The following is a 72,089-nucleotide window of genomic DNA, read 5'->3' as shown; positions in this document are numbered from 1 at the left end:
ACCTAGGTTCCTTAAATAATAGAGGTAAAAGAACATGTGCTAATACTATAATGCCAGCTGACTATATACTTTCCTCACAGCATTCACAAGTTATAGATGATAGATGACATTGGAGCCAGGGCCGGCCACTGGAGGGCTGCACTTGGGAGCAGGTTCCCCCCCCCCCCCTGGATCGAGGTGAGCGGCGCAAATCTCCCCCCCCCCCCCGGCCCTGGAGCGACTCAGCGGCCACTACCACATCACCCGCCAACCCCTCCCCTGTGGAGCGATGCGGTGCCGCCCGCATCACCCACAAGCCCCTTCCCTCCCGTTGAGCGATGCAGCCGCATACCTACCCCCCCCCCAGTGGAGCGACGGGCCGGTGGAATCACATCCCCCCGGTGGAGCGGGTGAGCGTCGGGGGCGCTTCAGTGCCTTGATTGGAGCATCAGGGTCTGCAGGGACAGCAGAGAGGAGTGATTATATGCAAGAGGAGTGATGATGTGCAGGGAAGTCAGAAAGTCGGAAAGATAATATACAGGGGTAGAGGAAGGATGATGTGCAAGAGGAGAGGAGATTCATACCCTTTTAAAGCATACATCATCTTGCTGTGATTCATGAACTTTAAACCGAATAGGCAGTATAGTGTTTCTCATACCAAGTGATGCATTCATGGTGTGAATATCAATTGAAATACATCAGATTTTGGAACAAATAAATTCAAGAAAGCAGTTACTTAAACCCATTTTGTGTAGGTCTGTATTTAGAGCCGTTTATGTTTATTGTTAGCACCACACTGCCATCTAGTGTTCTCCTTTTGTTGTATCATTGCAACCGGAAAAAAATATGTAAATGTCTTATTTATGAACTTCATTTTACCTTATTGTCCAGGAGTTCAAGGGAAATCGTTGACGACATTTCATCGTTTACAGGGCATCTAATGTGTACCCAGCTTAAAGCTTGTTGGTACTAAAGAGAATGGACCCTTACAGTATCATCAGCTGGAAAATTTGGCAGGACCCCATGCTCTTTGTCTCCCCAATTATTACACTAACACCATAGACTTCCGAATTAGTACTAGGTAGAAGCCTCATGCATTTTGTTATTATTATTTTTCTATTATTATATTTTTTGACTCATAAAAAAGAACATTGCAGCAATGATGCAGCACTATAAAAGTATACCTCCCAACTTCAAGTATTGCTGTAGCGCAGGGGTCTTCAACCCATGGCCCGCGGGAGCTGATCTCAGAGGCCCCCTGCCCACCAGCCAGCCAGCCATGCACAGGATTTTTATTTATTTTTTTAAGTAAAAGAAAAAGCTGCCGAGGGAGGCAGCGTAATGGAGTCCCCCCGGGTGCCTCCTACCCGATTTCCATTGGCTCCAGGCAGGGCAGAGGAGTGGATCCAGCGCGGCTGAGGGAGTAGAAGGCACGTCTGGTCACGAGCTGGGGAGTTGGGTCCCGGCGAAGCTGCGGGAGGAGGAGACGCAGCTGGCGGGAGCAGGGGACCCGGTGCTGAAACTGCAGGAGGAGGAGGCACAGCTGGCGGAGGGGATCCGGCGAAACTGCAGGAGGAGGCATGGATGGTGGAAGCAGGTGACCCGGCAAAGCTGCAGGATGAGGAGGTACAGCTGGCGGGAGCAGGGGACCTGGCAATGCTGCAGGCATTACTGGGGGCATTGTGTGTGAGGGGCACTGCTGGGGCATTGTGTGTGAGGGGCACTGCTGGGGCATTGTGTGTGAGGGGCACTGCTGGGGCATTGTGTGTGAGGGGCACTGCTGGGGCATTGTGTGAGGGGCACTGCTGGGGCATTGTGTGAGGGGAACTGCTGGGGCATCATATGTATAAGCAGGAGTACTGCTGGCATTATGGTCTGTGGCATAATGGGCATCAGTGTGGGGCATAATGTGCAATGGGCATAATTTTGTGTGGATTAATGTGTAATGGGCATCACAGTGTGCAGCATAATGTGTAATGGGCATTACGGATAAACAGTGTAACAGTGTATATTGATTTAAGTAGCCTTTCATTGTTTGGGTTTGATCTGTGAGGCGTACTAGGTCACTGTGTGGGTCTTCATGTTTATATGTCACTGTGCAGTCTTCAGTCAACTTAAGCGTGTGAGGACAACGACCATTCCTGCGGTAACCAATGTCTGGTCATGCAGGTTGCAAAAGAGGTGTCAGGTAATTGTTTTCCTGCTAGTTCACACTCCTTATAATTAGGCCACACCCCTTTTTGGGAGCGCGCCTAAGACGCGTGCAATTTATTCAATATCAAATTATATATGGGGGAACTGGAACCCAAATTGGCTGCTGATAACTATTGGGGTATGTGTGTGTGTGTGTGTGTGTGTGTGTGTGTGTGTGGGGGGGGTTATGTGCTGAGTATGGGCGGCTGTGCCAACTATCTATGAAGGACTGTGCTGACGTTATAGGGGAGCTGTGATTCTATGAGGCTGTTCGAAATACCGCAGTAGAGTATAGTGGCCCTCGGGCTTCACTGGATTTTATTAGGTGGCCCACGCTGTCTTAAAGGTTGAAGACCCCTGCTGTAGCGGGACATCTGCGCACGTGACTGAAATGCCACGCCCCAATTTTGCTGTTGTGGGGGCATGCCCAAGAGGCTCTGGGCAAGATGTACTAAGCTTAAAAAGTGATAACATGGAGAGTGATAAATAGCAAGCCAATCAGCTCCTACCTGCCATGTCACAGAATGGGTTTGAAAAATGACAGGTAGGAACTGATCGGTCAGTTGTTTATCACTTTCCATTTTATCACTTTTTAAGGCTTAGTAAATCTGGCCCTCTGTGAGCTTCTAGCCATGCCCCTAGCCCCTTGGGCTGCAGGAGTAGACCCTGTGTGCATTAGCACAGTGTCTATTCACCGCTGCTCAGCAAGTGACAGCGGGGACTCCCAACTGCCCCCCACTGTGGGACCGATGGGAGGTATGTAAAAGCAGTATAATTTTTTTGTGGCTTTGTGACTGGATCAATGCTCAGCAATATATTTCCCGCAATATTAGACAAAATCGCCCCTGTGTGTACTCTGCTTAAGGGAGAGAGGGAGATTGCTGTTATGTCAGGCAGTTGCCTGCAGAATGCAAGAGGGTAGGCAACTATGAGTTTATGTCAAAACAAAGTAATGGTCAACTGAAATCGATGTGCTTGCAATGTTATTGTAAGCAAACAGTTTAGCGGTTCTTGTGGTAATTATTAGCAGAACAATGTTATACTATGCTATCTAGGTGACTACCCGCACACGCAAGTGACTAATAACATTACTCCTGCAGGTTGCAGTCTGCCGCAGTGATTCATTGTTAGTTTCATATGACACATTTATATCTCATACTGTATTACTGATGACTCATTGCTAACATTTTGTGTTATTAACGAGAATGAGAAGAAAGGGAGCTTTTGCATCTAGTTTGTGGATTATAACATTTCATATTAAGAATGACAGTATCATTTTATACTCATGACATTCACTTGTCTTTATTTGTGCTCATATACATTTTGCATTCCTGTTTGCAGGGCTGGAATAAGCCATGTGGGGGCCCAGCGCACTTAATACACACATTGGGCCCTCCACATCTTGTGAACACTGTCCCCACTTATAATCCTGCCCACCCCCACCGACTGTTGTGTTATTGTGAGAAAACAGACCACAAAATTGCACTGGCGGATCCTGAAAAAAGTGCTGCGAAAGAGACCACAATATCTTCATTACATCCTTGTAGATTATTCTGATGAAACAACGCAAATACTGTATTCACCGCATTACCACTTGTCAGTTAGTTGTAAATCTGTAATTGATGCTAAAAATAATTACAGTGAGTGTACCTGTACTGTATATCCATTGTGCATACTGACTGTCGTCTTGTGTAATGCTACAACTGCAGCATGGCCCCAGCTCCACCATCACTCCCTCCAGGCCAGCATCGGCAAGTGGGGTATTCACCACGCTGGGTCCCCTCCGCCAATATCGCTAGATATACACATCGCCTAGTGAGTACCACATACCTCCCAACTGTCCCATTTTTCACGGGTCTGTCCTGTTTTTCTGGGACGGTCTTTTGTCCCGCTCCACCATTCCAGTGTCCCTCTTTGACAGATGAAGAAGTTTGGAGGTATGGTACCAGGCTTTAGATTCCCCTGATGACACTGTGCAATGTAACTGTAAGCCAATTACCAACTCGGTAATAAAACTTAAGGAGGGTGCTGTTATCAGAGACCAGGAATTCTCTTATTAATTTTAATCCTAATCAAATGGAAGCAGCAACTGAGAAACAAATTCTCAGTTATGTTCTGGGCTGACAGTGATGATCTGCTGTACTCAGTAGTAATGCATAGTGATGTTAGATGAGCACTTGCACCATCATTTCCTCACGGATCCAGTATTATGGGAGTGCCCACAGAAATGCTAGCGCTACTCCTGCACACTCATAGCGTGCCCATGCATCCTCAGGGTGAGCAGCTGACACCACATGATGTCAGCGCCCACCCCAGATTTGTCGGATAACGGGCATCTGTAAATATAGACTTACTTTTCAGAGCGAAGGGTAGAGAAATTTCTCCTCCTGTTAGTGTACACATCCCCTTGCATGCTAGTGAGGGCATTTGCTTGCGATGGGTGTGTGTGTGTGTTCAGCAGGGTGGCATTTACCTGATCACTATACAGCGAATATATGTAGGCCTTTAATTTGCTACAGTATATTTTACTGTACATGTGATTTTTTGGGGTTCTTGTATAGCATTTCAAGCATTGTAAATTCTTCTAATGATTACAAATGAGCAGAAGCAGGGGCAAACACAGGATTTTCAGAAGGGGGTTTCTAGAGGGGTGGAGCAAAGCACGGAGATGGACACTTAGGTGACCCAGTATATGCCGGGTCAGTTAAAGTACTATAGCTATACAGTACCAAATGTATATTAATAATAATAATAATAATAATAATATACACACACACACACACACACACACACACATATATATATATATATAAATATATATATATATATATAAATAACATCAGTGTAGACCCCTGGGCAAAGCAATGTATTGGGGCCCCTACCGATCCTCCAGCGGTAGGGGTGGGGGAAGCTTTGATGTCCCGCAGGTGGTAGGGGGTATTATATCAACCGCTCAGCATGTAGGGCCTGGATCAGTAATTTCCACTAATTACCCCTTTACTGCACAGATGGTGGGAGATGGGGTGGGAGAAGGGGGCATTGGGCTGAATGAAGCGGCCCTGATACATAACTTCCAAGGTTATACAGGATGTTTAATATGCAGAGGAGGGGGGTATAGTGGAGTTTCTGGTGGGAGGACAGCTTGCTTGACTGCAGATATCTCCAGTTCCTGGAAATAGATTTCTTAGATTTTAATGGAAATAAAACTAGAGAATCCCAAATACCAAATGGTATTGGGGACTAGGGGATCAGAGTTCAGGAGGCAGAGCAATCTGCCAACGAGGTTATAAAACTACATACCAGGTGTGTGGAGCTGGAGCAGTAAACAGCTGCTGGAAGGCTGATATCTCTGGTTCTGGGAACAGTAGAGACAAGCTACTAGTGTCCATCAAAGAAGCAGAGTCCCAGCTTTTGGAATATACCCTACTTACTCTAAGTCAGACAGAACCTGAAATATCTGACTGGGAAGAGCAATTAACAGGCTTGGATGGGGACCACTGTTTTGAAGTCAGATATCTCCGGTTCCCAAGGGCCGATTTTTTTAATTCTTGTACCCATGGAAAGAGGAGACGCTCAGCTTTCAGCCTGGCATCCTTAGACTCCTGGGGGGGTTTCCGGGTACTCAGAAACCCCCCTGCGTGCACTACTGAGAAGAAAACAGTGATGAGCCAGATTTGCTTATCTTGAAACGAACACTGGCTAAATGTCATTTTCAGAAAGCATTTGTTATATGTTTTATCTTTACCAATGAGCGCCTGCAAAGGAAGTGGCTTTGTAGGATAGCAGGAAATGGAAATAAGGTTAATCTTTCAGAGAAGTACAGAAATTACCTCAAACATTATATTTACATATAAAATGAGCATGTGACAAGTAGAATTTGTAGTTACATTAGGTTTCTTTCCTCATTTGCAGTTACAGCAGACATGGAATGAAAAGTATATCATGTAGTGTTCTAGACTGGTTACTAATACCATTTAGTGAGCTGGGAGAAACCATGGATTTTTTTACTTATACCCCATTCTCACTGCAAGGCAAATCCCGTGTTTAGTATGTCGACATGGGATTTGCCTTTTAACACAGGTTTTTTTTTCAGTGTGAAAGGGTCAACCCGTGTCGAAATTTCCAGGTCTTCAACCCTGCTTTTTACCCGGATTTGAGACCCGGGTATGCAGACATGGGTTGACCCGTTCACACTGCAAAAAAAAAAAAAAACATGTTAAAAGGCAAATTACCGGGTAGAACTGCCTCACCTGGAAATTTGCCTTAGCAGTGAGAACGGGGGTCCGTTGCTGCAGTCCCCGGCATTAAAATGCCGGGTAAAAACTGGGTATTTCACACTTGCAGTGTGAACACGGCATTACTCAGTATTACCCCTCCTTTCCATGCACCTGAATGGTATTACTAAGCTAAATGAGCTCCTGCCACTTTCTATATGTATGGAATAAAAAGCAATTTGCCCAGGTTGTGGTATAATTAGTTGACAGTTAAATGGTTGATTGTGTCTAGAAAAACATACAATGCCAGCATGTGAAATATTTGCTGTAATAAAGAGGTGAACATGGAAAGGATGAGATCAACACATGAAAAGGTTGACACAAGTTTGTTTTATGTTTGTGTGGAATTGTGGTACTGGTGTACTGTGTCCCTTTGCTTTTAGGCAAGGTACCTCACACAGGTTACCATTCCCAATCGTAGTCCATGTAGATGGTAAAGTATGATAAAGTTACACAACTGCAAAAAATCCCCCCCAAAACGATTTGAACATGTCAACCTTTTGATCATGTCGACCATATGGTGTTAAGCTGTTGAGTGTAGTTCTTATCATTATGACCGTTGACCTATCACCTGGATACCATTTGCCCAAATATCATAAATTGTATGTTTCATGTATCTTACTGACTGGCACGTTTCAAAAGATACACAGGTGGAGCTAATTATTTGGTACTTGTGTATTATCACGGCGCCCCCGATATTAAGTCGTATGAGTTTTAATCGCATCGCATGCCATACACCTGATGCACAACAATGCGATTTAAAATTTAAAATTGTAAAATTGTAATTGTAATGGGTGCTTACAATGTTAAATGCACCCCCACGTCACCCCCATTATGAACGCCAACCCAAAGCGTGGCAAGCGCAGCGAGCCCTTGAGGGGCGGCGGTACGGGTCCTCCGACCTTTTCATACCCCCACTATCCACATCGGCGTGGAGTTGATTTTACATAGTGTGGCGAGTGCAGCGAGCCACTGAGCCCGAAGCGTGGCGAGCGGCCGCATATTACTTTACATGTATTCCGCGTCTGCTCGCCACACTTCGGGCTCAGTGGCTCGCTGCGCTCGTCACACTATGTAAAATCAACTCCACGCCGACGTGGATAGTGGGGGTATGAAAAGGTTGGAGGACACGTACCGCCGCCGCTCGCCACGCTTCGTGCTCAAGTTCATAGTGGGGGTGGCGTGGGGGTTCATTTAACATTGTAAGCCCCCATTAGGGAGCTTATACAATTTAAAATCGCATTGCATCGCATTGTATGGCATTGTATGCCATATACAATGGTATACAATTTTTAATTGTATACCATCGGGTGCCAATTGCGTCGCATCACACACCATCGCATACCATCGCATGCCTTATGGTCTGCGATGCGATGGGCGCCGTGATAATACACAAGTACCAATTATTTCACTTGATTCTGTGAGGAGACCTGCAAAACATGCACTGTGTCGGGTCCGGATGAATTAAAGCCAATCAAATTTGAATATTAAAAGAAATGAAGGCTGACTGCAGCCTAATTGTTCAATCTTTAACAATAGAAGCCAATTGCTGTAGTTGGTGTGGTCACAGGAAATTATAAATGTAAAAACAATCATCTTGTTTTTTTTTTATTTATTATACTGCATATGTATTTACGAGCCACTTCTAGCAGGTCTGTGTAACTGCAGCCTGACTCCTGCATGTGTGGCCTGTCCAGTCTCAGCTGCTACATAATTAGGCCATTAGCTCTTTGTGTCTGGTTGTACAGCTGCAGTAATTATGTGTATCAGGAGACTTGTCCTTTCCCAGCCATCCTGATTGGGAATTGGGGATGATTCTGGTTGGTTTGCAAAAGCAAAGTGCTTCTTTTTGTGGTCAAAACCATGTGCACTGCAGGTGTGGCTGATGTAACATGTGCAGAGAGACTTACATTTGGGTGAGTTATTTTGTTGCTGTGCAGGGAAAAATACTGACTGCTTTATTTTTACACTGCAATTAAAATTTCAGTTTGAACACACCTCACTCAAATGTAACTCTCTCTGCACATGTTATATCTGCTCCACCTGCTGTGCACATGGTTTTGTCCATTAAAGAAGGAGTTTGCTTTTGCAAACCAACCATAATCAGGCCCTTTCTCCCTCTATTACCCAGTCTGCAGGGCCGGACTGGCCATCGGGCACTTCTGGCAAATGCTAGATGGGCCGATGGCCTTGTGGGCCGCTTTTGTGCTGCTACACATTCTGGATTTAGTGCTTACAGCACTGTATCCTTTGCGGAGCGCCAGGCGGCCACATCATGATGTCATGACACGACCGCCACGCATTTGATCCGCCCTGTGTCTTGCCGCGGCTGGAGGCTAGAGAACCGGAGATTTCATGCGGCCCTGAACACTGCAGCCCACTTGCCTCCCTCTGCCCAGCACTATCCAGCTGCTTCCATAATAGATGGATCCTTTCTCCTAGTATAAGTTGTGCAGCCATCAGAAGGTTAAACTACTTGCCCCTTGCCTTTAACCCCTTCCTGACAGAGCTAGTTTTTGCGTTCCTGACAGAGCCATTTTTTTCAAATCTGACATGTCTCACTTAAGTGGGGATAACTTTTTTTTGCTTTTACTTATCCCAGTGATTTTGAGATTGTTTTCTCGTGACACATTGTACTTCAAGTTAGTGGTAAATTTTCGTCGATACAGTCTGTGTTTTTTTGTGAAAAATACCAAAATGTCGGAAAAAAATGGAAAATTTTGCGATTTGCAAAATGTTAAATTTTCTGCTTGTGAGACAAATAATCTTACCACTCAAAATAGTGAATAACTAACATAGACCATATGTCTACTTTATGTTGACATCATTATTTCAACTTCCTTTTAATTTTTTGGGACACTAGGAGGCTTACAATATGAATAGCAAATTCTCAAATTTTCAAGAAAATTTCAAACACTGATTTTTTTAGGGACCAGTTCAGTTCTGATGTGACTTTGAGGGACTTGTATGTGAGACACCCCCATAAATGATGCCATTTCAAAAACTGCACCCCTCACAGTATTCAAAACAGCATTTTGGAAGTTTGTTAACCCTTTAGGTGTTTCACAGGAATTAAAACAAAGTGTAGGTGAAATTTCAAAATTTCTTTTTTTTTGCAGAGTTTCAATTTTAATACATTTTTCTAACGAATACAGTAGATTTTACTAGAGAAATGTGACTAAAAATTGATTCCCCCAATTCTTTTGTTTTCATAAATATCCTATATGTGGCCCTAGTGTGCACGGTGACCAAACCACAGGCTTCATAATAGAAGGAGCACCTACTTGATTTTGGAGCCTCCTTTTTATGAGATTATTTTTTAGGCACCATGTAGGTTTCTAGGCACCATAAGATGCTAAAAGTTAGGAACCCCCCCACAAGTGACCCCATTTTGCAAACTACACCCCTCAGGGAATTCATCTAGGGGTATAGTGTACATTTCAAACCCCCAGGGGTTTCACCAATTTTGATACAACTGGGCTGTGAAAATGAAAAAAATTAATTTTTCATTTTCACAGCTCAGTTGTATCAAAATTGGTTAAACCCCTGGGGGTTTGAAATGTACACTATACCCCCTGATGAATTCCCTGAAGGGTGTAGTTTGCAAAATGGGGTCACTTGTGGGGGGGTTCCACTGTATAGGTGCTTCAGGGGTCATTCAACCAGAATCTGTGCTGCAAAATCCAAAAATCACTCCTTCCCTTCTGAGTCCTGCCATGCACCCAACTGGTATTTTTTGGTCACATGTGAGGCATTGCCGTACTCGGGAGAAATTGGGGCACAGATTTTGGGGTGCTTTTTCTCCTTCATTCCTTGTGAAAATGAAAAATTTTGAGCCAGATCTGCATTTTTGTGTAAAAAATGTAATTTTTCATTTGCACAGCCCAGTTGTATCAAAATTGGTGAAACCCCTGGGGGTTTGAAATGTACACTATACCCCTAGATAAATTCCCTGAGGGGTGTAGTTTGCAAAATGGGGTGACTTGTGGGGGGGTTCCACTGTATTGGTGCTTCGGGGGTCTTGCTAATGCGACATAGCACCCACCAAAATTCCACCAGAATCTGAGCTGCAAAATACAAAAATCACTCCTTCCCTTCTGAGTCCTGCCATGCACCCAAATGGTATTTTTTGGTCACATGTGAGGCATTGCCGTACTCGGGAGAAATTGGGGCACAGATTTTGGGGTGCTTTGTCTCCTTCATTCCTTGTGAAAATGAAACATTTTGAGCCAGAACTGCATTTTTGTGTAAAAAAATGTAATTTTTCATTTTCACAGCCCAGTTGTACCACAATTGGTGAAACCCCTGGGGGTTTTAAATGTACGCTATACCCCTAGATGAATTCCCTGAGGGGTGTAGTTTGCAAAATGGGGTCACTTGTGGGGGGGTTCCACTGTATTGGTGCTTCGGGGGTCTTGCTAAAGCGACATAGCACCCACCAAAATTCCACCAGAATCTGAGCTGCAAAATCCAAATATCACTCCTTCCCTTCTGAGTCCTGCCATTTTTTGGTCACACATGAAGCATTGCCGTACTCGGGAGAAATTGGGGCACAGATTTTGGGGTGCTTTTTCTCCTTCGTACCTTATGAAAATGAAAAATTTGGAGCCAGAACTGCATTTTTGTGTAAAAAAATGTAATTTTTCATTTTCACTGCCCAGTTGTATCAAAGTTGGTGAAACCCCTGGGGGTTTGAAATGTACACTATACCCCCTGATGAATTCCCTGAAGGGTGTAGTTTGCAAAATGGGGTCCCTTGTGGGGGGGTTCCACTGTATAGGTGCTTCAGGGGTCATTCAACCAGAATCTGTGCTGCAAAATCCAAAAATCACTCCTTCCCTTCTGAGTCCTGCCATGCACCCAACTGGTATTTTTTGGTCACATGTGAGGCATTGCCGTACTCGGGAGAAATTGGGGCACAGATTTTGGGGTGCTTTGTCTCCTTCATTCCTTGTGAAAATGAAAAATTTTGAGCCAGAACTGCATTTTTGTGTAAAAAAATTTAATTTTTTACACAAAAATGCAGTTCTGGCTCAAAATTTTTAATTTTCACAAGGAATGAAGGAGACAAAGCACCCCAAAATCTGTGCCCCAATTTCTCCCGGGTACGGCAATGCCTCACATGTGACCAAAAAATACCAGTTGGGTGCATGGCAGGACTCAGAAGGGAAGGAGTGATTTTTGGTGGTGGAATGAATGGCGGGTGCTATGTCGCATTAGCAAGACCCCCGAAGCACCAATACAGTGGAACCCCCCCACAAGTGACCCCATTTTGGTCACCAGCTTTGGGAGGGGGGCTGGCGCTGCGGCTGGCGGGGGGGTGGGAGGGGTGCTGGCGCTGCGGCAGCCGGGTGGGTGGGAGGGAGGGGGGCTGCCGGGTGGGAGGGGGGGGGGGGGCTGGCGATCGGTGCGGTATACGCACACACACACACACACACACACACACACACACATATATATATATATATATATATGTGTATATATATATATATATATATATACATATATATATACATATATATACACACACATATATATATATATATATATATATATATATATATGTGTGTGTATATATATATATATATATATATATATACACATTTGCCCATTATTTTTTATTTTATTTTATTTTTCACTTTTCCAGCAGCAGCATGATGCTGCTGCTGCTGCTGCTGCTGCTGCGGGGGGGAGGGGGGAGGAGGGGAGCGCAGCGTGCGCTCCGGACGTAGCGGTGGAGCCGCTGGAGCTGCTGCTGCTGCCGGGTGAGTGCCCGGCGGGTGGGAGGGGGGTGCTGCCGCTCGGTGGTGATCGGTGCTGCACCGATCACCACCGTTTTCTGTGTTACCGAGCGGCTTAGCCGCCGGTAACACAGGAAACGCTGTGATTGACTGTTCAGATTTGAACAGCCAATCACAGCGATCGCCGACCGGGGGGGGCACCCCTGCCCCCCCTGGGCGGCGAGGGGGGATGTCTGCTGTCAGGGACAGCAGACATCTCTTAACTGTCACCGCGTCTATAGACGCGGTGACAGTTAGAAACCATGACGTACATTTATGCCATGTGTCGGGAAGTACTTCCCGACCATGACGTAAATGTACGTCAAATGTCGGGAAGGGGTTAAAGTTGCACAAATACTATTGCTCCGCTTTATTTCCATTGTTACTCATCAGACCCTTTTTGCACTTTCCATATATGGTTGCTCTCTTTGTGATTCCACGCCTACTTTCCATGAAACCACACCCCCTTTCGCCGCGCAAGGGTCCCACCTGCTGCAAGTGGGCTTGTGTGCTCAAAATGCCAGGGCCGATTTCTGGTCCCAGTCCGGCCCTGCCAGTCTGCCCTAGACTCAGTGATGGTTATATCCTGACAAACCTTGATCATGTCTGAGTGCATATTGACCAAGCCTGTGTTATACTGTATGCTGACTCAGTCCTTGCCTGCATACGCTGATCTTTTCCAGCCCTGTGTTCACCTACCTGGATCCTGTTTCCCAGAGTCTGCGTAACGCTTTATGTGCCTGTGATGTGTTTGGTCCTGTTTTTCCCAGCTCACACTTGTTCCATTGGAGCTTCTGTTTGTATCCTGGGATTATACCCGTGTCCTGTCTGTAAATCTGAAAACTGCTCCTCAGTCTGGTCCCTGTATCTGTTTGTCCTGTCTGTGTTGTTCTAGCATCTATTCTGCTCTTGCGGATTCTGTAGCCAAATGTTTGTCTGTCAGTGTGTTACTGGTATTAGCTGCTTATTTAGTTTGGCCTTGTATGTCTGTGTATTGCAATTGCACAGCTCCACAGTCTGCTCTGGCTGCCAGTAACCAGTATAGTTCCTCTATACTGCACTTAGACGCTATCAGCGACCATTGCAATACACCTCGGCTGTTGCGGTCCAGTACCCTGTACTTGCACTATAATCTGCAGTACAGTGACGCTAGTGTGTACCATCCACCGCAGTGGTCCGGTGCCAGTCGCACACAGTAGTGTATTCTTGTTCCTTCTTTGTCTTGTCTGTGTGACTCTTCCATTGTGTCCCAGCCTAACTCCAATTCCATACTTTCCTTGCCCAGCCTCCTGTAGCAACCTGGTCCCCTAGTAAGTCCTGGCGGCACCCCAGAACCAGGTGGACCTAATCCAGCGGGGGAAAAGTGTCTGTTAAAGGGGAAGTTTTAGCACACAGGAGGCTTTAAGGACTGCTTGGCAAGAGCAATAGTACCACCTGGTGGCCATCATAACAGTTGTGCAAGGACTGGACTGTTTGAGCAATACTTCAAGAAGCATTGTTAACAGCTGGAATTGCCAAATGAACTTGAAAATGAAAACATTGGTTTTGAAAACTTATCTATTGTCTATTTTTAATTTATCATTATGTCTAAAATCTCTAGAAGTATTTATTGCTTTATACTACAGATTATTTGCATTAATTAGTGGTAAGAATTCCTGAATCTGTTTGAGTCTATGATGTAAGAGTGGTGTCTTAACCCTTTGAGTGCCATATGTTCAAAATATCCTGTAAAAATGCCAGTGTCGCTAACATTTGTTATATAAATTCAGATAAAAAATGTGTTTAAAAAAAAACTTGTTTAGTTTCACGGTGACAGCTCTACGCTACGTTGACAACGTAGCCTAAGCTGTCAGCGTAGCCGGCACCGTGAAACTAAACAAGTGGCTGCCGCAGGAGGGGGGATGAGCAGCGACTATCTAGTCCTCCGGGGCCCCCCCCGTGGCAGACGAGAGGGGATGGCGGGTGGGGAGGGGGCACTCAGCCTACCAGAGCCAGGTCCCGACATCCGGCAGATTCGGGCCCTGGAGCCCGGGCGCCGGTCAATGTTCTCTCTAATTTTACGAAGGCTGTGTGCGGCAAAAGATTTTGGCTGTGCAACTTTGGAAGGAAATTTTAATTTTTGTGCGTCACTTATATATAACTGGAAAATGACGTTCAGCATTTGTGTTAACTTTACTTCAAAATGATATTAAACATTTAAACATTCAAAACACAGCACACAATGTAGTTAATGGGTGAAACACACATTAATTGAGTCCACAACTGCAAAAAGGGACCACCGCTGCTTTGTGCGCTCTGTTGTAATACTGGACAATAGAGAGTGACAGAAATATTATATGGCGCTGTGCTGCCCTGTTGTAACAATTCACGTAAGTGTCACCCACACTTAAATTACTATACAAACAAAAAGATATGTGAAATTAGTATACAATGAGGCGCAGAGGATACTTAGAAAAAAGGAAGATCATACCTTGCTATATTTCTAAGTATCCTCTGCGCCTCATTGTATACCAATTTCACATATCTTTTTGCTCTGTTGTAATGTCTGTGCGCACGCTTGTTGAGTTGTGTGCGCGCACACAGCTTAGAGGGAACACTGGCGCCGGTGTTCTCTGGGCGCCTCCGTGGCAGGCGAGAGGGGGCGGCGGGTGGGGAGGGGGCACTCAGCCTACCAGAGCTGGGTCCCGACGTCCGGCAGCTTCAGACGGTCACGATCGCCTGCGATTCGGGCTCCGGATCCTGGGCGCCGGGCTGGATGTTAAATTTAGGCCGCGGCTTCATGCTGCGTGAAGGCCGCAACCTGCAGGACGGGACCTTGGCTCCGCAGGCCACACCCACCCGCACCGGAGGGCCTCCACAGGGCAGGAGATTGCATACCAGGGAAATTTGTGCACTTCTTGTGGAGGAAGGGAGTGCCGGGGACATCGTTGAAGGTAAGTATAAAGCACTGCAGTACACACAGACACACTATCAACACACATTTCACACACTAACACAATCATATCCCCACTATCCACGTCGGTATGGAGTTGATTTTATAAAGTGTGGAGAGCGCAGCGAGCCACCGAGCTCGAAGCGTGGCGAGCGGACGCTAATACGCGTCCCCTCGCGGGGCGCACTGCGCTGCCCATGCTTCGGGCTCGGTGACTCGCTGCACTCGCCACACTTTATAAAATCAACTCCACTGTGGATAGTGGGGGTATGAGGTGGATAGTGGGGATATTAACCATTGTGCAGTTTCAGGGCTCCAGAAGCACTTAAGTAGTATACGTAGGCAACATAGTGCTGTATTGGTATTCTCAAAACAGCACTACGTAACTGCAGCCCTGAAACTAAACAAGTACCAAAAAAGATTATATTTCATATATAAGACAAACATTACAGGTGATGAATGAAAATGTTTGCTTGGCAATTTTTATACCTATTTTGACAAATCCCCTTTGCTCTCAAATGGTTAAGGTGCATACACACTCTACAATTTTTTGACCAATAATGTTCATTTTGGCCCTTCTGAATGATATTGGTCAAAATAATGTTCAGTGTGTATGCTATGAACAGCAAATGATAATTCGCGCACCCACCAGTCGTTCATCAAGGTTGTTCATTGACCGTGCATGCAGCTCTATTTGGATATATTTTTTATTTTTAAAGGCCTATTGACTGTAGCTACAGTAGATCATTCATCGTTTGTCAAATCGTTCATTGTGTATGCACCACAGACACTGGGGAAGTTAAAGGGAAATTGGTCACCAATGACTTTCAGTGCATACATCGTACAGAGTGTATGCACCATAATAAGTGTAACATTGTTGTACTACTGTACACATGGATATTAAATGCACTATTGTTTAAAGTTGAATGTAACTTGCCCTTATAACCTAAACCTTGCACTTGGAGAGGCAGATGAAGGGTGTTCATGTTCAAGGTGAGCACAGCCTTTCCATTTGCATCTTATTTTAAGTTACAACAAACTGGAAATACTCTGGTTACAGTATCTGTGTTTATCTGTCTTTAATCTAATTATAATTGGAATACAAAAATATATTACAGTATCCTATGTCCACATTTATAAATGCATAAAACACTCCTGAACAAAATAAACATATTTGAAAGCTACAACAACAAACTGCAAGCTCTATAATACAATATGATTTCATCTTTCCTGTGTCTCTGTAAGCATGCACACCCGTGCACGTTTTACACGCCCTGTTCTGTGGTTGTTCACAAACTCCAAGTGGTTGGCTGCCAGGTTTCACAAATGTTGATAAGAGGTTTTAGGCTTGAACAGAACTCGGTGATCATCTTCTATCTGTTGGTAGGGGAAAAGCGGTTATCTTCTTAGAGTTTTTTTGTGTGTGAAATATAACAATAATGTATGCATTAAGGATGAGCCAAACAATATATATTTTACTTTTGCATTCAGGTAAGAACGGACAAATTATTTCATTTTAAAATAGTGGAAGCATTTTACCTTTTATGTATTAAGTATTTAGAAATCCTTCTAGTAATGTTTATTATCCAAAGCATTTTACAGAGCTTCTTTGATGTTTTAGAAAAATATATAATGCCCATATTTGGGAATATATATAAAGTGTCAATAAACTAAAATGATTATATTTTTTATGAATTTTTTAATCTAGTATCAACGTCGCAGGCTTTCTGCAATATTCAATAATAATAAGACGTTGCAAAATTGAACATAATAATCTTTATGGAGGCTGGTAAATTTGGATTTGTGAAGTATTGCATTATATATTTTATGATTCTATTCAAAACTCCACCAAAAAACCCCAATGAAACTTCAATAAAATAGGCTGTGGAGTCACCTAGTAAGATGTGTCAGTGGATGAGCTTAGTCAGCATTATCCATTTTTAAATTATTAAATGCAAGAACTTGCTACAGATACATATTTTACACATTTTATATTGAGATTGATGCTTTAAGATAGTTGTTTATAATGTTTTTGATGTGTTGTATAAGGTTTAGGATAAGTCTTAGATTAGTGTTAGGTGCAGTTACAGGCACAGTTCGGTTTATTAACAATAAAAGTAGTGGGAAATCTTTGCATTTCTCGAAATGACTGTCGACATTTACAATGTCATAATTCTGGCACTTAAATGCCACCTCCATATTTTCACTTGAGGGGCTGGAAAGTGGGTATTAGAGGTTGTGGGGTTGGGGGGGAAGGGTGGGCAGGAGGTTAGTTTTTGCAAACTTATTCATTTTTAGTTTCTGAAAAAATGTCACACTTTCACTGTACCTTTCACTGGAACCTCCAAGTCATAATCACTGTGTATTTTCTGCTCTATTTTCGGCAGTGTAAAACACCTTTCTCATTCATACTTTTCCTGAGCTCTTCACTATCCATCAGAGTATGGACTTCAATGTATCTGATTAAGAGCCAGATGCACTAAGCTTCAAAGGTGATAAAATGGAGAGTGATAAACAACACAGGCTGTGACATGGCAGGTAGGAGCTGATTGGTTGGCTGTTTATCACTCTCCATTTTATCACTTTTGAAGCTTAGTGCATCTAACCCTAAGTGTACTACTATTATGACACATTGTAAACACCCTTATAACACACTCAAAAGGCAATATCGACAAATTACATAAACATTGAACAGGGGCACCTTAAGAGAGGAAGCGGCATGTGTGCAGAATCCTCCATTCGGGCTCCCTCTTCTCTCCTAGCTGTAACGCCCTGCCATGCAGCACAGTATGAGATGGGGGTGGCACAGACCTCCAAAACATTGCACCGTGGACATTTTTCCGGCTATTCTGGCAGCGATGCTGTCTTCATCACGTGAATCCGGAGGGTAAGTATTAGAAAAAAAACAGGTGCAGTGTGCGAGGTGTGGGCCCCCCTGGCATTCAGGGGCCTGTCCACATTGCACTCATTATAAATACGCCACTGCGTCCGACAGAATTAGCACCTTTGTGCCTAGGTGCTAAACCCAATTATCTTTGCTTTCATTATAGAAGTAGCTATGGTACTCTTTACCTAGAACGGCGCCCATCGCGACCATCGCGACCATCGAATGCACTAAAAAACGGGTGCGATGCGATGCCCGCGATGGCCGCGATTTCCCATAGGGATCAATGTTAAAAGTCAGATTGGACGCGATTTTAGTGTTAAATGCCTCAATGTCCGCGATTTTTCCATAGGAAACAATGTTAAATGGGCCACAGAGCCCTAATAGTCCCCCTGAAGTCTGAAATGGCCCCCACAATTTTTAACGGCACCCCACGATCAACGTCAACCCGAAGCGTGGCAAGCGCAGCGAGCCCGCGAGGGGCGGCGGTACGCGTCCTCCGACCTTTTCATACCCCCACTATCCACGTCGGCGTGGAGTTGAGAATAGAATAGTGTGGCGAGCGCAGCGAGCCACCGAGCCCGAAGCGTGGCGAGCGCAGCGAGCCCCGCGAGGGGACGCGGATAACTTCACAGGTAAACGCGTCCCCTCGCGGGCTTCACAGGTGTCCGCGTCGCGATGCCCGCGATGCCCGCGATTTTTTACCCCCGACGCCCGCGATGCTAATCGCGGGCGCCGTTCTTGGTAAAGAGTACCGTAGCTATCATATAATTATTAGCAATATATAAATACTTAATGTACTTGAATATAAAATTTGCGTTTCCTATGCATGGTATTTATTTAATACAAATATAATTATACAACTATGAAGTACTGCTAAGATCTTAATTAGATTGTTTGTATCCAAGTATAAATTCAGATTAGACACATAAAATAAGCATGAATCCTACATTTATAAATTTGTTTTCTGTTCAGTTTTTAGTTGTTATCAGTGCCCGGGATGCACAGGGTGTGACTGCTGGTAGAACACAGATAACTAAGTGTACAGCTTTTCTTTACTTCTTATTACAGTTATGTTTTCAGTGCTATTAGTACAGTATATGTGTTTTTAGAAAACAACTAGTATAATTAGCAATCATAGAGTATGCTATATCATACACAGGAAATGTTATACTACTGAACAATCCTCTCAGTGGCGTAACTATAGAGGGTGCAGGGGATGCAATTGCCATGGCGCCCAGTGATTTGGTTGGGTGCACAAGACTGGGCACAAGGGAGAGGAAGCCCTGCGCTCTCAGAGAGGGGGGACTAGGAGCCGGAGACAGGAATCCCTGCGCTGCGAGAGTGGGGGACCCGGCGCCGGGAACAGGAAGCCCTGCATTGCAATGGGAACCCGGTGCCGGGTAGAGGCAACCCCAATCTTCTCATCATCTGATCCCCCATCTCGTCCTCTGTCCACTCTTGTCCTTTACATGTGGATTAGACAAGCAACTAGTGCTCCCACCGGGCTCAATGTCTGCTGAGTGCTGCTATTTTGCAGTCAGCATCCTGGTGGTCAGTATACTATCGCTGGCATCCTGACTGCCTACAGAAGAAATGCCCGAACATCAAATAATCAGGATGCCAAAATCCCGGCAGTCGGCGCGGCTGCTGCCGGCGGGTGGTCTTTGGTGGACTCTCAAGGCTGCGAAATTTGCAGCCTTGCGTGTCAACCAGAATAAGGGCCTTAGAGGGCACTACAAAAATCTCATCTTTCCTCTCTTTTTATTTGTTAGAAATTGTTACGTACAGTGTATGAGATAAGTAGCACCATCCTCCATAACAGGGAAAATAAAATACAAAAATACTCAAGCTGAGAGTTAACTAGTAGCAACAAGTCTAAAAATAACATATTGGAGGTACACACAAACTGACGAGCTCGCGATATATCAGCCATCTGCATGAACGCCAGTGTGTACCCAGTTTATACATGCCCATAAGCAGAATCGTGACGTTGCCAGTGGGCATCTCAGTAGCCTGCAGAAAATCAGGCCTGATGCCTTTTATATCAGGAATCATAAGTTAACTTTTTTATTTGTTTTTATTTTACAGGGCTTCTTGTGCGAATTTCAAACAGCCAACATGCAGGTATCAGTAATGTAACGGATGCATTGATGTCGCATGTGCCAAATACTGATAAAGCTGCAACTGCGGGTAAGTTACAAAAAGTCCTATTCATATAAAAAAAGCTTTGTAAAAAGGTTATACGGTTTGTACATTTTACACAGGGATGCAAATTCAGTGGCCAGCATTCAGTTAAGCCAACGCCCGCTAGAGTGAAATCCCACCTTATGAATCAATGTGTATGCTGTACGTATAGATGTGTACAGCTACACATCCGTTATTATGAAAATGTCCCAAACCCATCGTAACAGGATCACATCTAATGATTATTACACTGGGCACAACTCATCGCAGGTGTCGCGTAGCCCCCGACTTACTCAGTGGTGTGTTGGGGAAAAAAGGCATATCTGGCCTGGAGCTGATGTCACACACCCTCTCATAAAATGCTCAGACCCGCCTTGCATTTTCCCGGACACGCATAGCACTTTTCTAGGCACACCTGCGTTTTTCTTAGCACTCCCACTAAATGACCGGTTTCCGGGGCCTACTTCCTGTAATTTCAGGAACAGCGCATTTAGAAAAAGTTGCAGGACTTCATCGCAGGATGGCCTCGCGCATGCGCAGTGTATCAATAATCACCCGCTGTGCAGATTCATAGCCATGTGCTTAAATCTATTATCGGGAGAGCTGCCCTTTGCGTTGCTAATCCCATATGTGTGCACATTATACGTTTGTTAGTTCAACACATACAAAGTTGACATGCATTGGGTTAACCACTGATGGTCGACGTATGAAATAAGTCGACATGGCTGAGGTCGACATTATTGGAATGTCGACAATGGCTAGGTCAACAGTCATAAGGTTGACATGGGTTTTTCACTTTTTTCGAGCCAACATGTGCTGACAGGCGGTATTTCATGCCCTACCATCCACTATGGCATGGAGGGAGAATAGAATAGCGTGCCTGTCAGCCATGTTGACCTATTACATGTGTCGACCTAAGTCATGTCGACCTTTAGTGGTCGACTCCATGCATGTTGACGTAATATTGGTCGACCCATGGACCCATGCCCGTTTGCACATATACAATTAGCATCAGTGCGATCATCAACGGGATATATGGCATTTGGCATATGGCAAGACACTATATTAGATAAATATCTGACCTTTATTTTGGGAAGATTCATTTTTGTTGTCCTCTTTTCTCTATTTTATTCTTTTATTACTTATTTTTTTTTTTCCAGAAGCAATAACAAAAGCAGCAAAAAGTCATGACAGCAGCACTGTGATCACAAAATCACTAGAAGAAACATCCCAACATAGTAAGTGCATAATGCAAAATATCATGGGTGACATTTAATGATATGTGAATTTTAGCAAGTTTCTGAAATTGCACATTATCGCATTTTCCGTAATTTTTCCGTAATTTTTTTGAAGAAATTGACTGTTTACTGGGATGCAAATTTGCAGTTAAAACGTGCAATAGGGTGCGATTTTATTCATGAAAATGTGCGAGTTTCAGTAGATGAATTAGTGGACATGTGTGATTTTGTAGACATATTAATGTGCGTTTTGTGTAAATAAATGGAAAAACAAAAAACGGCATGGGGTCCCCTCTCCTGAGCATAACCAGGATTTCTAAAACCAGCACCAAGCTCAAGGGCTGGTCCTGGTTCTTAAAATACAGGGGACAAAATAACTAGGGGGTCCCCCATATTTTGGCAACCAGCACCGTGCCCAAACAACCAACAGGGTAATGCCACAGGCGGGGGACACTTTTTACGCAAGTTCCCCCGGCCAAAGCATTGATCCCTGTGGCTGGTCAGCCTGGGCAGGGACCCTGGAGGAGTGGGGACCCCACAATAAAGGTATCCCCCCTCCAGAGTGACCCCTGCCTAGGTTGAAGCCCGGGGGCTATCCCAGATGCCCCTGGGGTGGTGGGCATCAGGCTGATATATGGTAAAATATAGAATAATCTATTTTGTAATGTTGTGGAACTAAAGGTCCTTGGAGAACTTGGAGAATCACAAGCCCAGCATGTGGGCCATTAATACCAGCAGATAAATGGCCAGGGCAGCGATGATGCGGGTGCACCCTGGCCGCTATGGAAAATTGTCCACCCTGGGGAAAATTGCTGAAATGGGCGAAAACCGCTTAGTGTGTATGCACTGAGCATTTTTCAGCCCAGTAATTTTCCCCATAATTGTTATCCATACACCGAGGGCAAAAACACCCAGTGTGTAAGGACCTTTACCCTCTCTCCCAGAAAATCTAACCTCCCCGCTGCCTTAACCTGACCTTCCCACCCTACATGCCTAACCCTACATGGCTAACCCTACATGCCTAACCCTACCCTCCCCCCTTTTGAAGCTAAACTCTAAGTCCCCTGCTAGTGCCTAAACCTAACCCTCCACACTCTCTGGTCTATCCCACCCTGGCATACTTATTGAACCCCTGTTTTTCATCATTACGGGGGTACGGGAGTGTAGTGGCTGCAAGTGCAGGCTCCCACACACTGACAGGAGTCAGGACTGTACTTTAGTGTCCCCCCTTGGCAGGTGACACCCAGGTGCGGCCCGTACTCCTTACACACAATATATATATATATATATATTCAGTGATTGGAATCCAGGAGTTCACATCCGGTTTTGCCACCACTCTATAAAATATCAATTGGTGCCAATTCCTCTACATTGTCCCTGAGGTTACCAAATCTCCCTCAGTATTTATTGACAATTATAGGAGGATCAGTGGACACCATTTCCACATATATTTTTTCATAAAAGTATCCAGCGATCCTATTGTTGAAACTATCTTCACCATATGAGAAATGTCTGCTGTATATGAGCCTTACTAAAGGAACCTATTTCGGTGTGAAATTCCTGTGTATTTTTTTGCTGTCAAATGCCCCTGATGAAGTGAAGTTGTTGACGAAACGCGTTGTTCTTATACCACCACTGAGAAGACATCTTTTAATAAAGAATTTTTATTGTCAAAATTTTAAAGTCATAAATTGTTATTATAATTCTGTTGTATATTGGACAAAAAATTGTCCCATTACTAGTACTGTAAGAAGGGCGCATTCTGAGAATCTATCTCTTTCTATCTCTATCCCGGGTCCTGTCTAACAGGGGGCCCCTCAGAGTTGCTGCCATATATTTGTAGAAGCGCGGTTGGGGTACTGTGTCCCTATATATATATATATATATATATATATATATATATATACGGAGGAGTAATTGATGGCACTCGGGGGATTTTTCAAAAGGAACACGGGACACATAAAGTGTAGCAACGTTTCGGTTTTTTAATAACCTTTGTCAAGCTCAAAGTGAAAAAGAAACATTCTTACCTATATAGCCTACAACACCACGAGTGAGAGGGAGCCTGCTCGCCCCCGTCGGGCCGGATCCAATGACGTCACCTTCCGGCGGTGCACACCAGCCGGTGTGTCACGGCCGTCAGAGAGGTTGCTAGGCAACCCTGTGAAACAAAAAATAAAAAATATACATGAGTTACGGTGAAAGTGACAAGTGCAGAGAACCAAATAATGGAACCAGGCAACATATGTAAATACATAATGGATACATAACATAATGGATACATGACAGTAAAATAAACAGTACATGCTTAAGAAGTCGGCGGACGTGCGAATGTCAATGCAGGGGATCAGGAAATCTGATTAAAGAAAACAGTGAAAACTGCAGGCTTCATTGAGGCCTGTCGGGTGGATCGTTTTCAATTTATTGATCCACCAGGTCTTCCGCTGTAACAGCAATTTGTCTCTGTCACCTCCTCTGACCTTTTTGGGAATATGGTCAATCATTTTGTACCTCAGGGTAGCAAGGCTGTGCTTGCATTCCCTGAAGTGTCTTGGCCAATTTTTCCTTCAAATGAGGCTCTAATGGCAGATCTATGTCCTGCCATTCTAGTTTTAAAGGGGCATTTGGTCTTCCCTATATACATAAGGCCGCAGGGACAGCGAATAAAATAGATTACATGCGTGGTGCTACATGTTAGCACATGCTTTATGCGGATGCGTTCGCCTGAATGTGGATGAAGAAAACTGTCACCGGTTTCAAGAAAACTACAAGTGGTGCAACTGGCACGCTGTAGCATCCAGGTTTTCTGATGGTAAATAAACCGGGTTTGCTCTGGGCAAAGTCAGAAATGTCATTATGGACAAGGTAATCTTTAAGGTTGCGCTGGCGTTTGTAACTGGGTAAGATTTTGGAGCGTGACAGTGTTTTAAGGTCGGGATCTGATGTAACAAGGGGCCAAAGTTGGCGTGCTATTTTGGTGATGGCAGGGGCCACAGGGCTGTACGTTTGCACTAATACCATCTGGTCTTGTGCAACGGCTGGACTCTTGGGTTTGAGAGTATCTGTTCTTGGCGTGCGGAGTGCCTTCTGTTTGGCTAAGTGGAGCTCTTCTGGTTTATAGCCTTTACAAAGGAAGCGATCTATCATGAGGTCAATTTCCTTTTCTGTGGTATCATCGTCATCACAGATTCGTCTGACCCTGAGGAATTGGGAAAAGGGAGTCCCTTTTTGGTGGACATGGGGTGGGCACTCGAGAAATGTAACAGGGTATTCCTGTCCGTCTCCTTTTTATATAGACTTGTGGAGATAGCATTGTTACTAATGGTGATTTGTACGTCCAGATAGTGGACAGAACGTTCACTGATCTCATAAGTGAATTTAATTGTCGAGTTAAGAGAATTGATGGAATCAATTACAAGGGTCAGCTGCCCACGGCTGCCAGTCCAGATGATCAGAAGGTCATCTATGTAGCGTAGGAAGAGTTTAATTTTACCTGCAATGGAATCATTGGTAAAGAACATGTCATGTTCAATTTGGAACATGTAGCTACATGTTGTAGCAGCTGACCCGTGTAATTGATTCCATCAATGCTCTTAACTCAACAATTAAATTCACTATTATATATATATATCTCCAGCAGCCACCAGCCTCACGCCCTTTTTTCCCATGCAGAATACAGCAGCGGCCCAGTCCCTCCCCCTTTCTCCCATACAGAAATACACCAACAAATTTGCCTAATAGAATTCTTCTATAGAGATGTTCAGTTGACTATGCTGTAGCTCAATAATTTAAAGAAACAAAAATAACACATTTACCATAATTATGCTAATGATTGGCTTTGATTTGATATCCTCTGTGCCTTTGTGTTACTGTCCAAGTCTATTTGTTGCTTTTTTTCAGAAGTAATTGCAGAAATAACCACCATTCATCAGGGAAGACCTTTTATCACCACAATGTCACCACCAACTTCCACACACAGTAAGTGCACAATTCACATTTCCACAATAATACTTTCAAAATCATTATTTTTGTATCAGGCTTATTTAGAAGATAAACCATTCCCTTGCAAAACAATTAGATGTTTATTCACTAGAGTAAATACTGGAATATGAGTTGGTTTTGACCAGGGTATGATTTGTGTGAGTTTATATATTAATCCCACATTTACGTGGATTTCCTTTGTGTGCTGTGGTTTCTTTCCATTGTCCAAACACATCCAGGTAGGTTATATGGCTTCTGCCAAGGGAACCCTAATTTGTGTTCACTGTCAAATGATAGAATAGACTATAAATTCCAAACAGACCAAAATTGATGAGAATGAGTAAATATCCAATTAAGCTCCACATAATGTAAGTGCAATATCAAAAAAATGATTAAAAATACATAAATAACAAGATATAAATGTGACTGACAAATGCTATAGAGAAGCTCAGTTTACTATGGCTCAATGGATAAAAGAAATCAAAATAACACATTTACCATAATTGTGCTAATGCATTTGGTTGAATAACCGAACATCACAAGAGAAAAAAATGAATATTACTAAGAGAACGCCACCGGCAGTCGGGATCCCGACAGTCAGACACTGACAGCAGGATGCCGAAGGACAAAATCCCAACATATTCTGCTAAGTATTTTTACACTACCTCTAACCCTAACCTCCCCCTACTACAGCCTAACCCTAACCTCCCCCTACTACAGCCTAACCCTAACCTCCCCCCACTACAGCCTAACCTCCCCCTACTGCAGCCTAGCCCTACCCTCCCCCTACTACAGCCTAACCCTAACATCCCCCTACTACAGCCTAACCTCCCCCTCCTACAGCCTAACCCCCCCTCCTACAGCCTAGCCGTAACCTACCCCTACTACAGTCTAACCCTAACCTTACCATCCTACAGCCTAACCTACCCTCCTACAGCCTAACCCTAACCTCCCCCTCCTGCAGCCTAGCTGTAAACTCCATCTACTACAGCCTAACCCTAACCTCCCCCTACTGCGGCCTAGCTCTAACCTCCCCCCACTACAGCCTAACCCTAACCTCCCCTCCTACAGCCTAACCCTAACCTCACCCTCCTACAGCCTAACCCTAACCTCCCCCCACTACAGCCTAACCTCCCCCTACTGCAGCCTAGCCCTAACCTCCCCCTACTACAGCCTAACCTCCCCCTACTACAGCCTAACCTCCCCCTCCTACAGCCTAACCATAACCTCCCCCTCCTACAGCCTAACCATAACCTCCCCCTACTACAGTCTAACCCTAACCTTACCATCCTACAGCCTAACCTACCCTCCTACAGCCTAACCCTAACCCCCCTCCTGCCGCCTAGCTTTAACCTCCCCCTACTACAGCCTAACCCTAACCTCCCCCTACTGCAGCCTAGCTCTAACCTCCCCCCACTACAGCCTAACCCTAACCTCCCCTCCTACAGCCTAACCCTAACCTCCCCCTCCTACAGACTAACCCTAACTTCCCCCTCCCACAGCCTAACCCTAACCTCCACCTCCTACAGCCTAATCCTAACCTCACCCTCCTACAGCCTAACCCTAACCTATCCCTCCTACAGCCTAACCCTAGGGGCAGATTAGATGGGCAAAGGAGCAGACTAAATGGGCCAAGTGGTTCTTATCTGTCGTCAAATTCTATGTTTCTATGTTACCCCTCCTACGGTCTAACCCTAACCTACTCCTACTACAGCCTAACCCTACCCTCCCCCTCCGCAGCCTATCTCCATCATCCCCCTCCAGAAGCCTAATCCTATCCGCTCACACAACCTAATCCTTACTTCGTCCACCTACACAGCCTAACCCTAATATCCCCCTCCAGCAGCCTTACCTTAACCCAGGCATGGGCAACCTGTGGCTCTCCAGCTGTTATGAAACTACAAGTCCAAGCATGCCTTGCCACATTTCTCCTATTAGGGAATGCTAAAACTGTGTCAGTGCATGCTGGGAAGTGCAGTTTCACAGCAGCAGGAGAGCCACAGTGTGCCCATGCCTGATATAACATCTCGATCCTAAATCCCCCCCCCCCCATAGTTTAACCCTAAAATTTCCCTCCCAAAGCCTTACTTTAACCTCCCCCGCAGAATCCTAACACCCCCGCAGTTTAACCCTAACTTCCCCCACCTCCACAGCTTAACCCTCCCTCTAATGCCTAACTCTAACCCTAACAACCTATACTTACTCTGGAATTTGTAGGGATTCTGCCTGTCTGGATCTTGCTGTCAGTCTTCTGTATTTTGACCGCACCACACATGTAGTTAGATCTTGATTATAACTGCGCAAATCAAGATTTCAAACATCAGTTAGGGCCCAAAGGTTTCAGGTAACTTTTATGAATGACAATTATGTACTGTACATACCTAATATATATACACCACCTACTATGTGCTATCAATACACTGACAAGGTACCACTTACCCATGCTCCCTTATTCCAAACATCAATGCCCTCCAATAGGATCAATGGCAAATCAATATGAACAGTACATAGACAGAAGTTAAGATGAGAAATATGTCTTACTATACTTTGGATGCAAAATGTGGACCATGTTTAATCATCTCCAGTGTGGCATGTGTTACATATATAAGGACTGCAGCTAAAACATTTTACAGCTTTTACAGAACTTACCACATATTTTTTCTCTTCTATTTTTGCATAGCACCTAAAAATAGAGAAAGCGGAATATCCACAGGTAAGTCTTTTACAAGTCATTACTGTAGTACCTTACATTATGTACATTATGAACTGCATACAGTAATGTGAAGTATTAATTGCCAAACTGTTTATATACTTAGCAATCCCACAACCAATGCCAGGGATGCTGGGCTTGCACATATATAACACAGACATGGTCACAGCATGCCAGAACCCAGTTTCTGCTTACTGGGTCTGGTGGCGCTGGTACCCCAGGGTTGTGGTAGTCAAGGTGTGGGAAGTTCTGAGAGCAGGGTCCGACTGGACCACAGAGGTACAGGGATTCTCTAGGGATCAGGTCCCAGACTGTGCACTTGAATCATACATTACACTGCACAGTACTATATGTTTCGGGGCTTAGTTCCCCATCATCAGGATACTAAGCGCCGAAACATTGTATCGTGTATTGGTAGATAATTGTTCTTCCTCAGCTGTGGAAGGCACTGGAGCAGGCTACACATTTCATTATATATCTATATCAGGGGCCAAGAACATGCCTTCTATAATAGTTAGCCAAGCCTGTATGGGGCTGGCCAGAACACATCTGGTAGCTGGCCACACCCATAAGAATAGACCCCCTGACATTGCATCCCTTCCTGGTGGACCCTAGATGACTAAGTCCAACACTGTCTGAGAGCATTTATATGATAGCATTTGGAAATTAATTCTGGGGATGAATTAATGGAATTCAGACATTTTCACATATATTGCATGAAAATGGATTGTATGTAATTGGATATCGCCTATTACTTTCTTTATCCAGTTTTTTTTTCTTTTAATGTTTAGTGAATTCTGCACTTTTTTTCTTTTAATAGCTCTAGGCAATATCCTGCCTATTTCCTGTAAGTTACATTGTAGATCTACCTTTTCTTACAGACTGTACAGAGGATTAATACAGGAAATCAAATTTATTAGATTTATACAACTATATATTATGTATTAAGTGTAAATAATTGCTTTCTCTTTCCTTTTTTCGTAGCTGGTCTCATTTGGATTTTTGTTTTTGTATTCATTGTAATCATCATCATCTCTTTGACAGTCATACTAAAAAGAAAAAAAGTACGTGTTTAAAATAACCTTAAAATATAATAAAAGTGCAATACTTGTTAGAATCATCTCTATATATATATATATATATTTATATATATTTATATGTGTCTTGTGTCCATGTGACTCCGAAACACTGAGAAACTACATTTACTAGCTCTTGAAGCATTTGCATCGAGCGTGCTTACACTGCCATCTGTTGGTAGCAAATCAAACTACATCTACTAGCTTTCGTAGCATTTGCTTCAAGCCGTCTTACTAGTAGTGTATAAAATAATAAGGGGTCTATTTATTATCTCAAAAATGTTCATTCTTATGTGATTCCAGTCTAGAAAGAGGGAGAGGAAACCCTTGAAGAGGTGTAATGTTTTTTGCAGTACTCTCGTTGTGTTGGTAAATTATGGCTCATACATGTTTAATATGTACAGCGGGCGGCAGGTGTTTTGGAGGGGCGGTGCTGACCTGTTCGCTAGACTGCAAGTGTACGCAGCCTAGAGAACAGGTCTGAATTAGGTCCATTATTCTATATGTTCTCAATATAAAAATGTAATGATATTAAAAAAAACATAAGAGAGAATATTGTTTTGACAATGCTCCATATAAAATATAATTAAATCGTGACATATTTTGTTTTCCTTTTAAAAATAAAATCTGAATCTTTTTTCCTGTTGCGCTATATGTTATACAGTATATATAAATATATATCATAGTTGCCTACCCTCCTGCATTCTGTGGGAGACTCCCTGAAATAGCAGCAATCTCCCTCTCTCCCTCATTACTCTAGCAATCTCCCTCATTTCACCTAGCCCACATTAACACTGTTACATTTTTTTGGGAAAAGGAATGAGAGATAGATACATTTACATGGAATCATCAGTGCCATTTCCCAGCACTTTAGCAAGTATTGTATCTCTTACTAACTGCTTTGGGGCTCATCTACATTTGTATATTAGTATATAAGTAATTTTAAAATATTCCTCTCAGATGTAGCAGTATACACCCACACTTCTAAGTGCCCCATCCACAATGTCTTTACACAATCTCTCCATATATGGAACTAGACATGCCAGTTGGGTGGAGCATGGCTATAGGACAATACATTTTTATTAGCATATCAAACGCCAAGACTTGGAAAGATATGGTGCCTAACAAGTACTCTGCGTACAACTATGCAAGGGCTTCAGCTCTGTCCAAGTTTAGTTATGGTGAGTCACTAAAAGTCTGGGAACAATGGTATTGGACTTAGACGGCGACTAATTGTGGCAATTCATAATGCGGCTAAGTCAACAATATAAATATTTCACTAAAAAGATATATTCAAAAACACCATTTAATAAAAAAAATCCACACCAATAATAATAAAAAAAAATGAGATGCATAAACCTATATGTAGACTATAAAAACAGAAATGGGAAGAGTTAATCCAAAAGTAAATTCCCTAAAGTGGCAGTGTAGGCAGCTAGATTATAAAACCAGGTATAACTTAGTTGAGAGTGATGGAATGCCGGAATAAGAAATCACCCAACAGTTTTCGTCTCCAAGACTTGTCAACATTTTGAACGTGTCTGCATGTTGCCCATGTTGGCATAATGAATGTCGGCATTTTAAACGTGTTGGTATTTTGGCTGTCAGCCAATGGTTGGTGGTATTTTGACTGTCAGTAAATTGAATACTTTTACCGAAATTGATGTTAATATGTTTTACAGTATAGGGAATGCTCTCCATTGTTAAGACCTTGATATAAGGTCCTTTTTCGCCATGCAAAAAGGTGAACCTGGCGGTTCTGTGCAGTGCACAAATTTAAAAATTAACTAATTGTTTCGATGATCTTTACAACATTTGGATATAATAAAATTGTTTAGTTGTAAAATATAATTAAAAACATTACTGGGCTAATAATGCCGCCTAATAAATTCTGCCAGTACTGTTTTTCTGGAAAAAAAGGTTCAGGAACTCCAGGTATGAGGGTGGATCAATTAAATAAAAAAAAACATATATAATAGAGAGAGGGAGGGAGAGATAGATGTATATATTGTATTTAGAAACAAGGCACTCACAGGTGACTTTAAAATAAAACTTATCTTATGAAAAGTACATTTTCAGTTCCTGATGATGTCATATTTAATTAGAGGTTCAGGAACTGAGTTCCTGCTGGTTCCTGCTGAAAAATAGCATTGGATTCTGCACAAATTCAACATACATGAACATAAAAGGCTTGCACACAATGGGTCTGTTCTTATATGCCTTAGGAATGCATGGGAACTGTATCCAAAAGCAAATCTCTGAAGTTTTATAATTACCACTCCATGGCAGAGGTGGATTGTCCTCCAATTGGTAAGCAGCTGAGGACGTTTGTAAGTTCCAAATTTTATTTCAGCGCTGCACAGAACCGCCAGGTTCACCTTTTTGCCGGTCCACATTACCGGGTATGACGAACCCGTTTTTGCAGCTGCTGGAGTTGCACCTCTTGCTGAGCGCCCCCTCAAACACCTCTCCCCAGGTGTGCTTTCTTTTTTTGCCATGCCCCTGATGAAGATTTTTTGATGAAACGCGTTGGATTTTAAATAAAGGACTACTTTCCTGAAGGAAGTCTAAGTTTTTTTCCTGAATACATAAATTTGACTTTTTGAAATGTGATTGTTTTATCATGTATATGTGATATATAGCATTGGGTTATGTAAGGTGGTACCATTTGAGCGCACTCCGATTATCCCCCTTTGTTTACATTGTTGCTTTGTGTCTCTCACTAACAGGAGAGTCTTATCAGAGGAGCAGCTAGCTGTTAGGTTGAATTAGCGCATAACACACAGATAGACAAGCAACAATCATGTCTGTAGAGTCTACATGACCACAATCCAAACAGTGAGCTAGAAAACATTTTTATGTTTTATGTTTTATTTCTTTAATTTCTAATTAGTTGTTCCTTTCACAGAATAAAAGGTATTCATTTGACCTCAAAGCTCAAGAAGATCCAGGCATTCCGCTAGGAAACATTAAAGCATAGGTATTATAATATTTAATATTACCGTTTATTTATTTACTGCAACTTTTTTTCTTTAAAAATTGGTCTGATGCTGAGATAGAAAGAAGTGTCCTATAACTGTGATCATGGAGAAATAAAGACGCTTCTAATCATCATCCTTATCAGAACCCCCTTGCGTCTAGGTTACTTTAGATGGAAATTATATGCCTCTAAGCATGCATTTATGGTCAACACTATGGGGTGAATTTACTAAGATGGGAGTTCTACTGAAGACGAAGTCAGAATTTCATGCAATTTTGGGCTATTTTTATTAACGAATATGTGTGATTTTAAGAAAAGTCCCGGTCCTGGATCCCCAAATACAGGGGTGGGGGGGGGGGTTTCCCCCATATTTAAAAAAACAGCTCCGGGCTCTTGGGCGGTCCTTGCTTCAAAAATACTGGGGTAAAAAATACTGGGGTTCCCCATGTTTTGGGACCAACACCGGGCTCTAACAGCCAGCAGTGTCATGCCACAGCCAGGGGACACTTTTTATGCTGGGTCCCCTAGCTGGTCAGCCCCAGACAAGGTCCCTGGGGGAGTGGGATAAAGACCCCCCCCAGGGACTGATGAATTTGTGTAAAAAAGGGGTAAAAATACATTTGTTTTCACAGTCAAACTATAAAGTTCCAGCAGGCCTCCCCCGCATGCTGGGACTTGGTGAATGACAAGTCCCAGCATGATGCGCATTAATGGACCTGCTGGTTATTGTAGTTCACTGGTGATGACAATGAAGAAAAAGACACACGCAAATACACATAGAACAGAACAAGTTTAATATACACACCCACACCCTCGCTTCACATATTTACTGTTCCAGGTTCCAGTGGCAGAACCAGCTGGTTCTTCAGAGGAGTCTCTGGTATGGAGTCCCTGTGACATCCACCAAACTCTGTGCTGGGGACCACACTCAGCCCCGAATGGCTGAAAGCATCACCATGGAGACTACAGCCAATCAGTCCTGAGCTGATACCTGATTGGCTGTAGGCATCTCCATGGAGATTTGGGTATTGGTTCCATGGTGGGAGTACAAGTCCCAGTGGGCCCATTAGTTCCCTGCATGCAATAAATTGTGGTTCTCCAAGTCCCGGCATGTGGGGGAGGCTTGCTGGGGTTTGTATTTCTACTACAAAACCCAATACCCCAAGCCCACTGCCCAGGAGTGCCGGGGATACTGTAGTCTTGGCTTCAGCTAAGGCCTGGAGTGGCCCTGGAGGGGGGACTGCTTCATGGGGAGTCCCCACTCTCCAAGGGATCTGGCCAGTGCTGAACAGTCAGGGTGATCATGTTTTGGCTGGTGGAACTTGTATAAAAAGTTTCACCCGGCTGTGGCATGACACCACTGGCTGTTGGAGCCCGGTGCTGGTTATAAAAATATGATGGACTCACATTTTTTTGTCTCTCGTATTTTTGTAACCAGGACCGGTATAAGAGCCCTGTGCTGGTAACAGAAATAAAGGGAGACCCTATGAAATGTGTCCCCTGTATTTCTGCAACCAGGAGCATCTCAAACAGCCTGTATTTTCGGGCCGATTACAGCTAATTCCAATCATACCCGTTTGTACCGCTGCTCGGCCGTACTCAGCAATCAGTACATTTCCCCTAAGTGTACATTCCTGTCTAAATCACTCCTTTTGTGCATATCTTATCTCACTGCAATGTGCATGTACTGTTGTTGATGCATTTCCAGAGATGGGATACAGTAAATATGTTCAGTGCACCAAGCTGGCAAGATAAAAAGGTACAAAGGTGTAAGATGTTAACACTACCAGCCTCAGTTCCAGTGGCCTCATTCCTATTATCAAATCATCCCTCCCCCCAGTACTGTTATTAATAAGGTTATTATGAGCAATCATTTAATAAGATTATTGTGCAACATGAATTATAGACAGATTTCCGTCAGCCTGTTGATATTGGCTTTTGTTGTCAGGATGGGACCATACACAATGTAGTAAACGGTCAATTTGATTCAAATTGTGAAAAAAAAAATGTTTTTATAAGGATTATCTGCTGGAGTATGCATTTATGTGTTATGGTCATATTTATTTTTCAATATGTTTTCTGTACAGTACATATGAATAGAAGGTTAAATAATTTTCAATAGATAGAATGCTAGAACTTGTAAGTGGTTGGCACATGTGTATATATATTCTTTGGGCGTCCCTCCTCCATCCTACCCCAAGTTCATAATATACCACGTGGCCATTGGTAACAAGAAGAGGTAGAGGATGACAGGGAGTGGCAGACAGTGACATTACGAGGGTGATGTGGAGAGACACAGCAGGTCTGGAGAAACTGCCGAGCTGGTTGGGGAGACACTGCAGGGCTGGAGATAGAAGGGGGCTTGCTGAAGAAACAATGTGATGGACTGGAGAGATAGGAGGGGGGACTGGCTGATGAGAAACTGGAGCGGATGGAGAGAGAAGGGAGACTGGCTGATGAGGCACTGGAGGGGCTGAAGAGACAGAAAGGGGTTGGCTGGAGTGATAGAAGGGGACTAGCTGGTAAGACAGAGGGGAGCTGGCTGTAGGGACATTGGAGATACTGGAGAGACAGAACGGGGATGGCTAGAGAGACAGAAGAGGCCTGGATGGAACTAGAAAGACACTTGGGGGCTGGTGCTCTAAAACCACTAGGGAATGAGACTGGCTGCTTTAATGCTTGCACTTTCTATTTAGATGAGTGAAAGGGGATTCAGAGTTTGATGGGGAGAGGCTGTGGGTAAGTTTGAGAGAATGAGAAGAGGCAGTGTGTGTGTACACTTGGGGGGAAATTTATTAAGATTGACCATTACGGCCGATCCGCGGTACGAACAGGTACGACCGGAACAGCTGTAATCAGCCCAAAAATATGACACGAGAATTTGGGCAAATTTACTAAGCTGCCAAATTCTCAGGATTCCTATTTTCCGATGGTGCAGTCATTCGTATTTGGCTGCTGAGTTTCCTGGCAGCCAAATACGGATGAGCATGAAGCCTGTACAGATCGTTCAGATCTGTGCAGGCTTCTCTGTGTAAAAAACAGAAAAATAATGCTCTTTGAGCCAGTCCTGGTTTCAGAAATGGGCAGGGTGTGATGTACGGTGGATGAGAGAGAAAGGCAGAGTGTGACAAGCTGTGGGTGAAGGGTTGAGGCAGAGAGTTATTGAGAGTCATTGGGTAACAGGGAGAGGGTGACAAGGAAAGACAGTGGGCAAAAGGGAGATGGTGACATCTAGAGGCACAGGGTATTGGGGAGTGGATGAAAGGGAGAATCAGAGTGTGGTTAACAGAGGGTGACGGGTAGAGATAACGGTTGACAGGAAGATGGAGTGGGTGACAAGAGAAGAGAGAGAGATAAAGTGTGATGGGAGACATAGATAGCAATGGGGAAAGCAGAGGGAGATAAAGGAAGAGGTAGTTAGTAACATGGTGGGGGTAACAGGCAGAAATGCACCCATTCTTTGTTATTGCCAACAAGAGAGAGGTGCTGTACTATAATGATTCAATCTTATGCATTACATTGCCACTGGTTACATGGCTCCTCCTTGAGGCAGGCCAGCTGCATTGACACTAATTCCACGACGAGTTGAATGGCTTGCATGCAGACATCAATGAATCATACTTATCCATAATTTGTTGGAGCACTCTCCAGTTATTTAATAATGTACTGTCCCTTTTCATATTAAAGTTAAACTTGCCCAGGTTGGGATCAAGAACCAGGTGTGGTACAAAACATTGACATAAGAATGTCAGCTCAAGAATCTCAAAATGTTCTGAAAGTTGACACTGACCATAATGTTGATATTCAAAACATTATTGACATGGGCATAAGGTCAATGTGATCATAATGTTTACATTGAAAATGTCCACAGGCAGAATGTCAACAGACTATTTTAGTGTTAGAGTAAGGGTTAAGGTGCGGTTAAGGGTAGATTTAGAGTTAGGCTGTACTCAGGGCAATAACTAGGTGTGTGCCAGGGATGTCTTGCCCATAGTGCATCTGCCCTATGGGTGGCCGCCCGATACTCACCTACATTGCCCATTCATGTAAGCGAGCTGCCGGGGGAGCTCAAAGTGAACCTGGTCTGACTTTTCCTTAGGATAAGTCCGACTAGGGGGCTTAAGGGGCATTACAAGTGTTATTGTTACTTTTATGTGGCCATGCCCCTTCCTCATAAATCCACACCCCTAAATTTGACCCTGATTTTTAGTAAGGTATAATTTGCTTTTATGGTACAGGGCACCAAAATGTCTAGTTTCGGCACTGACTGTACTGGTTATAATATTATAATACTTATAATACTGTAATAAAATGAATACATTTATTAATGCATATACATTTAGAAAAAGTCAGTGTATGACTGGAATGATTAAGGACAATCAAATAATAAAAACAATATATTTATAAAGTACAAATACAAGTCAATTTCCCCTAGTTTTGGAGTTGGCTGTAAGAATAGTCTTGGTTAAAAAGGGATATGTCCTTGTTATAAAAAAGGGCGAAAAAGTGCGCAAATTCACATTAACAAATTGAAAAGTAATATCCTGATATACTGGGCGTCCCCAGCATTACAGTAGACTGATTCCGCTGGAAAGGTATAGATGTAATATGTGGGATAATTAGCTCACCTGTGCCCCGTTTGCCCATGCTGCCTGTTAGAGATCTTTATGACTGAGATGGGAATTTCGGTCTGAAAATGGCTGGAGGGTAGATTCCCATATGGCACCTGCAGGCTGTAGCAGGTTTAATGCACTGGGGTTTAGTTTGCAGCTGCCGGATTCCCATCTCCCAATCTGCCTCATATGTCAGTGAGTGGGTGGGTGATGTGCAGACTCGTAGGTAGAAGGCACCGCTTTCTGGGACCCGTGCTTTCCCGGCTGCTTAGGCTGTCCGCCAGATGACCGCTTGGTGGCTGTGAGTGGGTGGGCAATGTACAGGCTCCTAGATAGAAGGCACCGCGGCAGTGGGCCAGAAATTTGTGGACATTTTTAAATATTTTTTAATATTTATTTTCATATATTCTGTGATACACCTAATTATTCTTTTTGTTTTTTCTGCATTTTTTTCACGAGGTTGAGGCTGCAGTTAGGGTAAGCATCAGGATAGTCTTGGGGTTAGTGCTAAAAGCACCTGGAAATGCTATTTTGAAATAATGATGGTACTTGTTTCCTAGAAGGGTGCCCACGATTTTGATCTTAGGCATCGCAAGGAAAAAAATCGCGTCGGTCGCATCGTATGCGGCCAAAAAATCGCATGCGATGCGACCGTCGCGATTACCGTGATTTTACATAGGGAACAATGTTAAATAGCCCAATTGACCCGATTTCACATAGGGAACAATGTTAAATGGCCCACAGACCCCAAATACCCACCCTGAAGTGTGAAATGGCCCCCCCAATTGTTAACGCCACCCCATGATCAACGTCAACCCGAAGCGTGGTGAGCGCAGCGAGCCCGCGTGGGGCAGCGGTACGCGTCCTCCGACCTTTTCATACCCCCACTATCCACGTCGTCGTGGAGTTGAGAATAGAAAGTGTGGCGAGAGCAGCGGGCCACCGAGCCCGAAGCGTGGCAAGCGTAGCGAGCCCAGCGAGGGGACACGGAACACGCCCCCGAAGCGTGGCGAGCGCAGCGAGCCCCGTGAGGGGACACGGATTACTTAACATGTATTCCGCGTGCGCTCGCCACGCTTCGGGCTCGTATTCCGCGTGCGCTCGCCACGGTTCGGGCTCAGTGGCTCGCTGCACTCACCACACTTTCTATTCTCAGCTCTGCGCCGACGTGGATAGTGGGGGTATGAAAAGGTCGGAGGACGCGTACCGCCGCCCCTCGCGGGCTAGCGGCGTTTGCCACGCTTCGGGTTGACGTTGATCGTGGGGTGGCGTTAACAATTGGGGGGGGGGGCATTTCACACTTCAGGGTGGCTATTTGGGGTCTGTGGGCCATTTAACATTGTTCCCTATGTAAAATCGGGTCAATTGGGCCATTTAACATTGTTCCCTATGTAAAATCGGTAATCGTGTCGGTCGCATCGCATGCGATTTTTTGGCCGCATGCGATGCGACCGACGCGATTTACATTTTACCATGCATTTCTATGTAAAATCGCGGCCATCGCATCGGTCGCATTGCATGCCATTGTAATGGCATGCGATGTACATGGGCGCCCTTCTAGGAAACAAGTACCATAATGACTATCAAGTCATTTTAAAATCACCTAAAATTAAAAATGAGCTTATACATATTTAATACAAAATTCCCCCCAAAATCTAACTTTAATGTAGGGGCATATAAGGTTTCTGTATTGTAGGTAATCATTTTTTTTGTTTGTTACTGTTTACTGTGCAATTAAACATTTATTTCTGTTTTACCTCAGGACGTATCTGACATCATTATGGACTGCAGATAATATATATGAAAATGTTGACCAACTTCTAAAGTCTGATGAGTGACACGATTGAAGATGATCGTTATTTTTTTTATTTTTCTCAAGAATAAAATTGCATTGTACAGTAGTAACACAACATGCTTATGTATTTATACATGTTTATAGAAAAACAACAAAACATTGCCCTTCCTGTGTTTCAATGTTTAATTAAAAATGATTAATGGAATATTAGAATGGAGAAAATTAGAAATGATCCGTCCCCCCGTCACCCCCCAGCTGTGGCATTACCCTGCTGGCTGGTTGGGCCCGGTGCTGGTTCTTGAAATATGAGGGACTCCTACTCATTTTGTCCCCCGTATATTGGGAACCAGGACTGGCCCTTGAGCCTGGTGCTGGTTTTATAAAATCCGGGGGACTCCTACTCGGTTTGACCCGTGATTTTATGAAACCAGGGCTGACTCTTTGAGCCCGGGCTGGTTATGCTCAGGAGCAGGAACCCCACGTGTTTTTTTTTTTTTTTTTATACAATTTTTTGGGGACAGAAGCATGCACAGAGTCTAAGTAAGAAATTATAACACGGTGATAAAATGTATACATTTATTAATGCATAGAGAATGCATAGAGAAAAAGCCAGAATAATTAAGGACAATCAAATAATAAAAACAATATATTTATAGAGTACAAATACAAGTAAATTTCCCCTAGTTTCGGACTTGGCTGTAAGAATAGTCCTGGTTAAATTTTTTTGGACAGAACAATGCACAGATTGCACTGAGCTGTGCATGGTTCTGTCAAAATTGCCCATCACAACCTGGTCTGTTTGTGTGGCAATTTTAAGTAACATTTTCCCGAATTTGCATCCCATTAAATTTGCGATTTGTATACTTTTTTTTAAATTAAGTAATTTTTATTGGATTTTCAAAAACAAATAACAAGCTCCGACGAGGACATTTTAAGCATACAACATATAAAATAAGGCATACCTAACTATGCTACCTATTCTACCCAAAGCAAACCTCCCAAAAGGAACCCAAAAAAAAACCTCCCCTTAACCCCCCACCCTGTATGACCTAACCCCAATCTAGGTATACTTAGATCCCGAAAAAAACACCACTCCCCCCAGCTATCTATACTAACTATCACTAAAAGGAAATACATTTGTGGCTTCCAGCTTATTTGAGCTAGGCTAGCCTACAAATCCTAATTTACCCCTACCTCCCAGCCCACCCCCTACTTCCTACACTACAAAATCTATCTAAGAACCCCCCACCCACCCAACCTCATAAAGGATAGAAAGAATGAATGCCTGTCAGGGGCAGTACAAAGCAGGATAAATTAGTTTAAGACATAAGGGCAAAGTATTTAGCTGTTGCCCCTCCGGTCCCAACAAGAAGAAGTACCACAGCATAGTAATAACTGGACGACACTTAAACTGGAATATAAGTCCAGTCAGGGGATAAACAGATCATCGGGCACTGGTACACTATGAACAGAAACATATGAATACAGGAATTTCAGAAGTATAAGAAAAACTTTAGTCCGGCCAAGCTCTCCTCTTCTGTGGAGGCATATGGACAGCAGTCCCACCCTTATACACTTTAGGACACAGATACAGGAGTTGATAGCACTGGAACAGTAGCACTAGGATTGTGTTATCCATCCAAGGGTACGGATCCAAATAGACATAGGCAAATAAGGAGCCATCTAACAATGACATAGCTAACGAAACAATAGGGCCTATCTTGAAGGAGTTCCCAAAATGAGGGGCTTGAACCGTAGCATGAGAAATAGGGGATATCTCCTCATGGCAGGATGGTTCCATAGGTGTAGAGGACGCAGAAGAGATAAGTTACCAGAGTTGTTGATACAATCTCCACATCTCCAAATACAGCAAGAATCCTCCTCGTGGAGAGAGTAATGGCCTCAAGTATTTGCTGAAAACAGGCAGACATCACTGATGTAGTATAGTCAAGGTATATGGCAGATAAGTGGTGGCTAGCACACCACAAACCGCCCACACAACAGAATGGAAAAGGAGCAGTTATCCCGACTTCATACAAGGTTTCCAGCAATCAGGTATCAGGCAGACTGCAGAGCCTGGTCAGTAATAATGGATATCTTGAGGCACCAATAGTGCACAGGGTAGCCCTGCAGGCAGAGTATGGCCACACAGAATAGGTATAGATTGTATTTGTAAGGTAGCACACAGCAGCTATGAGGATATCACCAGAGTGAGCCCAAGGGTGCCTTTAAATGATGTATGACCAAGGTGCTCCCTGACTGCGGGTATAAGGTACAGGTGACAAGTGCAGCATAGTTATAAACACATTTGTAGCTGACCGCTCAGCAAGTAGGCGGAGTTCTTTGTATAGGGGACGGCTCTGAATGCTATGTACTGAAGCTGCGTGTACCACACTGCAGCTCTTCTGCACCAGCACCCACACGTCAGCCCAGTCTGCCGGGCACACCGCCCGCGCTCAATATTGCTCCACACGGATCACCCACGGAGCTCCAGGCATCAGGGGACAAGGTCAGGCATCCAGACCCCTCCAGCGAGCAGCCGCTGCCCATCAGCACCCGCGGGTCCTCCGACTACAGGAGAACCCGCAGACAAGGATCCCCAAGATGGCGCCCGCACAGGATCCGTCCAGAGAAGAAGACGCCAGGCCAGGGAGACGGACCTGGACACTCCAGGCCCGCACACAGTCGCCAAACAGCTCAGCAGATGCAGGGGACCTTCCGGGGCACTGGTGAGTGGGTGAGGGGCTCCCCAGGGTCACACAGGCAGGATATTTAGCAAATGTATCGCGGAGCCCACTCACCCTCCCCGACTGTTCAGACGCCCATCCAAGCCACGCCCCCCCACGATTTGTATACTTTTTAATGGGAAAACATCTGGATGCGAATTGAAAAATTGCCACTCATTAAGTTGTCGTTAATGTGCGATTTCGCTTCGCTCGCCACAAGTTTGCTGAAGGTAATAGACACAGGAGGATGGCGTGGACCCCAAAATAACCCTTGTGACTCTCTGATGAAGGAGTTTCCCAAAATTCATTTTGCGGGACCCCAAGTGCAGGGGCATGTCTTACGGAACCCCATATTCTTCATTTTGGGAGTTGTGCTGGGCAGATCCCCTGCACTGGCTCTCCCAACTTTCACCCCTCGAGTCTGGCCCACAGGACACTGAGACAATGTCCAATTAGTGGGACTGTCCTGCTCTAACTCATACTTGCCGATGCTCCCGCATTTTGCGGGAGCCTCCCGCTTTAGCCCCCAGTCCCCCGGTCCCCCGCAAAGCCCTCCCGATCCCCCGGAATTTCAAAGTCCAGTTTCAAAATCCGGACTGCGCGTGCGCTAGTCCGGCGCGATGGGGGGCGGAGCTTGGCACTAGTGCATACTTGCCTACTTTTGAAAAGCAAAATGAGGGAGATTTTAGATGATCGCAAAATGCACTGAGAGCAGCGTCGCGCATCATTATATACATACATATATAGAGATCAGTGGACCGGCACTCTGTTTCTGCTGTCGGGGTCAATATGCTTGCCTGGGTGCCTGCTTCAGTGTACATGTGTTCAGGTGCGCCAATGTAGATTGCTGTAGAAAGCGTCACTCCAGGGCTTGTGATCAAGTTAACATTTATTGGGTCAACGCCGTTTCGGGCCTCCTGATGACGGGCTGAGGCCCGAAACTGCATTAACACAATAAATTTCCCCTTGATCACAAGCTCTGAAGTGACGCTTTCTACAGCAATCTACATATATATATACATACATACAGTATATATAGATATAGATATAGAGATGTAGGGACTGCGGCACTCGCAGAAATAAAAACTCAAGGCAAGCTTGGTTTTAACCAACGTTTCGTGGCTGGTGTCGCCACTTTATCAAGGTGCCAAAGAACAAGTGTACAAATGAAAAAACTTACTTAAATAGCCCTGGACTCGTTCGTGACGCCCGGCGTCCGTCTCTGCAGCGTCTAATGATGACGTCATGTGTCCACGGCAACGACGTGAGTCACGAAGGAGACCCATATCACGTGATCTGTGCATATAATGAAAATTGTTTTTTCATTATATGCACAGATCACGTGATATGGGTCTCCTTCGTGACTCACGTCGTTGCCGTGGACACATGACGTCATCATTAGACGCTGCAGAGACGGACGCCGGGCGTCACGAACGAGTCCAGGGCTATTTAAGTAAGTTTTTTCATTTGTACACTTGTTCTTTGGCACCTTGATAAAGTGGCGACACCAGCCACGAAACGTTGGTTAAAACCAAGCTTGCCTAGAGTTTTTATTTCTGCGAGTGCCGCCGTCCCTACATCTCTATGTCTCCTTGACCCACGGCTGTGAGCTCAAGCTTGGAAGGCACCGCAGCACCTACACCGCGTTCAATTGAGTATCCCCATTGGGACTGGATTGCCCATCAGAGTGCCGCCCCAGCTACACTAGATATAGATATAGATATATAGAGAGAGAGAGAGGAAATTATAAAGTCGGAGTATGGAACAAACCAGAGGACTTAGTTCTGCGCGCGCCGAAGGCGCGCGCGCTCTGCAAAAGGGGGTGTGGCCATGGGAAAAGGGGCGTGTCTTTATGTGAAGTGTACCACACCACATACCACTTATACACCACACTAGTCGGACTCCTTATACTATCTAGTACTAGTGCCCTTACACATTGTACCACACAGTATGAGACAAAATTCAAGGACAAAGGGACAGGGAGAGTGACATCAGAGAGACAGTGGGAACACAGAGAGAGTGACAGCAGGGACACAGACAGCCACATATGTACTGTATATTGGGCATCATGGTATGTGGCATATGCTCATTATACATATGCCACACACCGTGATGCTCCATTATACATATATGCCACACACCGTGATGGCCATTATACATATGCCACACACCAATGCCCATTATAAATATGCCGCACACCATGATGCTCATTATACATATGCCGCACACCGTGATGCCCATTATAAATATGCCACACACCGTGATGCTCATTATACATATGCCACAGACCGTGAATCCCATTATACATATGTCACACACCCTGATGCCCATTATACATATGCCACACACCCTGATGCCCATTATACATATGCCACACACCGTGATGGCCATTATACATATGCCACACACCGTGATGCCCATTATACATACGCCACACACCGTGATGCCCATTATAAATATGCCGCACACCGTGATGCTCATTATACATATGCCGCATACTGTGATGCCCAATATACATATACCACACACAGTGATGGCCATTATACATATGCCCCACACCGTGATGCCCATTATACATATGCCACACACAGAGATTCCCATTATACATATGCCACACACAGAGATTCTCATTATACATATGCCACAGACCGTGAATCCCATTATACATATGTCACACACCCTGATGCCCATTATACATATGCCACACACCGTGATGGCCATTATACATATGCCACACACCGTGATGCCCATTATACACATGCCACACACCGTGATGCTTATTAAACATACCAAAATAGACGGCTCCGGTAGTCAACCACATGTTCTTGCCAACAGCTGCCCTACTGATTTGAGAAGTTTAGCGATATAGTGGCTTAGACCGTGCCCGCCCAAAAAGCAGAAATGACAGAATGACTATAGTAAGCTATCCCATGTTCATTATTATTTCACTTAACAGTAGTCATGGGAACATGACAAACAGGTGACAAGCTGTATGAAAGCTTGTCAGTGGCACACACTGCAACCTACATACACTTACACCGCATATATATATATATATATATATATATATATATATACACATATACATACACACACGTATACATATATATATATATATATACATATATATAATATATATATACACACTTATACATAATATATATATATATATATATATATATATATATATATATATATCTTTTAAGTGCCCCTTGTAGGAAGGCAGGCAGCTAGAAAATTAATGGGGCATGACGACAGGAGTAGTGGAGCATGTCTTGGGACGGGAGCCAGTCGGGGACCAGTGGTGGGGGTAGAGGTGATCGATAAGAAGCAGGCTTAGTGAGTGGGGGAGAGGAATGCAGCTTACAGTCAGAAACAGTCAGTTAACTTTAAGCTTTTACTTACTGGCTGCTGCGGCTGCTGCTCCTTACACAGCTGAGACGAGTCTGACACTCTTGTGTGCTCCCGGCTCCCGCTGCCCGACTCACTGTCTGCCAATGCCTCAGTCCACTGCCGCTGCCAGCGCCGCTCCTGCACGCTCAGGCCAGCGCTACCCACACAGCCCCGCGGTGGCCTTCCTAATTACGTCACGGCGTCGCGCATTTAGGCCCCGCCCCCACAATGACGCGTTCGCGCATGCGCATTACGTTTTTATTGGAAAGGGGACAAAAAAGCGGAAGAAACCCAGGGATTTGCGGGGGGGCGGGAGAATGATTGGAAAAACGGGAGACTCCCGCTAAATGCGGGAGGGTAGGCAAGTATGCGACTAGTGTGCATAGTAAGCAGCGCTGCCACGGCGCCCAGCAGACAGAGCCTCCAGGCAGGGAGACTTTACCAGCAGCAGCTGCGGAGTCTTCACCTCACCCCCACATTGAGGAAGCTGCAGGGCAGGCTGAAGACAGTGGCAGGGGGAGTGACCGGGAGCTAGAACAGGAAGCAGCTCAGAGGACAGGCTGGCCGGGGGAGAAGCAGGAGTGCTCCGTTCTCAAGTTAGTGCATGATGACAGTATTTCTACCTCCAAGCTGGCTGGTACTGTGTGTGTGCAGGCAGCTCTGTGTTTGTTTTGTGTTTATATACTGTAGCTTGCCACTGACACCAATATGTGTGTAGGTGACCTGGGTGTATCTATAAGAGCTGGCAGTGACCCCTGTGTGTGTGTGTGTGTGTAGGCTGGTAGTGGCCCCTGTGAGTGTGTGTGTGTGTAGGCTGGTAGTGGCCCCTGTGTGTGTGTGTCTGTGTGTGTGTGTGTAGGCTGGCAGTGACCCCTGTGTGTATGTGTGTGTGTGCTGGTAGTGACCCCTGTGTGTGTGTAGGCTGGCAGTGACCCCTGTGTGTGTGTGTGTGTGTGTGTGTGTGTGTAGGCTGGTAGTGACCCCTGTGTGTGTGTGTGTGTGTGTGTGTGTGTGTGTGTAGGCTGGTAGTGACCCCTGTGTGTGTGTGTGTGCTGGCAGTGACCCCTGTGTGTGTGTGTGTGTGTGTGTGTGTGTAGGCTGGTAGTGACCCCTGTGTGTGTGTGTGTGTGTGTGTGTAGGCTGGTAGTGACCCCTGTGTGTATGTGTGTGTGCTGGTAGTGACCCCTGTGTGTGTGTAGGCTGGCAGTGACCCCTGTGTGTGTGTGTGTGTGTGTGTGTGTGTATGTGTGTGTGTGTAGGCTGGTAGTGACCCCTGTGTGTGTGTGTGTGTGTGTGTGTGTGTGTGTAGGCTGGCAGTGACCCCTGTGTGTGTGTGTGTGTGTGTGTGTGTGTGTGTGTAGGCTGGCAGTGACCCCTGTGTGTGTGTGTGTAGGCTGGTAGTGGCCAATGTGTGTGTGTGTGTGTGCTGGTAGTGACCCCTGTGTGTGTGTAGGCTGGCAGTGACCACTGTGTGTATGTGTGTAGGCTGGCAGTGACCCCTGTGTGTGTGTGTGTGTGTGTGTGTAGGCTGGTAGTGACCCCTGTGTGTTTGTGTGTGTGTGTAGGCTGGTAGTGACCCCTGTGTGTGTGTGTGTGTGTGTGTGTGTAGGCTGGTAGTGACCCCTGTGTGTGTGTGTGTAGGCTGGCAGTGACCCCTGTGTGTGTATATATGTGTGTGTGTGTAGGCTGGCAGTGACCCCTGTGTGTGTGTGTAGGCTGGTAGTGATCCCTGTATGTGTGTGTGTATATAGTTAGGTACTGATCCATGTTAGTGTGTGTGAGTACACTGCATTGTGTGTTTGTGTATAGAACACTGTCCTGTGCCTGTCTGTATTTGTGTGTGTGCGCGTGTGTTATGTGTAGGCTGGTAGCTGGCAGGAGGCTCAGCTTTTAACCCCCAATGCCCCGCATAGCCCTCCCAATACCCCCAGAATAATCAATCCCAATCTAAAAATCTGGACAGCACAGCAGAGCCTGGCACAATCATGCCTAAAAGGCCTGCCAAGCACCACTGCCCGTAGTCCGCACAAGAGCCACCCAGGCCAGCAAAGCCTGCTAGTAGCCAGCCACCAGAGAAAAAAATTAAGAAAATGGGTGTCGCTGCACTGGGCCATGCCCACTTTACTGGAGACCACACCCACCTTCTTTGTAGCCCCGCCCCCATCCCGGATTAGCCACGCCTCTGGCGTGCAGGTCCTGGTTTTAACCGTGCACAACTTGTGAGGTATGGAATCTTCCTGAAACCAGTTTCCGAAAGTAGGCAAGTATGCTCTAACTCTTTCATGTTCCATAAAGGAAATATCCTCTCTGCTCTGTTCCAGAAAAGAAAACATTTCCTTTTCTATCTTCTTCCCTACGGCAGTGCAAAATAACTGCACTTCCAGTTCCTTGTATACAGGCGCTTTAAAAAGCCAAGAGACAAGGAAACTGTGGGAAAAACTATACGATACAACAAGGCTGGACATGACAAATATTATTTCCAAAGCTTTCTTCATCCTGGTGGTGCTACACCTCAGTGTATGTGCTGAGTTGTCAGGTCCGCAGTGACCCCTGTGTGTGTGTGTGTGTGTGTGTGTGTGTGTGTGTAGGCTGGTAGTGACCCCTGTGTGTGTGTGTGCTGGCAGTGACCCCTGTGTGTGTGTGTGTGTGTAGGCTGGTAGTGACCCCTGTGTGTGTGTGTGTGTGTGTGTGTAGGCTGGTAGTGACCCCTGTGTGTATGTGTGTGTGCTGGTAGTGACCCCTGTGTGTGTGTAGGCTGGCAGTGACCCCTGTGTGTGTGTGTGTGTGTGTGTGTGTGTAGGCTGGTAGTGACCCCTGTGTGTGTGTGTGTGTGTAGGCTGGTAGTGACCCCTGTGTGTGTGTGTGTGTGTGTGTGTGTGTGCTGGCAGTGACCCCTGTGTGTGTGTGTGTAGGCTGGTAGTGACCCCTGTGTGTGTGTGTGTGTGTGTGTGTGTGTGTGTGTGTAGGCTGGTAGTGACCCCTGTGTGTGTGTGTGTAGGCTGGCAGTGACCCCTGTGTGTGTGTGTGTAGGCTGGCAGTGACCCCTGTGTGTGTGTGTGTGTGTGTGTGTGTGTGTGTGTAGGCTGGTAGTGGCCAATGTGTGTGTGTGTGTGCTGGTAGTGACCCCTGTGTGTGTGTGTAGGCTGGCAGTGACCACTGTGTGTATGTGTGTAGGCTGGCAGTGACCCCTGTGTGTGTGTGTGTGTGTGTGTGTGTGTGTAGGCTGGTAGTGACCCCTGTGTGTTTGTGTGTGTGTAGGCTGGTAGTGACCCCTGTGTGTGTGTGTGTAGGCTGGTAGTGACCCCTGTGTGTGTGTGTGTGTAGGCTGGCAGTGACCCCTGTGTGTGTATATATGTGTGTGTGTGTGTGTGTGTGTGTGTGTGTGTGTAGGCTGGCAGTGACCCCTGTGTGTGTGTGTAGGCTGGTAGTGATCCCTGTATGTGTGTGTGTATATAGTTAGGTACTGATCCATGTTAGTGTGTGTGAGTACACTGCATTGTGTGTTTGTGTATAGAACACTGTCCTGTGCCTGTCTGTATTTGTGTGTGTGCGCGTGTGTTATGTGTAGGCTGGTAGCTGGCAGGAGGCTCAGCTTTTAACCCCCAATGCCCCGCATAGCCCTCCCAATACCCCCAGAATAATCAATCCCCATCTAAAAATCTGGACAGCACAGCAGAGCCTGGCACAATCATGCCTAAGAGGCCTGCCAAGCACCGCTGCCCGTAGTCCGCACAAGAGCCACCCAGGCCAGCAAAGCCTGCTAGTAGCCAGCCACCAGAGAAAAAAATTAAGAAAATGGGTGTCGCTGCACTGGGCCATGCCCACTTTACTGGAGACCACACCCACCTTCTTTGTAGCCCCGCCCCCATCCCGGATTAGCCACGCCTCTGGCGTGCAGGTCCTGGTTTTAACCGTGCACAACTTGTGAGGTATGGAATCTCCCTGAAACCAGTTTCCGAAAGTAGGCAAGTATGCTCTAACTCTTTCATGTTCCATAAAGGAAATATCCTCTCTGCTCTGTTCCAGAAAAGAAAACATTTCCTTTTCTATCTTCTTCCCTACGGCAGTGCAAAATAACTGCACTTCCAGTTCCTTGTATACAGGCGCTTTAAAAGGCCAAGAGACAAGGAAACTGTGGGAAAAACTATACGATACACAGTGGCAAACGCAGGATTTTCAGAAGGGGGTTTCCAGAGGGGCGGAGCAAAGCACGGAGATGGACACTTAGGTGACCCAGTATATGCCGGGTCAGTTAAAGTATTATAGATAGACCAAATGTATATAAATAATATTAATAATAAAAAAAAAAATATGTATATATATATATACATACATACATACACATACATACATACATACATACATACATACAGGGGCGTCAACAGCAGTGTAGACCCCTGCGCATAGCAATGTATTGGGGCCCCTGTCAGGAATGTGCTATGAAGCCCCATCACCCATCTACTGGTAGTGTCCTAGCATAATTATTAAAAGATCTATGTATCAGAATCAGAATCAACTTTATTGGCCATGTGTGCTTGTGCACACTAGGAATTTTTTGTGGATCGTATTACATAACAAGAATACAATAAAACCACTAACAGCACACATTATGTATAACTGACTGACGTACCTGGCATTGTCCTGGTTTAAGCCTTTGAGTTATTAAATTATCAATGAGTTGGATATAATGGTTATCATTTATAAATAATTGGCAGCTCTTCCAACACACCCATGGGGTGGCTGCTGAGTGTCGTTTTTTTTTTGTTGGGGTTTCGCCAGTAGCCCTATTCCCCAGTTTTCCTTCAGGTGTAAAAGTTTCCATACACGTTACAATTATTGAATACAGTATTGTATATAATACTGTATACAATAATTGTAACGTGTATGGGTACCTTTACTGCCAGCCCGATTGCTGTTCATGTGTGCAATGTGTAATGACCAACCTTGAAAGGAGTGTACACCGTAAGATGCTGTGGCTTTGGTCTCAAATTGCGGTTGGGGATTCTTTGCTGGATACAGGGAGGAAAATCACGCAGCGGCCTTGCACTTTTTCTTACTTGATAAATATTCCCAGACCTGGGCAGGATCCCACGGCCATGCTCTGGAGGATGAGGGACTTCCGGCAGCACTGTGGTCCCTCTGACGCCCTCGGAAGTCTTATTGGGGACACAGACACGGTTTTTCTCCACTCGCGTCTTGATAAACTTGGCCTTGCTTCCGTAGGTCATTGTGCTGCGGGATTCTTCATAAGCACTATCCGCAGGGCTGATGTGCGTGATCATAACCAATCGGCTTTTCCCGCTCAGTGCTCCCTTTAGCAGCCAGGTCAGCTTGCTGTCCCGATAGTTTATATGGCTGCCTGGTCTGTCACGCAGCGCCATGATACACATCCTGAGGGTAAGAAGGGATCGGTTGATGTATCCTCCTTCTTTCATGGTCTGGCCGCTGTTCTTAGTCTGGCTTGCTCGTTCTGATCCCGCAAGGTCTACCATGTACAACTTGCCTGTGGTCACACTATCACTGGCTGTCTGCTTTATGGTGACCTGCAATACTGCATGTGAGCGGGATGAGGTCTTATTAGCGGCTGTGGGAGCTTCTGTGCGCCGCTTGTTGCCCTTCTTCAGCAGGGTCATGGCTTCCTCAGGAGTGCTAAGGGAGAATGTAGAAATCCCTTCTATGTTGGTGTTGCCATTGGGATCCTCTCTGAGGACCAAAGACCTAGAGGAAGGTCTTAATAGGTCTCGGACGGTTTCATTATAGATCTCCGCGTATGATAATAATACAGAGAAATTCTTTTTTTCCCCAGTCTCCTCAATGGCTTTAAACAGGTCCTTCAGGGTGCGATATATTACTCCAGGTTCGCGGTCCTTACCCATCATGGTGAAGGTCTTTCCGGTGCCTGTGGGGCCGTAGGCAAATATGGCAGCATTGTACCCGGACAGGATGTCGCCCAATAAGGGCTTCACTGTGGAATCATACACAGTCTCCTGGGTAGCTGCCTGGTCAAACACCTGGTTAAATTGGAATGTTGTTTCTCTTGTCCTGGTGGAGCGCAGGACATCGTTAGGATCCTCACCGGGGTCCTGCAATAGCACTGTCTGCGGTCCGAGCTGGTGTGTGATGCATCGGGCGCGGTTCTTAGTCTCCGTCAAATTAACGGGACGGATGCGCAGAGCGACAGTCATTTGGTGGTCTATAGCTTTATTAGCTTTCGCCTTCTTCATTTTATATCAAACTTCAATCTTCAGAAAAGAGTGAAAAATTATCTGTGTTGGCACAAGTCCAGCAATATTAGATATGACTCAGGAAGCAGTCAGCTGCCAGTGTTCTACCCATCACAGCCCATTGTGACATCATCGGCCCATTGTGACATCATCGGCCCATTGTGACATCACTAGCTGCCATATGGCAGAAGGGCACTGCTATGTATCTCATCCAGGGTCTGCTGTTACAGAAGTGGTATCGTCTTCTGGTCCCCCTGGGATGTCTTACCTCTTACTTATTTACGTGATAAGAGTTAATAGGCACAAAGAACCTTTTATCTCTGCATGTTTGTAGCCATACACAGCAGTGGGAGCAATTGTATTAGTTCTGAAAGAAAATATATGTTGCCCACAGATGCCAGTGGAAGTGCGCCTCCAGTGGCCAAATTATTAATTACTTTAGTATAGTGTGAATACTGCTTCATCTCTCGCGGCAGTTTTATAATCAGGAGAAATATACTAACCATGTACAGTTACCTTGTAATAAACCAGCTCATGTCCTCTCTTTCTGCAGTACAATGCATTAAGGACCGCCAAGGATATTATGCCAAGGATCCTTACAAAAACCATGATGGGGACTGGGACAGATGAGGATATGTTAATCCAAATTCTCATCACCAGGGCAGAGGTAACAGGCTATAGTTTGAGAATGGACATTGTGCTGCTAGGAGGACGCAGAGTGTTTCTCACTGATAAGATCACAACATGTGCTGTATGGCCATTCACACAAATTAGGGCCCTTATTCAGATCTGATCGCAGAACAAATTTGTTCTCAAAATGGGCAAAACCATGTGCTCTCCAGGTGGGACAGATGTAACATGTGTAGAGAGAGTTAGATTTTGTTTCTGTGCAGGGTAAATACTGACTGCATTATTTTGACACTGCAATTTAGATTTCAGTTTCAAAACACCCCACCCAAATGTAACTCTCTCTGCACATGTTACATCTGCCCCACCTGCAGTGCACAAGGTTTTGCCCATATTGAGAACAATTTTGTACTGCGATCAAATCTGAATAAGGGCCTAGGTCAATCCATTTTATTTAACAACATTATCAGAACAATTGGTCTTTTGTTAAAGTTTATTTCACCATTTTTCCAATTGGCTGTATTATAATTTCTATATTGTATCATTTCTGTTCTTGTCATTTGCTACAGATATGCCGGAGCGACTGGATGCTGTGCAGGCTGTTCTGTGGGACAAGGAAATAGGAGTCTGGTTGGACTTTAATATAGAGGATCATAGACACAATCCAAACTTCTACCCCACCAACTTGGCTCCACTTTGGGCCTTATGTTACTCTGGCACGAGGCTGTGGACAAAGCAGTCTCCTACTTAGAGGTAATTAATTATCTTGTATTATATTATTTTTCTATTTGTTCCTAATTGTATTACATACTCCAGGCTTGCCTACCCTCCTGGAATTGCCGTGAGGCTCCCGAAAATCGGTTCCCTCGGGAAGGTGGGCAATCCTCCCGCATTGGCCAGGCAGCCCCCGCACCCCCTTCCCTGCAGCACAAAATGACCTTTTTTTGCGGGTCCGCGAATTACGTTGTTTGACTGTCGTGGGGGTGGGGCTTGATGACGTCTGCCTGTCCCGCCCCCCTGACTTGCTGCTGTCAGCAAGTATGACATACTCCTATGGTATTGATTCCATCTGTTAATATCGAAATTCGTGCAGACCCTAGTGCGGGATCAAAACCTAAACACTTGCCAATACTGAGAGAGCGGTCCAATCAGGAACTATAGGTGCGCCATGTATCCCAGAATTCCAATGGCAGGCCAGGTTCATGCCACTGGAAAAGTTTATTTACAAACGCATTATTACTGGTTACTACTGAAGTAATATGTAAGAATATATATAATGTAATATAACGTATGAAGTAGCTTTTATGAACTTGGCAGAGTATATATAATGGGGTATATTGGTTTGCAAATCCACTGTACTGGTTTCTCATTTCCCTACAGTATTTGGCATGATGTTACATTACCTATTTGCTTTCTCAATGCCAAAACGTAAAAAAAAAAAACTTTTTGAAAAATAAAACTGATTTAAAATCTTACTTATATTGTCTGTATTATTTTTAAATAGTGATAAAGATTTTCATGAATAGATGAGCAGGGCCCTCATCCCTCGTGTGCTTTCCTTCTCTTAATGTCCCATACACTATGCGATTTGGGCCAATTCCGGTAGATCAAGCTGAGATATTGGGTGAAATCGGTCCAAATCGCATGTGTATAATATCCGTTCTGATGCACAGTCCTGTGTTCATCGGAGCGGAGTCGGAGGTTGGACATTCGGCGGGGGATCAGGTGCGACTTCTCCCTTCAGAGAATTTGCATAGTGCATGGGGGCCTTTACTTAAGCCATCTTTGATAGCACCAAACCCTGTGGTTTTCTACCACGCTGATACCCTGCGGATGTAGCTATAGTTATGTGCCCTGTACTTGTCCTCTATTGTATTCAGCTGTAGGTCACTGTTTCCCTCATTTGTATATGTACTCTGTAATTGGGCCCGGGGGATCCTTTGTGGTGCCATATAAATAAAGTATAATAACCATAATAATATGCGACCAGTGGCAAACGCAGGATTTTCAGAAGGGGGTTTCCAGAGGGGCGGAGCAAAGCACGGAGATGGACACTTAGGTGACCCAGTATATGCCGGGTCAGTTAAAGTATTATAGATAGACCAAATGTATATAAATAATATTAATAATAAAAAAAAAATATATATATATATATATATATATATACATACATACATACACATACATACATACATACATACATACAGGGGCGTCAACAGCAGTGTAGACCCCTGCGCATAGCAATGTATTGGGGCCCCTGTCAGGAATGTGCTATGAAGCCCCATCACCCATCTACTGGTAGTGTCCTAGCATAATTATTAAAAGATCTATGTATCAGAATCAGAATCAACTTTATTGGCCATGTGTGCTTGTGCACACTAGGAATTTTTTGTGGATCGTATTACATAACAAGAATACAATAAAACCACTAACAGCACACATTATGTATAACTGACTGACGTACCTGGCATTGTCCTGGTTTAAGCCTTTGAGTTATTAAATTATCAATGAGTTGGATATAATGGTTATCATTTATAAATAATTGGCAGCTCTTCCAACACACCCATGGGGTGGCTGCTGAGTGTCGTTTTTTTTTTGTTGGGGTTTCGCCAGTAGCCCTATTCCCCAGTTTTCCTTCAGGTGTAAAAGTTTCCATACACGTTACAATTATTGAATACAGTATTGTATATAATACTGTATACAATAATTGTAACGTGTATGGGTACCTTTACTGCCAGCCCGATTGCTGTTCATGTGTGCAATGTGTAATGACCAACCTTGAAAGGAGTGTACACCGTAAGATGCTGTGGCTTTGGTCTCAAATTGCGGTTGGGGATTCTTTGCTGGATACAGGGAGGAAAATCACGCAGCGGCCTTGCACTTTTTCTCACTTGATAAATATTCCCAGACCTGGGCAGGATCCCACGGCCATGCTCTGGAGGATGAGGGACTTCCGGCAGCACTGTGGTCCCTCTGACGCCCTCGGAAGTCTTATTGGGGACACAGACACGGTTTTTCTCCACTCGCGTCTTGATAAACTTGGCCTTGCTTCCGTAGGTCATTGTGCTGCGGGATTCTTCATAAGCACTATCCGCAGGGCTGATGTGCGTGATCATAACCAATCGGCTTTTCCCGCTCAGTGCTCCCTTTAGCAGCCAGGTCAGCTTGCTGTCCCGATAGTTTATATGGCTGCCTGGTCTGTCACGCAGCGCCATGATACACATCCTGAGGGTAAGAAGGGATCGGTTGATGTATCCTCCTTCTTTCATGGTCTGGCCGCTGTTCTTAGTCTGGCTTGCTCGTTCTGATCCCGCAAGGTCTACCATGTACAACTTGCCTGTGCTCACACTATCACTGGCTGTCTGCTTTATGGTGACCTGCAATACTGCATGTGAGCGGGATGAGGTCTTATTAGCGGCTGTGGGAGCTTCTGTGCGCCGCTTGTTGCCCTTCTTCAGCAGGGTCATGGCTTCCTCAGGAGTGCTAAGGGAGAATGTAGAAATCCCTTCTATGTTGGTGTTGCCATTGGGATCCTCTCTGAGGACCAAAGACCTAGAGGAAGGTCTTAATAGGTCTCGGACGGTTTCATTATAGATCTCCGCGTATGATAATGATACAGAGAAATTCTTTTTTTCCCCAGTCTCCTCAATGGCTTTAAACAGGTCCTTCAGGGTGCGATATATTACTCCAGGTTCGCGGTCCTTACCCATCATGGTGAAGGTCTTTCCGGTGCCTGTGGGGCCGTAGGCAAATATGGCAGCATTGTACCCGGACAGGATGTCACCCAATAAGGGCTTCACTGTGGAATCATACACAGTCTCCTGGGTAGCTGCCTGGTCAAACACCTGGTTAAATTGGAATGTTGTTTCTCTTGTCCTGGTGGAGCGCAGGACATCGTTAGGATCCTCACCGGGGTCCTGCAATAGCACTGTCTGCGGTCCGAGCTGGTGTGTGATGCATCGGGCGCGGTTCTTAGTCTCCGTCAAATTAACGGGACGGATGCGCAGAGCGACAGTCATTTGGTGGTCTATAGCTTTATTAGCTTTCGCCTTCTTCATTTTATATCAAACTTCAATCTTCAGAAAAGAGTGAAAAATTATCTGTGTTGGCACAAGTCCAGCAATATTAGATATGACTCAGGAAGCAGTCAGCTGCCAGTGTTCTACCCATCACAGCCCATTGTGACATCATCGGCCCATTGTGACATCACTAGCTGCCATATGGCAGAAGGGCACTGCTATGTATCTCATCCAGGGTCTGCTGTTACAGAAGTGGTATCGTCTTCTGGTCCCCCTGGGATGTCTTACCTCTTACTTATTTACGTGATAAGAGTTAATAGGCACAAAGAACCTTTTATCTCTGCATGTTTGTAGCCATACACAGCAGTGGGAGCAATTGTATTAGTTCTGAAAGAAAATATATGTTGCCCACAGATGCCAGTGGAAGTGCGCCTCCAGTGGCCAAATTATTAATTACTTTAGTATAGTGTGAATACTGCTTCATCTCTCGCGGCAGTTTTATAATCAGGAGAAATATACTAACCATGTACAGTTACCTTGTAATAAACCAGCTCATGTCCTCTCTTTCTGCAGTACAATGCATTAAGGACCGCCAAGGATATTATGCCAAGGATCCTTACAAAAACCATGATGGGGACTGGGACAGATGAGGATATGTTAATCCAAATTCTCATCACCAGGGCAGAGGTAACAGGCTATAGTTTGAGAATGGACATTGTGCTGCTAGGAGGACGCAGAGTGTTTCTCACTGATAAGATCACAACATGTGCTGTATGGCCATTCACACAAATTAGGGCCCTTATTCAGATCTGATCGCAGAACAAATTTGTTCTCAAAATGGGCAAAACCATGTGCTCTCCAGGTGGGACAGATGTAACATGTGTAGAGAGAGTTAGATTTTGTTTCTGTGCAGGGTAAATACTGACTGCATTATTTTGACACTGCAATTTAGATTTCAGTTTCAAAACACCCCACCCAAATGTAACTCTCTCTGCACATGTTACATCTGCCCCACCTGCAGTGCACAAGGTTTTGCCCATATTGAGAACAATTTTGTACTGCGATCAAATCTGAATAAGGGCCTAGGTCAATCCATTTTATTTAACAACATTATCAGAACAATTGGTCTTTTGTTAAAGTTTATTTCACCATTTTTCCAATTGGCTGTATTATAATTTCTATATTGTATCATTTCTGTTCTTGTCATTTGCTACAGATATGCCGGAGCGACTGGATGCTGTGCAGGCTGTTCTGTGGGACAAGGAAATAGGAGTCTGGTTGGACTTTAATATAGAGGATCATAGACACAATCCAAACTTCTACCCCACCAACTTGGCTCCACTTTGGGCCTTATGTTACTCTGGCACGAGGCTGTGGACAAAGCAGTCTCCTACTTAGAGGTAATTAATTATCTTGTATTATATTATTTTTCTATTTGTTCCTAATTGTATTACATACTCCAGGCTTGCCTACCCTCCTGGAATTGCCGTGAGGCTCCCGAAAATCGGTTCCCTCGGGAAGGTGGGCAATCCTCCCGCATTGGCCAGGCAGCCCCCGCACCCCCTTCCCTGCAGCACAAAATGACCTTTTTTTGCGGGTCCGCGAATTACGTTGTTTGACTGTCGTGGGGGTGGGGCTTGGTGACGTCTGCCTGTCCCGCCCCCCTGACTTGCTGCTGTCAGCAAGTATGACATACTCCTATGGTATTGATTCCATCTGTTAATATCGAAATTCGTGCAGACCCTAGTGCGGGATCAAAACCTAAACACTTGCCAATACTGAGAGAGCGGTCCAATCAGGAACTATAGGTGCGCCATGTATCCCAGAATTCCAATGGCAGGCCAGGTTCATGCCACTGGAAAAGTTTATTTACAAACGCATTATTACTGGTTACTACTGAAGTAATATGTAAGAATATATATAATGTAATATAACGTATGAAGTAGCTTTTATGAACTTGGCAGAGTATATATAATGGGGTATATTGGTTTGCAAATCCACTGTACTGGTTTCTCATTTCCCTACAGTATTTGGCATGATGTTACATTACCTATTTGCTTTCTCAATGCCAAAACGTAAAAAAAAAAAACTTTTTGAAAAATAAAACTGATTTAAAATCTTACTTATATTGTCTGTATTATTTTTAAATAGTGATAAAGATTTTCATGAATAGATGAGCAGGGCCCTCATCCCTCGTGTGCTTTCCTTCTCTTAATGTCCCATACACTATGCGATTTGGGCCAATTCCGGTAGATCAAGCTGAGATATTGGGTGAAATCGGTCCAAATCGCATGTGTATAATATCCGTTCTGATGCACAGTCCTGTGTTCATCGGAGCGGAGTCGGAGGTTGGACATTCGGCGGGGGATCAGGTGCGACTTCTCCCTTCAGAGAATTTGCATAGTGCATGGGGGCCTTTACTTAAGCCATCTTTGATAGCACCAAACCCTGTGGTTTTCTACCACGCTGATACCCTGCGGATGTAGCTATAGTTATGTGCCCTGTACTTGTCCTCTATTGTATTCAGCTGTAGGTCACTGATTCCCTCATTTGTATATGTACTCTGTAATTGGGCCCGGGGGATCCTTTGTGGTGCCATATAAATAAAGTATAATAACCATAATAATATGCGACCAGTGGCAAACGCAGGATTTTCAGAAGGGGGTTTCCAGAGGGGCGGAGCAAAGCACGGAGATGGACACTTAGGTGACCCAGTATATGCCGGGTCAGTTAAAGTATTATAGATAGACCAAATGTATATAAATAATATTAATAATAACATTATATATATATATATATATATATATATATATATATATATATATATATATATATATATATATATATATACACATACATACATACATACATACAGGGGCGTCAACAGCAGTGTAGACCCCTGCGCATAGCAATGTATTGGGGCCCCTGTCAGGAATGTGCTATGAAGCCCCATCACCCATCTACTGGTAGTGTCCTAGCATAATTATTAAAAGATCTATGTATCAGAATCAGAATCAACTTTATTGGCCATGTGTGCTTGTGCACACTAGGAATTTTTTGTGGATCGTATTACATAACAAGAATACAATAAAACCACTAACAGCACACATTATGTATAACTGACTGACGTACCTGGCATTGTCCTGGTTTAAGCCTTTGAGTTATTAAATTATCAATGAGTTGGATATAATGGTTATCATTTATAAATAATTGGCAGCTCTTCCAACACACCCATGGGGTGGCTGCTGAGTGTCGTTTTTTTTTTGTTGGGGTTTCGCCAGTAGCCCTATTCCCCAGTTTTCCTTCAGGTGTAAAAGTTTCCATACACGTTACAATTATTGAATACAGTATTGTATATAATACTGTATACAATAATTGTAACGTGTATGGGTACCTTTACTGCCAGCCCGATTGCTGTTTATGTGTGCAATGTGTAATGACCAACCTTGAAAGGAGTGTACACCGTAAGATGCTGTGGCTTTGGTCTCAAATTGCGGTTGGGGATTCTTTGCTGGATACAGGGAGGAAAATCACGCAGCGGCCTTGCACTTTTTCTCACTTGATAAATATTCCCAGACCTGGGCAGGATCCCACGGCCATGCTCTGGAGGATGAGGGACTTCCGGCAGCACTGTGGTCCCTCTGACGCCCTCGGAAGTCTTATTGGGGACACAGACACGGTTTTTCTCCACTCGCGTCTTGATAAACTTGGCCTTGCTTCCGTAGGTCATTGTGCTGCGGGATTCTTCATAAGCACTATCCGCAGGGCTGATGTGCGTGATCATAACCAATCGGCTTTTCCCGCTCAGTGCTCCCTTTAGCAGCCAGGTCAGCTTGCTGTCCCGATAGTTTATATGGCTGCCTGGTCTGTCACGCAGCGCCATGATACACATCCTGAGGGTAAGAAGGGATCGGTTGATGTATCCTCCTTCTTTCATGGTCTGGCCGCTGTTCTTAGTCTGGCTTGCTCGTTCTGATCCCGCAAGGTCTACCATGTACAACTTGCCTGTGCTCACACTATCACTGGCTGTCTGCTTTATGGTGACCTGCAATACTGCATGTGAGCGGGATGAGGTCTTATTAGCGGCTGTGGGAGCTTCTGTGCGCCGCTTGTTGCCCTTCTTCAGCAGGGTCATGGCTTCCTCAGGAGTGCTAAGGGAGAATGTAGAAATCCCTTCTATGTTGGTGTTGCCATTGGGATCCTCTCTGAGGACCAAAGACCTAGAGGAAGGTCTTAATAGGTCTCGGACGGTTTCATTATAGATCTCCGCGTATGATAATGATACAGAGAAATTCTTTTTTTCCCCAGTCTCCTCAATGGCTTTAAACAGGTCCTTCAGGGTGCGATATATTACTCCAGGTTCGCGGTCCTTACCCATCATGGTGAAGGTCTTTCCGGTGCCTGTGGGGCCGTAGGCAAATATGGCAGCATTGTACCCGGACAGGATGTCACCCAATAAGGGCTTCACTGTGGAATCATACACAGTCTCCTGGGTAGCTGCCTGGTCAAACACCTGGTTAAATTGGAATGTTGTTTCTCTTGTCCTGGTGGAGCGCAGGACATCGTTAGGATCCTCACCGGGGTCCTGCAATAGCACTGTCTGCGGTCCGAGCTGGTGTGTGATGCATCGGGCGCGGTTCTTAGTCTCCGTCAAATTAACGGGACGGATGCGCAGAGCGACAGTCATTTGGTGGTCTATAGCTTTATTAGCTTTCGCCTTCTTCATTTTATATCAAACTTCAATCTTCAGAAAAGAGTGAAAAATTATCTGTGTTGGCACAAGTCCAGCAATATTAGATATGACTCAGGAAGCAGTCAGCTGCCAGTGTTCTACCCATCACAGCCCATTGTGACATCATCGGCCCATTGTGACATCACTAGCTGCCATATGGCAGAAGGGCACTGCTATGTATCTCATCCAGGGTCTGCTGTTACAGAAGTGGTATCGTCTTCTGGTCCCCCTGGGATGTCTTACCTCTTACTTATTTACGTGATAAGAGTTAATAGGCACAAAGAACCTTTTATCTCTGCATGTTTGTAGCCATACACAGCAGTGGGAGCAATTGTATTAGTTCTGAAAGAAAATATATGTTGCCCACAGATGCCAGTGGAAGTGCGCCTCCAGTGGCCAAATTATTAATTACTTTAGTATAGTGTGAATACTGCTTCATCTCTCGCGGCAGTTTTATAATCAGGAGAAATATACTAACCATGTACAGTTACCTTGTAATAAACCAGCTCATGTCCTCTCTTTCTGCAGTACAATGCATTAAGGACCGCCAAGGATATTATGCCAAGGATCCTTACAAAAACCATGATGGGGACTGGGACAGATGAGGATATGTTAATCCAAATTCTCATCACCAGGGCAGAGGTAACAGGCTATAGTTTGAGAATGGACATTGTGCTGCTAGGAGGACGCAGAGTGTTTCTCACTGATAAGATCACAACATGTGCTGTATGGCCATTCACACAAATTAGGGCCCTTATTCAGATCTGATCGCAGAACAAATTTGTTCTCAAAATGGGCAAAACCATGTGCTCTCCAGGTGGGACAGATGTAACATGTGTAGAGAGAGTTAGATTTTGTTTCTGTGCAGGGTAAATACTGACTGCATTATTTTGACACTGCAATTTAGATTTCAGTTTCAAAACACCCCACCCAAATGTAACTCTCTCTGCACATGTTACATCTGCCCCACCTGCAGTACACAAGGTTTTGCCCATATTGAGAACAATTTTGTACTGCGATCAAATCTGAATAAGGGCCTAGGTCAATCCATTTTATTTAACAACATTATCAGAACAATTGGTCTTTTGTTAAAGTTTATTTCACCATTTTTCCAATTGGCTGTATTATAATTTCTATATTGTATCATTTCTGTTCTTGTCATTTGCTACAGATATGCCGGAGCGACTGGATGCTGTGCAGGCTGTTCTGTGGGACAAGGAAATAGGAGTCTGGTTGGACTTTAATATAGAGGATCATAGACACAATCCAAACTTCTACCCCACCAACTTGGCTCCACTTTGGGCCTTATGTTACTCTGGCACGAGGCTGTGGACAAAGCAGTCTCCTACTTAGAGGTAATTAATTATCTTGTATTATATTATTTTTCTATTTGTTCCTAATTGTATTACATACTCCAGGCTTGCCTACCCTCCTGGAATTGCCGTGAGGCTCCCGAAAATCGGTTCCCTCGGGAAGGTGGGCAATCCTCCCGCATTGGCCAGGCAGCCCCCGCACCCCCTTCCCTGCAGCACAAAATGACCTTTTTTTGCGGGTCCGCGAATTACGTTGTTTGACTGTCGTGGGGGTGGGGCTTGGTGACGTCTGCCTGTCCCGCCCCCCTGACTTGCTGCTGTCAGCAAGTATGACATACTCCTATGGTATTGATTCCATCTGTTAATATCGAAATTCGTGCAGACCCTAGTGCGGGATCAAAACCTAAACACTTGCCAATACTGAGAGAGCGGTCCAATCAGGAACTATAGGTGCGCCATGTATCCCAGAATTCCAATGGCAGGCCAGGTTCATGCCACTGGAAAAGTTTATTTACAAACGCATTATTACTGGTTACTACTGAAGTAATATGTAAGAATATATATAATGTAATATAACGTATGAAGTAGCTTTTATGAACTTGGCAGAGTATATATAATGGGGTATATTGGTTTGCAAATCCACTGTACTGGTTTCTCATTTCCCTACAGTATTTGGCATGATGTTACATTACCTATTTGCTTTCTCAATGCCAAAACGTAAAAAAAAAAAACTTTTTGAAAAATAAAACTGATTTAAAATCTTACTTATATTGTCTGTATTATTTTTAAATAGTGATAAAGATTTTCATGAATAGATGAGCAGGGCCCTCATCCCTCGTGTGCTTTCCTTCTCTTAATGTCCCATACACTATGCGATTTGGGCCAATTCCGGTAGATCAAGCTGAGATATTGGGTGAAATCGGTCCAAATCGCATGTGTATAATATCCGTTCTGATGCACAGTCCTGTGTTCATCGGAGCGGAGTCGGAGGTTGGACATTCGGCGGGGGATCAGGTGCGACTTCTCCCTTCAGAGAATTTGCATAGTGCATGGGGGCCTTTACTTAAGCCATCTTTGATAGCACCAAACCCTGTGGTTTTCTACCACGCTGATACCCTGCGGATGTAGCTATAGTTATGTGCCCTGTACTTGTCCTCTATTGTATTCAGCTGTAGGTCACTGATTCCCTCATTTGTATATGTACTCTGTAATTGGGCCCGGGGGATCCTTTGTGGTGCCATATAAATAAAGTATAATAACCATAATAATATGCGACCAGTGGCAAACGCAGGATTTTCAGAAGGGGGTTTCCAGAGGGGCGGAGCAAAGCACGGAGATGGACACTTAGGTGACCCAGTATATGCCGGGTCAGTTAAAGTATTATAGATAGACCAAATGTATATAAATAATATTAATAATAACATTATATATATATATATATATATATATATATATATATATATATATATATATATATATATATACACATACATACATACATACATACAGGGGCGTCAACAGCAGTGTAGACCCCTGCGCATAGCAATGTATTCGGGCCCCTGTCAGGAATGTGCTATGAAGCCCCATCACCCATCTACTGGTAGTGTCCTAGCATAATTATTAAAAGATCTATGTATCAGAATCAGAATCAACTTTATTGGCCATGTGTGCTTGTGCACACTAGGAATTTTTTGTGGATCGTATTACATAACAAGAATACAATAAAACCACTAACAGCACACATTATGTATAACTGACTGACGTACCTGGCATTGTCCTGGTTTAAGCCTTTGAGTTATTAAATTATCAATGAGTTGGATATAATGGTTATCATTTATAAATAATTGGCAGCTCTTCCAACACACCCATGGGGTGGCTGCTGAGTGTCGTTTTTTTTTTGTTGGGGTTTCGCCAGTAGCCCTATTCCCCAGTTTTCCTTCAGGTGTAAAAGTTTCCATACACGTTACAATTATTGAATACAGTATTGTATATAATACTGTATACAATAATTGTAACGTGTATGGGTACCTTTACTGCCAGCCCGATTGCTGTTCATGTGTGCAATGTGTAATGACCAACCTTGAAAGGAGTGTACACCGTAAGATGCTGTGGCTTTGGTCTCAAATTGCGGTTGGGGATTCTTTGCTGGATACAGGGAGGAAAATCACGCAGCGGCCTTGCACTTTTTCTCACTTGATAAATATTCCCAGACCTGGGCAGGATCCCACGGCCATGCTCTGGAGGATGAGGGACTTCCGGCAGCACTGTGGTCCCTCTGACGCCCTCGGAAGTCTTATTGGGGACACAGACACGGTTTTTCTCCACTCGCGTCTTGATAAACTTGGCCTTGCTTCCGTAGGTCATTGTGCTGCGGGATTCTTCATAAGCACTATCCGCAGGGCTGATGTGCGTGATCATAACCAATCGGCTTTTCCCGCTCAGTGCTCCCTTTAGCAGCCAGGTCAGCTTGCTGTCCCGATAGTTTATATGGCTGCCTGGTCTGTCACGCAGCGCCATGATACACATCCTGAGGGTAAGAAGGGATCGGTTGATGTATCCTCCTTCTTTCATGGTCTGGCCGCTGTTCTTAGTCTGGCTTGCTCGTTCTGATCCCGCAAGGTCTACCATGTACAACTTGCCTGTGCTCACACTATCACTGGCTGTCTGCTTTATGGTGACCTGCAATACTGCATGTGAGCGGGATGAGGTCTTATTAGCGGCTGTGGGAGCTTCTGTGCGCCGCTTGTTGCCCTTCTTCAGCAGGGTCATGGCTTCCTCAGGAGTGCTAAGGGAGAATGTAGAAATCCCTTCTATGTTGGTGTTGCCATTGGGATCCTCTCTGAGGACCAAAGACCTAGAGGAAGGTCTTAATAGGTCTCGGACGGTTTCATTATAGATCTCCGCGTATGATAATGATACGGAGAAATTCTTTTTTTCCCCAGTCTCCTCAATGGCTTTAAACAGGTCCTTCAGGGTGCGATATATTACTCCAGGTTCGCGGTCCTTACCCATCATGGTGAAGGTCTTTCCGGTGCCTGTGGGGCCGTAGGCAAATATGGCAGCATTGTACCCGGACAGGATGTCACCCAATAAGGGCTTCACTGTGGAATCATACACAGTCTCCTGGGTAGCTGCCTGGTCAAACACCTGGTTAAATTGGAATGTTGTTTCTCTTGTCCTGGTGGAGCGCAGGACATCGTTAGGATCCTCACCGGGGTCCTGCAATAGCACTGTCTGCGGTCCGAGCTGGTGTGTGATGCATCGGGCGCGGTTCTTAGTCTCCGTCAAATTAACGGGACGGATGCGCAGAGCGACAGTCATTTGGTGGTCTATAGCTTTATTAGCTTTCGCCTTCTTCATTTTATATCAAACTTCAATCTTCAGAAAAGAGTGAAAAATTATCTGTGTTGGCACAAGTCCAGCAATATTAGATATGACTCAGGAAGCAGTCAGCTGCCAGTGTTCTACCCATCACAGCCCATTGTGACATCATCGGCCCATTGTGACATCATCGGCCCATTGTGACATCACTAGCTGCCATATGGCAGAAGGGCACTGCTATGTATCTCATCCAGGGTCTGCTGTTACAGAAGTGGAATCGTCTTCTGGTCCCCCTGGGATGTCTTACCTCTTACTTATTTACGTGATAAAAGTTAATAGGCACAAAGAACCTTTTATCTCTGCATGTTTGTAGCCATACACAGCAGTGGGAGCAATTGTATTAGTTCTGAAAGAAAATATATGTTGCCCACAGATGCCAGTGGAAGTGCGCCTCCAGTGGCCAAATTATTAATTACTTTAGTATAGTGTGAATACTGCTTCATCTCTCGCTGCAGTTTTATAATCAGGAGAAATATACTAACCATGTACAGTTACCTTGTAATAAACCAGCTCATGTCCTCTCTTTCTGCAGTACAATGCATTAAGGACCGCCAAGGATATTATGCCAAGGATCCTTACAAAAACCATGATGGGGACTGGGACAGATGAGGATATGTTTATCCAAATTCTCATCACCAGGGCAGAGGTAACAGGCTATAGTTTGAGAATGGACATTGTGCTGCTAGGAGGACGCAGAGTGTTTCTCACTGATAAGATCACAACATGTGCTGTATGGCCATTCACACAAATTAGGGCCCTTATTCAGATCTGATCGCAGAACAAATTTGTTCTCAAAATGGGCAAAACCATGTGCCCTCCAGGTGGGACAGATGTAACATGTGTAGAGAGAGTTAGATTTTGTTTCTGTGCAGGGTAAATACTGACTGCATTATTTTGACACTGCAATTTAGATTTCAGTTTCAAAACACCCCACCCAAATGTAACTCTCTCTGCACATGTTACATCTGCCCCACCTGCAGTGCACAAGGTTTTGCCCATATTGAGAACAATTTTGTTCTGCGATCAGATCTGAATAAGGGCCTAGGTCAATCCATTTTATTTAACAACATTATCAGAACAATTGGTCTTTTCTTAAAGTTTATTTCACCATTTTTCCAATTGGCTGTATTATAATTTCTATATTGTATCATTTCTGTTCTTGTTATTTGCTACAGATATGCCGGAGCGACTGGATGCTGTGCAGGCTGTTCTGTGGGACAAGGAAATAGGAGTCTGGTTGGACTTTAATATAGAGGATCATAGACACAATCCAAACTTCTACCCCACCAACTTGGCTCCACTTTGGGCCTCATGTTACTCTGGCACGAGGCTGTGGACAAAGCAGTCTCCTACTTAGAGGTAATTAATTATCTTGTATTATATTATTTTTCTATTTGTTCCTAATTGTATTACATACTCCAGGCTTGCCTACCCTCCTGGAATTGCCGTGAGGCTCCCGAAAATCGGGTCCCCCGGGAAGGTGGGCAATCCTCCCGCATTGGCCAGGCAGCCCCCGCACCCCCTTCCCTGTAGCACAAAATGACCTTTTTTTGCGGGTCCGCGAATTACGTTGTTTGACTGTCGTGGGGGTGGGGCTTGATGACGTCTGCCTGTCCCGCCCCCCTGACTTGCTGCTGTCAGCAAGTATGACATACTCCTATGGTATTGATTCCATCTGTTAATATCAAGGGGGAAATTTACCAATATGAAAAACCTAGTTTTTCGTATTGGTATTTTCCCTACGACTGCATACGACTGTTTAAGTCGTATGCAAAGTCGTGTTCCGGAGGGGGATTTACAAAGCAGTCATATACGACTGCTTTGTAACCCACCGATGTCGTAGGAATTCGTATTAGCGGCCGTATATACGGCCGCTAATACGAATTATTTCTAGCAGTCTGCACGGATCAGTCAGATCCGTGCAGGCTGCAATGTGTAAAAAAAAATAGAAAAATAAATAAATAAAAAAAAAACCGGCGTGGGGTCCCCCCCACAGCCGAAACCAGCACCAGGCTGACAGAGCCTGGAGCCGGTAATTAAAAATCAGGGAACCCGACAAATAGGGGTTCCCCGATTTTTAACAACCAGCCCCAGGCTCCTGCTCTGGGGCTGGTTCCCAAAATACGGGGGACAAAATGACTAGGGGTCCCCCGTATTTTAAGAACCAGCCCCAGGCAAAACCAGCCAGCAGGCTAATGCCACAGCCGGGGGGAGACTTTTTATGCAAGTCCCCCCGGCCAAAGCATTAACACTACCGACCAGTCAGCCTGGCCAGGGGCCCTGGGGGAGTGGGGACCCCCCCAATAAAGGGGTCCCCCCCCTCCAGGACTTACCTGACCAGGCTGAAGCCTGGTGCTGTCCTCGATGCCCCTGGGCGGTGGGCATCGAGCTGATAGTTGTGTAAAAAATAGAAGAAACCATTGTTTTTTACTGTGGCACTACAAGTGCCAGCAAGCCTCCCCAGCAAGCTGGGACTTGGAGAACCACAAGTCCCAGCCTGCTGGGCATTAAAGGGCCCGCTGGGTCTTGTAGTGCCACAGTAAAAAAAATAGTTAAATAAAACACACTGACACACATTTTAAATAAAAGTTTAATACATACAAAACACACATACTGATACTTACCTAGCTTGATCCCGTTGGTAGGTCGCTGGCTCCGGTGTCGGCGGCTCCGTGTCGGCGGCTCCGTTGTCGGCGGCTCCGTGTCGGCGGCTCCGGGGTCGTCGGCGTCCTGTCCGAAGATAATCCATGTTGGACCTGTGGAAGGAAATCCTACTCACCCAGGTCCTGCATGGATGGTCTTCGTTCTTCATCCGTCGACATCCCGGTCTTCTGACAGCTGCTGGCGACTTCCAGCAGCTGTCGGCATCTTCCGCGACGCTCCCCGGCTTTCAGAGCCGGAGAGAGAACCTTCCTGGTCGGCGTCTGGGCTCAGAATGAATTCTGGCCAATCAGGAGCCGCCTAGCCGCCTAGCGGCCAATCAGGAAAGACCTTTCCTGATTGGCCGCTAGGCGGCTAGGCGGCTCCTGATTGGCCAGAATTCATTCTGAGCCCAGACGCCGACCAGGAAGGTTCTCTCTCCGGCTCTGAAAGCCGGGGAGCGTCGCGGAAGATGCCGACAGCTGCTGGAAGTCGCCAGCAGCTGTCAGAAGACCGGGATGTCGACGGATGAAGAACGAAGACCATCCATGCAGGACCTGGGTGAGTAGGATTTCCTTCCACAGGTCCAACATGGATTATCTTCGGACAGGACGCCGACGACCCCGGAGCCGCCGACACGGAGCCGCCGACAACGGAGCCGCCGACACGGAGCCGCCGACACCGGAGCCAGCGACCTACCAACGGGATCAAGCTAGGTAAGTATCAGTATGTGTGTTTTGTATGTATTAAACTTTTATTTAAAATGTGTGTCAGTGTGTTTTATTTAACTATTTTTTTTACTGTGGCACTACAAGACCCAGCGGGCCCTTTAATGCCCAGCAGGCTGGGACTTGTGGTTCTCCAAGTCCCAGCTTGCTGGGGAGGCTTGCTGGCACTTGTAGTGCCACAGTAAAAAACAATGGTTTCTTCTATTTTTTACACAACTATCAGCTCGATGCCCACCGCCCAGGGGCATCGAGGACAGCACCAGGCTTCAGCCTGGTCAGGTAAGTCCTGGAGGGGGGGGACCCCTTTATTGGGGGGGTCCCCACTCCCCCAGGGCCCCTGGCCAGGCTGACTGGTCGGTAGTGTTAATGCTTTGGCCGGGGGGACTTGCATAAAAAGTCTCCCCCCGGCTGTGGCATTAGCCTGCTGGCTGGTTTTGCCTGGGGCTGGTTCTTAAAATACGGGGGACCCCTAGTCATTTTGTCCCCCGTATTTTGGGAACCAGCCCCAGAGCAGGAGCCTGGGGCTGGTTGTTAAAAATCGGGGAACCCCTATTTGTCGGGTTCCCTGATTTTTAATTACCGGCTCCAGGCTCTGTCAGCCTGGTGCTGGTTTCGGCTGTGGGGGGGACCCCACGCCGTTTTTTTTTTTTTATTTATTTATTTTTTCTATTTTTTTACACTGAAGCCTGCACGGATCTGACTGATCCGTGCAGGCTAAAACGCAAATACGACATGAAAATGGTGTTCTATTTTCCTGTCGTATTTGCGTGGGTGTTTTACACCACTAAGCAGCCGTATTATCAGTACGGCTGCTTAGTAAATCAGAAACCACCATTCTTTTGAATGGTGATTTCTGTCGTATTCTATCGATGGTGTAGACATTCGTATTTGTAAATACAAATACGAATGTTCCATCTTTAGGACTACGAATTTTTGTATTTTTGGGATTGTAAATCCCGAAAATACAAATTCGTAAAAAAAAGGTGTATTTCTCCCTACGAATACACCTTTTTTCTACGAATCCATTTTGGTAAATGTCCCCCCAAAATTCGTGCAGACCCTAGTGCGGGATCAAAACCTAAACACTTGCCAATACTGAGAGAGCGGTCCAATCAGGAACTATAGGTGCGCCATGTATCCCAGAATTCCAATGGCAGGCCAGGTTCATGCCACTGGAAAAGTTTATTTACAAACGCATTATTACTGGTTACTACTGAAGTAATATGTAAGAATATATATAATGTAATATAACGTATGAAGTAGCTTTTATGAACTTGGCAGAGTATATATAATGGGGTATATTGGTTTGCAAATCCACTGTACTGGTTTCTCATTTCCCTACAGTATTTGGCATGATGTTACATTACCTATTTGCTTTCTCAATGCCAAAACGTAAAAAAAAAAAAACTTTTTGAAAAATAAAACTGATTTAAAATCTTACTTATATTGTCTGTATTATTTATAAATATTGATAAAGATTTTCATGAATAGATGAGCAGGACCTTCATCCCTTGTGTGCTTTCCTTCTCTTAATGTACCATACACTATGCGATTTGGGCCAATTCCGGTAGATCAAGCTGAGATATTGGGTGAAATCGGTCCAAATCGCATGTGTATAATATCCGTTCTGATGCACAGTCCTGTGTTCATCGGAGCGGAGTCGGAGGTTGGACATTCGGCGGGGGATCAGGTACGACTTCTCCCTTCAGAGAATTTGCATAGTGCATGGGGGCCTTTACTTAAGCCATCTTTGATAGCACCAAACCCTGTGGTTTTCTACCACGCTGATACCCTGCGAATGTAGCTATAGTTATGTGCCCTGTACTTGTCCTCTATTGTATTCAGCTGTAGGTCACTGTTTCCCTCATTTGTATATGTACTCTGTAATTGGGCCCGGGGGATCCTTTGTGGTGCCATATAAATAAAGTATAATAACCATAATAATATGCGACCAGTGGCAAACGCAGGATTTTCAGAAGGGGGTTTCCAGAGGGGCGGAGCAAAGCACGGAGATGGACACTTAGGTGACCCAGTATATGCCGGGTCAGTTAAAGTATTATAGATAGACCAAATGTATATAAATAATATTAATAATAAAAATATATATATACAGGTCGAGTATCCCGTATCCGAATATCCGTTATCCGAATTATTCCGAAATACGGACATTCCAGAAAGTGAAAAAAAAAAAAATTTTTTGCTAAAAACTCACTGGGGACATATGTAACAGCATCACTGGGGACATGATATGTAACTGCCACTATATATGTGCAAGACAATGATTGCTTGGCATTCAAATTCAGTGCTGAGATAGTACACACATTTTGTTTCACGTTTTGAAACCTTGTTTTTTGAACAATTAAAATATGTTTGTGTGTATTTTATGTGGTAATAAAATATATTTGTGTGTATATTATGTGTTTATACAGCATAAATGCAAGATACTTCAAAATACATCATTGAAATATTAAAATATTCCGAAATACGGAATAATCCGTTATCCGTAATTCTCCTGGTCCCGAGCATTTTGGATACGGGATACTCAACCTGTATATATATATATATATATATATACATACATACACATACATACATACATACATACAGGGGCGTCAACAGCAGTGTAGACCCCTGCGCATAGCAATGTATTGGGGCCCCTGTCAGGAATGTGCTATGAAGCCCCATCACCCATCTACTGGTAGTGTCCTAGCATAATTATTAAAAGATCTATGTATCAGAATCAGAATCAACTTTATTGGCCATGTGTGCTTGTGCACACTAGGAATTTTTTGTGGATCGTATTACATAACAAGAATACAATAAAACCACTAACAGCACACATTATGTATAACTGACTGACGTACCTGGCATTGTCCTGGTTTAAGCCTTTGAGTTATTAAATTATCAATGAGTTGGATATAACGGTTATCATTTATAAATAATTGGCAGCTCTTCCAACACACCCATGGGGTGGCTGCTGAGTGTCGTTTTTTTTTTTGTTGGGGTTTCGCCAGTAGCCCTATTCCCCAGTTTTCCTTCTGGTGTAAAAGTTTCCATACACGTTACAATTATTGAATACAGTATTTGTGATACTTACATGGTGCAATATTGTAAAGATGGTTATGTATTTGTGGGATTGTCGGCGCGGCACCCTCCTGGTTGCCAATACCGACATCGCTGTGGCCAACTGCCTGCCATGCCCGCGGTGAGTCCCTGCTGAGGCGTGTGAGGTCTCTGGGGGGACGACTCGGGGGCTTGGCTGTGGTGTTGGTGGATGGCTCATGGATGTCCGTGACGGGGCGGCGTGCGCGGCAGAGTGAGAGACTCCGTGTATGCCCTCCCGATGCGGGTACTCCGTGCGCTGTCCTACGGCGGTGTTAGGTAGCGGTGTCCATTACCATGACTACCGTGGGTTGAGACGCGTTGCTATGGCCGTGACGTAGATGGGTGTGAGCCAGATACGTCACTGCTGGGCGCGCGTGTCATCTGCGGTGGGCTGGGAGTGGACTCTGCAGGTAATGAGGTGAGTGTGGCGCCAAATGTTCCTTTTTAAACGCTGTATGATGCATGTATACTTTGTACTATTTGCATTCTCCTGAGAAAGGGGTGTATGCCCCGAAACGGCCCGTCGAGGCAAATAAACAAAGTTTGTTTTTTCATCAAGAAGCTGCAGTGCCGTGTCTG

The 72,089-nt window shown here is 44.8% G+C and overlaps 1 protein-coding gene and 2 long non-coding RNA genes across 5 annotated transcripts; 2 read left to right on the top strand and 1 right to left on the bottom strand.

Moving 5' to 3' along the window:
• Positions 1–15,655: 15,655 nt before the first annotated feature.
• On the top strand, positions 15,656–38,737 carry LOC146060149 (uncharacterized). Of its 3 annotated transcripts, none has more exons than XM_083173095.1 (8): positions 15,656–16,649; positions 20,134–20,235; positions 21,390–21,467; positions 25,371–25,445; positions 28,129–28,161; positions 29,143–29,222; positions 32,143–32,214; positions 38,590–38,737. In XM_083173095.1, the coding sequence occupies exons 1-7, from the start codon at positions 16,598–16,600 to the stop codon at positions 32,212–32,214; spliced, it is 492 nt and encodes a 163-aa protein (XP_083029221.1). In that variant the 5' UTR covers positions 15,656–16,597; the 3' UTR covers positions 38,590–38,737. The 3 variants fall into 3 exon arrangements, with proteins under 3 accessions (XP_083029221.1, XP_083029212.1, XP_083029228.1); XM_083173086.1 differs by having other exon boundaries at positions 15,665–16,649; positions 25,368–25,445; XM_083173102.1 differs by lacking the exon at positions 15,656–16,649 and adding an exon at positions 17,433–18,045 and having other exon boundaries at positions 25,368–25,445.
• Positions 15,883–45,226, bottom strand: LOC146060165 (uncharacterized). Its single transcript, XR_014470384.1, has 5 exons — positions 44,754–45,226; positions 28,098–29,207; positions 27,652–27,744; positions 23,498–23,628; positions 15,883–16,535 (listed from the first exon to the last, which is right to left on the bottom strand). It is a non-coding gene; the product is annotated as an uncharacterized LOC146060165 (long non-coding RNA).
• A 76-nt stretch (positions 45,227–45,302) lies between these two features.
• LOC146026427 (uncharacterized) lies at positions 45,303–66,344 on the top strand. Its single transcript, XR_014454448.1, has 9 exons — positions 45,303–45,337; positions 51,519–51,632; positions 52,162–52,345; positions 56,185–56,298; positions 56,828–57,011; positions 60,872–60,985; positions 61,515–61,698; positions 65,570–65,683; positions 66,213–66,344. It is a non-coding gene; the product is annotated as an uncharacterized LOC146026427 (long non-coding RNA).
• Positions 66,345–72,089: the final 5,745 nt, after the last annotated feature.

Source organism: Crinia signifera, chromosome 1, assembly GCF_055691185.1.
Source record: "Crinia signifera chromosome 1, ASM5569118v1, whole genome shotgun sequence".
In the NCBI taxonomy this organism is placed as follows: Eukaryota; Metazoa; Chordata; class Amphibia; order Anura; family Myobatrachidae; genus Crinia; species Crinia signifera.
The sequence above is the reverse complement of the archived record's forward strand: the minus strand, read 5'-3'. Positions and strand labels throughout refer to the sequence as shown.

Bases quoted from the DNA above. Each gene is read 5' to 3' on its own strand.
- LOC146060149 (XM_083173086.1), top strand. From the start codon at position 16,598: ATGTATGCATTAAGGATGAGCCAAACAATATATATTTTACTTTTGCAT. The intron at 21,468-25,367 runs GTAAGTGCATAA...GCTTTTTTTCAG, and splicing joins AGAAGAAACATCCCAACATA to AAGTAATTGCAGAAATAACC. The intron at 25,446-28,128 runs GTAAGTGCACAA...ATTTTTGCATAG, and splicing joins ACCACCAACTTCCACACACA to CACCTAAAAATAGAGAAAGC.